Genomic DNA, 72,089 nt, shown 5'->3' with positions numbered 1-72,089 from the left:
CGAAAACACGATACATTCACTGAATTACTCTAGAGCAGCTGGCCCTGATGGCATTCCTTCCTGTGTCCTCAAATGAAATCCAGCAATGTGGGCTCAGATTCTTAAAAAACAATTTGACAACATCCTAAGGACTGCATTTATTCCATCTTCCTGGCTAGCTTCCATTATTGTCCCTATATACAAAAAGGGGTTAAGATGTGACCCTTCCAACTTCCGACCTATTGCCCTAATTTATACTGCCGCTAAAGTTTTTGCCATTCTATTGCTTAGCGAGCTACAAACTGGACAACTCAAGATCCTGTCCCGGTTTCAAATTGGGTTTAGGGCCAGGATGGGGACTGCACTTAATGTAACAATAATGGCCCATCTCCTAGCAAAAACTAAAGTGAGGAATGCTGGTCCCTTGTATATGGCATCGATAGATCTTACTTCTGCTTTTGACTGCGTCATACGATCTTTACTTTGGGAAAAAGTGGCTTTCGTGAACATATCTCTTTACATCATACAGTTAATTTCTAAACTTCACGCCAACGCCTCTTATCTTGTAAGAGTTAACAACGTGGGTGCAACCACCAATGCGATTACTATCGATATTGCTGTGAAGCAGGGATGTAACTTAGCAGCCACCCTCTTCAATCTATAGTTATGTGGTATAAACGGCATCTGGGGAAAGCAGATCTCTTATCAGGTGAGACTTGGTCATTTAAAAATCCATTAGCTAGCTTTCGCCGATGATATAGTGATCTTTGACCGCACCCCTAACGGTCTCCAAGCCAAACTATCACTATTCGCTTCCTACTGTAGCAATCACAATCTTCATTGCAATGTAGAAAAATCACACATTGTGGTATTCAGGAATCTCAAGAGAAAACACTTGCCTTATAAATGGACTATTGAAGATTTTCCAATTGCTATAGTTCCATCGATTCGTTATCTTGGCTATACAATATCAGACTCAAATTCTTTGGCAATGTGGAAAGAGACATTGAACAAGAAAGCGGCTCCCCTTGGAACCCAAATGCGAATGGTCTATGTAAAGTACTGCACATTTTCACTAATTCCATTAATTCAATTTTATATCCTTAAAGTTGAATCGGTACTTTTGTTTGCCCTCGACATGTGCCTTACAGATATTGACAGTTTCCTTGATCAGCTGCAAGGACGGTTATGGAAGCGGGCCTTGCGCTTAGCTAAGTCTATTCCCAACATAGTATTGAGGCAGGAATTGGGATTTACAGCGTTGTCTGCGCGTTACAAGTGGCGGCTACTGTCAAACTTAGCCAAAATGTTATATCTGCCGGCTAACTGCTTATATGAAGATCTGGGGCAGATGCTGATTGCTTCCTCCCCCCGTCTATGACAAAATATTATGATCACATGGTCTCTTTACTTGATGAAATCGCACTTAATCCATCGGACTTGGAATTCAGACTCATACATGTTAAACTTCGCTTATTTGATCATGATTGGTGTAAGACCCTAAATGGAATGTCTGAGTTTAACTTGTATAAAGAAGCAGCTAAATTTACTACCACAAGACTACTGAACAAACCCTACATAATACAATTTCCCTGTAACAAAGCTAGAGAAATGTATTTCCAGTTTAAATTAAATCAACTGTTGACCATTGAAAGAATTGGATGCTGGCATTCATTTCTGAAACATGCTAGCGAAGCGGGCTGTAGGTTTTCCAATAACGGAACGCACATTGAATCTACTAAACACCTAGTCATTTTCTGTCCTTATTTTGAGAAAACTCACCTACAAATATGTGATACAGAAGGTGTAAGCTTGGATTATCTCAAAAGAGAGTGGCTTTGGTTAGCTTGCATGTGGGGTAACAGTACAAGTCTTATCTTGTCCCTTTGTGGATTTTTAACAATCATTAATCAGAAACTTGAAATCATGTATCAAAGTTTTGAATCACTGAATCAATAATTCTGTGTTAATCTTTAGCACGTACGTTGTTTGTTTGCAACCAGCATCTTTAACACATATCACTACGTATAATTTCTCCCCTTGTTTCTGTACTCATAAGTTTCTTTTATTTTAATTTTTTTTTCTCATATTGAAATTGTATAATTAATGAGGTCCGTACAGTTGTGTTAGGTTGGAGAGACAATCTGCCAAATATGTTTTCCTCAATAGGGCTGAACCTGAATGGTCTATTCATTATGATAAATATTATTGTTTTTTAAAACAAAAAATTATTATATGCAGTAAGGAACCGCTGCTATGTTAATTTATCACTCTCAAGAGCTTTTTGTTAAAATGGTAACTAAATGATTCAAAAATGTGCATTCACTTGTAATGAAATGAAAAGAGAAGTATGAATCATATGTAAAATATAATTGCAAAGAATTATGAAATATATAAAAATGTTGTAAAGTTTTGTTGATCAAAATAATAAAACAACGGTTTGAAAGAAAAGATTGCTGCTTGAGCCACAGCTTTTGGTGCATGTATGTGTTGCTTGCTTTCATGTTCGAATGTCAGGGATGCATGCTGGTAGATGTGGTGGGTGGCAATGTGCCTATGGCACTATGTACGCATGTGGCCAGGTGCCCTTTTTATGGCCCTGCCTGAAGGATGCACTTACTTCATTGTGATTGTGATGTGAACAGAGTTTGTGGTCATGTGTATGCGTCCAGACATAAATGTGCTATGTTCACATGTGCATGTCTCATCATTGTCACTTGTCCTTTTGCCTTCAGTTGCACACTTGGAATCTTTCAGACTTCCATGCATGGGCCGGTGTGAGTGAGGCAGCTGCTTGTTTAATGATGCTGATAGCATGCTACTGATGCACTTGGCGAGGTTACACAAAGGGACCCCAAGGCATGGAAAACTCACTGGAGGTGTCTGGGTTGATGGAGGACAAGGAGGAGAAGGCCATTTTGGGCATGCCCATGGTGTCAGGTGGGGGCACCAAGGGGGCTGTGCAGCCGGCACACCTGCCTTGAGACAGGAGACTCTGCAGTCCACCCTGGAGGGGTTGGCACAACCTCCTGACCCAGGGACATCTGCTGCATCACTGCCCACCTTCACTGATGCCTCCACCCAGACAGAACCCGCACTTTCGAGCGATGTGGCCATCCGCCATGCATTACTGTCACTGCTGATGGGTGGCTTCAGGTGGCATGCATCTATGTGTGATGATCTGCAAGCAATTCATGAGCTTCCCAACTGGCGGCTCACTATTTTCCAGTGACCAATGTAGAAAGGCCACCGCTATGGCCCCTTCCTCCTCCTCATCTGTGCCAAAGTCAACCTCAGATGAGTCCTCTATACCAGCTACCAACATGGCCTCCTGTACCCCTGTCCCAACATTTGCCTGCATGGATGCGCATACATCCCTGGTGGAGGAGGAAGTTCATTGCTTGGCAATGAGGTGGTCACTGAGCCTTCCCATGAACCTACAGGGGAACAGGCTGTGCAGGAACAGCAGCAACTCAATGGCAGTGCAGGTGCTGTACTCCCCTGATGCAGACTGTCTTCCAGTCGGAGGGGGTAGCTGCACTGCAGACACAGTGCCAGGCAGCAGTAGATGTTGTCATTGAGGAGGCAAACGTTGAAGGGATTGCAAGTAGGAGGAGGCAAGAATGTGCGCACATGGTTTAAGTGAGGCAGGAGGCATGATAGTGCTTGCAGACACTGGTGTCATCACAGGTGGAATTCATGATGCAGCAGGACCAATAGAAGCAGCGGCACATTAGGTGGCATTTCCCTGGGCCAGGACTGAGGGTGGGGAGAGGCTAGCACAGATGCAGGCTGCCATCCTAGAGGATTCTTGCAAGGAAGCAGAGGAGATTGAGTCTCGGATGAAGAGGAGTTGAGGTAGGTTAGTGCGCCATAGTGAACTGGGCCATGGTTGCTCAGGATGCATAGCTGTTTAGTGTTGGTACTCGGATGAGGGTGGACTTGTGGGAGCTGCCTTAATATAAAGACACCTGGAGGTGTGACCAGAGCGCTAGTACACTAAAACCTCAAAGTTTGGACAAGAAAACTATTACATAAGCAATGTGAAGGTTCTTTGATACACAATTGAAATCAGAAAAGTCATCAATAAATTATAACAAATCATAACTGGTTAGTGCTAGTGTTCTTTTTAATAGGTAGCATGAGTAGCCAACACGCGTTTCAACATCTTGCGGGCAGGTCTTCCTCAGGCTTTTCTTGGTTCCACTTACATTAGCAAGCTCAAACCAGCCAAAAAGTATACAGTGGAAATGTAATTTCCCAAGATGCCCTATATAGAAGAGCCTAAAGGCTCACAGTGTTGGTGAGTGGCATGTAATATTGTTTCTCTTTGTATTAATGTGACCGCCCAGGTTCAGGATTGATCAAAAACATGCAGTAATCGAGTGTGCTGTTGCAAAGTAACTCAAATAATGTAACCGTTCTTAAATTATTTCAAAAGGATTTATTACATTCTTGTATTCTGCACTATCTGATAAAAACGCGGCGTGCCGCGTGTTAAAGGTGACATAATGGCTGGCAGGTGGCTGGGGTGCAGGTTAGTGGGGGTACTGAGATGAGGGCAGACTTATGGGTTCTGTCTTAATGCTGGAGGACGGGGTGCAGGTTAGTGGGGGTAGGAGGATCAGGGCGCACTTGTGGGCACTGTGTTAATGTAGATGGCTGGGTCACAGTCTAGTGGGGATACTGCAACGAGGACCTGTCATTCGCAGGAGAGGAGGGGAAGTAATGGTGATGGCAGGTGAGTAATCCTTGATTACTTTTTTTACCATGGGTCCCCTCAAAGGTTGTACGACAGCCAGCGTTATGTTCTGTTTGCCATGGGGGCGTTTTGTGGACGTTCCGGAAGATACTGGTTTTTACTTGCATTGAATGTTTCTGTGCGCATTTCGTTCCATCAATCAGCTCTCCGTGCTGTACATTTGGTCCGTGCAATGTTCTTGCTTGTGCTAAGTACTCTGTGCGGACTTAGCGCTTTTTTTGTAAATGAGGCTTTGTGAGTGGCAACTGTGTTGCTGGGTTACAGATGAAAATAACTCAGTGCCTATTATACAGCTGGGAACGTTTGGATCACACCTTGAACAGCTCTATGTCTCCAAGGCGCCATTCTCTGCAGCTTTTGGAGAACAAAACGTTTACAATATGTTTGGATTTTTGTTTTGGTTGTACCGTTGTCAAATCAAGGATAATTGCCAAATGACAGAAAATGCAATGTCTGAAAGTCGTTAGAAACAATTAATTCAGAGCAGAGTCCTGTTAGAGACTTTTTCACCTGAGCCCTGAGTCCATTGGCGGTTACCTCACTAGTAAACTGACAGATTACGATTCCAATCAATGAACACGCAAACGGAAAATTATAGCAGTTTTACATTTGGCAATAATTGTGTTCTTTTTTGACGTATTTTCTGCTTGAGGCCAAAAGAAAGCGTATTTATTTATGCATTTACGAGTTTAATTATTGATATAGTTAATACTGTTGATTGGAGGACACACTGAGCCTCATATTGAAGTATGCAGTAAATGATGTATCATTTCTATGGTGTGGTGGAAAAACGTTTTAAAACAGGCAAAGTCACTTGTGCATATTTTGCCACTGCGTTTTGCAAAAAGTTCAAATGCCTTCCACAATTTAGAATTATGGGAATAATTCACAGGGGATTGCTCATGAAATGTGGCTGCTCTTAGAAAAATGAAGTGGCCTATAGGAATGGAGTGGTTTAATGGGGTGCGTGCATGAAACCAAGCATTGATGTGGAGCAGGAATTCAAGGTGAACTTATATCCTTTTCAGTGCTATAACTCTGCATTCAAAAAACATTGACACTCCCTGGGAGCATTAAATAAAGGGTGTTGAGAGAGGTGCAGATGCATTTCCATCTCTCTTTCTCACCTGTCTTAATGTTCTGGGGACTCCGAAAGGGAGTCCCATTGGTGGGTGACCGCTTCTGCGTGCTGGCTCTGGATACATCTGGTTACAAATGAGTGATCCTGTAGCAAAGTGCTGTTCTCGGTCTCGTGTAATCACATAGTGCTTTCATGATGAACATCAATTGTGTTTTTTGGATAATTTGGTAATATTTATTTAGATGTCAGAAAAACTGAGTGTGGGGTGACCGATTATGGTGGCCCCAAGCAAGCAAATGGACCCCTGCCAGTGTGGGCGGTGGGTCGCATATGGTAGCAGCGCGTCAAGCTTTAAGACTAAAAGACCAGGATATGTTTTTACATCATTTCAGAAAAAAAAACGCACTAGAGCAAATGGAGGACTGCACACCTTGCTTACATCTTCAAGATGGAGCTGGACATTCCTCTGGCATCTATATAAGTTGGATTTGAACATAATGGTTTTTGGTGGCGGAGTAATGGGGCCCCAGCTAGTGGAAGGCAGGCTGAAAAGAGAATAGAGGAGCAGAGCAGTCCTGGGGCCTCATTACGACTTTGGAGGTAGCCATGGTGCTATTGGCGCCATGGCTGCCTCCGAAATCGGGACCGAGTTCCCTGAATGGGGAATTACCGGGCCATTCCGAGTTTGGAGGGCCCAGTAATTCCTCCTTCAGGGAACCCGGGCCTGGACCTTCCCTATTCCCATTGAGCCCCATAAGGGTCAATGGGAATGGGTGCGGGAGCTAACAACGGGCCAATTACGACCGGCCCGTTGTTAGCTCCCTAGTCCCCTCGCGGGACCCGCTCTGGACGTCTTGTAAAACCAGTCTGGTAAAACCAGACATCCAGAAAGGGTCCCTCAAGGGAACCTCGTAATAGTGCAGAGTGGGTTTAATGGCGTCAGCACCATTACCAGTGCCGTTAAACCCATTCCGCACATCTTGTAATGAGGCCCCTGGTGTTGAATTTTAAGCTCCAGTACTACGACTCTCACAAGTCCTCGTGTTATTCTGGCACATCTGCTATAACACAATTGTATGTCCACTCCCAATGCCTACAGCTCTATGGTAGAGCTGGTCTTTCCCATAGCTTCTTGGACAAGCTCAGTTGTTGGGTGCAAAGAGCATGATAGGGAGTGCCAGCCAGCTACAGTTTGGATGCAGACAGAAGCAGACAAGTCACATCTCAGAAGAATGAGAACCAGGAATGCAAGTACAACAATGTTTGTGTTTTATATCAGCACCCTAGCAGTACTCCATTTGTAGTCACGACCAACAAACTATAGCACCACACCCTTTGTCCGCGGGGAGCAATGTGAGGATGACCAGCTGGAAAAGGGACACTTATTGGTCTCATGAGTGAATGTCTATGTCAAGTACAATGTTAATACTGATGCAGGACATGAGGTGGTAAGTGGGATCAGAGGGGTCATTATTATAAAACCTAGAAATATGTGTATTAGTGTAACTGGAGGTCTGACCACTGGAATCAAAATTGTTATGCAATTATATTTTCTGATATTGTAAATAAGCTACCCTCAGGGAATTACTGTTTTTGCCCATTCACTGAGCCCTTGTCACCACTGCAAAGGTAGAGGAGTTGACGCTGGGTGCACCTCTGGTTAGTTGAGTCATTGTCGAATGCTGGATTGCTGTTAGAATAGGATGTTTCATTATTGTTTGAATCTATATCTAAACAAAATACAAATATAAAAGGAAGACAGTAGTGTGACCTCCATTTGCACTTGTAGGAAACATCTTTATTGAACAAGAAACTCAATGTAATGAATTATGACAGCAAGAACGGTCCTGTTGATGGATAAATCCAAGTTCACCAACGAAAGGACCACAGCAAAAAAAAAAAGAGCTTGACAAATGGCACAACTACACACAATTTAAATGCAAAAACTACCACAGATCTATAAATCAGTTGGCATTTGGCAGTTGGTGAGCAAGTGCAAGTGGATGGAGGTCACCTGGCCTAAGCCCCACCCACCTGTCAATCACTTTAAACTCTTGGCACCTTCCTGGTTTGCCACCCTTTTTCCTTACTTTAGCAGCCCTCCGGGATCTTTTCCTTTGCAGTTGGTGAGCAGGTACAAGTGGATCTAGGTCACCTGGCTTAAGCCCCAGCCATCTTTTTAGCCCTGGCTCTTCCTCTCTACTCTTCACTTTTAGATCAAGGCCATCAAAATGATGGGCAGATGAAGAACATGGCAATACCTGTTTGGACCTGTTTAGACCAGCAGGACCCTGAGCCCGAACCCAGGTAAGCATTCGCTGACATGTGTTTTCTTCCTCCGTCCCCACAGGCCATCCCCACCATCACCAGGCAATGCCAACGTCAACAACATTTCCCCTCCTATATGGCTCCCACATCAGCCTCAAGCCCATCAACACCCCCCCACCATCCACAACACGGAAGGTGATGCTCACCAACGTCTGCTCAGCTATTACCCATGCAGCAGTCATCGGCAACCTCATCACTACACATGACCTTGACGCCATCTTCATCACTGAGACCTGGCTGACACCAACCTCCACCCACATCTTAGATGTTCTTGTCCCTGACGGCTACAGCATCCAACACAGAGACTGGCTGAACAAGAAAGGTAGAGGCCTCACAGTCATACACAAGATCTTGTGGCCCTGCACAACACTTGAGGTTGACAACATTGACTCCTTCAAAGTCCCCTTGTGCCACTTCCCAGTCTGCCCAATGGACACAGTCACCTTCCATCTCACCTAAGGACCACCCAAACCCACCACCGCCATCTTCAGAGACCTCACTGACCTGGTCACCACCATATCTCTCAAGCACTCAAACAAAATCTTCCTAGGTGACTTCAACCTCCCAGGCAACAAGGCCATGAAACTGATGAAGGAAGCTCTCGACAGCCTCAACCTCACACTGCACATAAAAGACACAACACGAGAGACAGGTGACATCCTCAACCTAATCATCACCGCACTGTCTTCCCTCCACTACAGCCCTCCTCTCCCTCTTGACTGGTCTGACCACCTACCCGTGCTTTTCAACATCCTGCACACCACCCCAGTCAAGCACTCCCAGCCGAAACCCATCAGACAAACTTTCAGGTCCTTCCATGACTTCCCAGTGGAAACCCCCACAGAAGACCTTGCCAACCTACAATTTTCATGGAACGAAAACCCAAAACCAAACTGTGACTCTACTGGAAGCAATCAACGCCACCCTCTCAGCCTCCATCGACCGATGTGCGCCTCTGAATTAACGCACCCATAAACTACAACCGTCAGCACCCAGGTACATGCAAGAACTCAACCTCAGCAAAATAGACATCAGGAAACAAGAGAAAACCTGGTGCCACTCCAGGACCACATAAGACGTAGTGCTCCTCAAGGAACTCAAATCAACCCGACAACAACTAATCAACACAGCCAAGACATTCTACTGTGTCAGAGCACCATAGCAGAAGCCGACAACAAAAGCAGAGCCCTCTTCAAAGTGGTCAAACACTGCATTTGCCCACTAGCAACAATGCCATACCACACTCCATCGAATAATCCATCAACACCTTCATTGCGAAACAAAATCAGCAAGATTCTCAGCACATAGACACCAGCCATGCATCCAGAGACCCACCTCACGTCCCTCCTCACAAAATATCCACACCCTGGACAAAATTCAAGACACTTTCACACGAGGACCTGGTAGAAGCCCTGGCCGCCTTCAAAGGCACATCATATACAGACAACATCCTCCCAGCATCCATCCTCAAGACCCTCCTGTAAAGACTGGTAGGGGGTTTCTGTACTTCCGCTCTCTATATGGTAGAGGAGAGGCACAGAGGACCCCAGCCAAGATTCTCTATTATTGGTATGTGGTCGAGCAATCAAAACTAGCTTCTCAGGAGGTGATGCAGGCTGGTTCTTAAGTACAGTGTAGTCCCCGAACCCTCACAAAGGAATGTCCACACACTGGCCCTCATTATGACCCTGGCGTTGGACCATGGTGCTAATAACACCATGGTCCATGCCGGTAACTTACCGACTCCGCCATGGCGGAATGGGGAATTACCGCCCCATTCCGAGGTTGGCGGGGCGGTAATTCCCCATGCCGCCATGGCCCTTCCCCATTCCCATTTTTACCCCATAGGGCTCAATGGGAATGGGGAAGGCGCTAAGTACGGTGCCGCAAATTGCGGCACCGTACTTAGCACCAAGGTCCCTTTGCAGGTTGGTTTTTAACGCCTGCAAAAAGCAGGCGTTAAAATCTCCAATCCGCAAAGGGACCTCGTAATCAGGCGTTAAGGGGTTAACGGCGCCGCCACCTTTTACAGCGGCATTAACCCATTAACGCCAGGGTTGTAATGAGGGCCACTGTATTACTGAAAACACAGTCTTTATATAATTAATATTCAAGGGTATGTACACGATCACGATAACGCACTTTGTACTCGGAAGTCAATAATGATAAATATATACAATTCTAAAGTGGTACCACCAAGGTTATTGAATCTCATTACAGTGCATCAACTGAACGGTTAAAACGTCACACAGATCAATAACGAGTAAACCAGCAATAGAGATAGGAAGGAACGCAAGATGGTTGGAACAATAGGCAGAATGCTGACCCCTACCACGAGGCACAGTTCTGTGTGGAGTTCCCCCCACCTGAGCAACCTGTAAATAAAGATATATAGCACAAACCCAGTCCATATAATGTTCGATAGTCTTACTTCTTCCTATTATGGTTTTACCCCCCCCAATGTACATGGTGAAGTAGAGTTCTCCGACGCTGCGTCGACTGATCCTTCTTGAGTGCCTCCCTTTCAGGCGGGAGCCACGGATCGTCAAGAGGTGTCGGGGAACTTGGCGTTTGGTGTCGGGGAATAGACGGCCCTTCATGAGTGCCCTCCCTTTAAGGCGGGAGTCATGGGTTGTCGAACGTCCGACAGTGAGCAGGTTGAACTACGGCAGTGAAGTGGCAGCTTCGTTCCTAGCGGTGCTCGTCGACGACAGAGCGTTGGCGTCCTGCAAGGAAGAGGCGTGCGGGGCACCTCGGTGACGATAGTTCTGGACCGCAAAGAGATGATGAAGAACTGTGGCCCAGCAAGGGCGTCGAGTCGTCGGCGTCTATGTGGTCCTTAGGTGGTGGGAAACCCACCAGTGGATGCTCCTCGCCGCATCGACGGTCAGGACTTCTCCAGCGGGAGACAATCGGGTGACGATGCAGACGAGAGTGTCCGATGATCAATGGAAGTTCTTAGGCAAACGGGAGCACGGCGGCTCAGGTCGGCGACGGCGGTCGTCGACAGTGGCAGACAACAGTCCAGGTGCTTCTCTTTGAGATTCCGCAGCAGTCCCCGTCTTGGGTCGGCAGCCTGTCGAAGGTCTGTCTACCAGGGAGCATTGGCAAAGATCAGCTGTGCACGATGGTCCCTCGTAGCTCGAGAAGAGGGTGCCTTACCAGGTCCTCTCTGGGCCAGTCCTTGAAAACACAGCAGCTTTCAGATTGCGAGGGAGAGCAACAGCACTCCTTCTCGTCCAGCAGGGCTTCAAGGTCAAGAGTCATTTACTCCAGTTACTCGTCGTAGTGGACCTCAGCTTCTGAACATGATTCCTAGCAGTGAGAGGTCCCCAGATACACTGTTGATCTCCGATTCATTCCGCTAGGTCACACTCAAGCATCCAATCACAACTATGGGCATTCATGCAGGCAGGCAGCCAATCAGGCACACGAGGTATTCAGGCCATTCACTTCTCTCCAGACACTCACAACAAGTTATGTGTATTGGGACAAGTACCAAGCCATTCAACACTCCAAGCTGCATTCATACCGGTTTCGGGCAGGTTTGTCTCAGTCATTGTGTCAACCACCAGATACTAGACACCCACAACACAGAATGCATATTCGTCACACACTCTATTCACCCAGGTCCCACCCACAGGAGGTACCCACAACATACATCACAGGGAAGGCTCCAGCTAGTCTGGCCGGGCCTTCACAACAACACCATATATGTCATTTTCACCCAACAGCCAGTCAGGGGGAAGGGACAGAGTCAGGGCTTCCCAGGACTTTGGGAAAACAAGGTAATGGGTAATAGAAAGCAAGAGGCCACCGGGGCCATCTTGTTTTCCATCAGGAATCAACGGATCCCAATGGCAGGGCCGGGGTATCTCAAAATGGAGGATACACCAGCCCATACCCTGTTCTGTGGGTCACCCACAGGTGCCCAAACACATACACTAGGGGCACAGGGTTGTACCCCCACCCATGGGTGCCATAAGAGTATCCCACGGGTCCGTTCACCAAACCAAAAGAAAGAGAGCTGCACCGCCAGGAGTCCCACATGAACTCCTGCACAGAAAACACGACAGAACCCATGATAAAAAGCAGTAAAGGACAAGGATACGGAGGCCCTGTCCCTCTGATGCATTTACAGCATCACACCTCCCCACAGAAGCTCTCCTTCCCTACCTGGAGATCATCAACAGCTCCCTAACACAAGGCACTTTCCCATCAACCATAAAAACAGGACAAATCATCCCACTACTAAAGAAACCAACTCTGGATCCCGATAACTTAGGTAACTATCGCCCTATCACCTAACTTCCCATCCTAGGTAAGATAATCGAGAAACCAGTAGCTGCACAACTGCAGCAACACATCAACACCTACAAATCCGTGTTCAGACCCAGATGCAGCACTGATACAGCAACCACACAGGTGGTTGATGACGCCCTCAACCTCCTTGATGGTGGTCACCCCTGCCTCCTTGCTCTACTCGACCTCCTGGCCACTTTCAACACATTAGACCTCCAGGAGCTTACCAACACCCTACGTTGGTGCATGGAGATAAGCAATTGGTGCACGGAAATAAGCACCCTTGTCCTTTGCTGGTTCAAGTCCTACCTCACCAACCAACAGCAGTTTGTTCAGATGGAGTCCTCTAGATCGCCAATGATCCTGGTCAACTGTGGAGTCCCATAGGGTTCCATCCCCTCACCAGTGATCTTCAATCTATAGATGGAGCTACTGGGAGCCCTACTAGCCACACACAACATCCACATCCACCAATACACCAACCACACACATCTATACCTCAATATAGACTCCATCAAGGACATCCATAGGCTCAAAACCTGCCTGTCACTGATCCAGTCTTGGGTGTCCAGTGCATGCTTGACGCTCAATCCCTCCCAAGACCGAATTCCAACTCCTCACCTACAACGCTGAACATGCAGACTTACAGACCTGGCTATGCACCATGAATTCTGAGGGCTTCACACCTGAGTTCACCTCCTGCGCTACGTTCCTCGGGTTCCACATCGACAAACACTTCTGCTTCAAAACACACATAGCTAATAAAACTCTGACAGCTTGGTATCAGCTCTCCCTCCTACAGAAATTCACACCCTTCTACCCTCCAGACAGCTTTTGATCCACTGTTCAAGCATTTGTCCTATCCCACCTGGATGGGAGAATGTACTCCTCAAAGGCCTCCCATTGTCCTCTCTTGTGCTTCTAAGTGGTGTCCTACACACTGGCTGCACGCATCATCAAGGGTCTATGCAGATATGACCACATCACCCTGGCCCTCCTCGACTATCACTGGCTCCTCCTGCACGCACAAATCACCTTCATGTCTTGCTGCATTATCTGTGAGGCAGTCGTCCTCAAGTCACCCAGCTACCTTGCGGAGAAACTCAGCATCCCAGATGGACAGCACACCAGGAGAAGCTAGGATACGTGCAGACTTGAAATCCGCCGCTGCGAAAAGGAAGGGACCAGAAAACAAGCCTTCTCTGCCTACGCCCCAAGACTATGGAACCTCCTCCCTGTCGACATCATACTCACCCACACGCTCCTACAATTCAGTAAAGAACTCAAGACCCACTGCTTCAAGGAGTCTCTCCTCCGCAACACCTAGGCCATCACATTGCCCTTCGCACCACCTGACTCGCTAGATGCCACCCACCCCTCTCCTCCCCATCAACCGGTACATCTGTACCCCTCCTCTGTGCCTCTCTGTATCCTGCACCCACTGTATATCTGTTCTGTTGTTACCTCTGAAAAGCACTCCGTTATGAATCTGTAATGCTGTGCGCCTCTGTATAGCTCTCTGTTATGTATCTGTATTGCTGTATACCTCTGTTAAGTGCTCTGTTGCTTCTCAAAGCTAGGTCCACACTCACTAAATACAATAATAATAATAATAATAATAATAATAATAATAATAATAATAATAATAATAATAATAATAATAATAAAAGTCGGTCCATGTTAATTTTAGCTTCCACTGTAATCAATCCAACTTCCCCAAGAATACCATATAATATTTAGATGAAAACAAAAAAAAAATAAAGAATTACATTCTCATTATAATAAATATATACAACATAATAAAAAAAACATGACATCCTACTCACTTTCTCACAATAACACAGTCCAAAATATAAACAACAATAATTCCTACTTACACTCACATACACAACCAAAAATGCAATTAAGTCTGTAAAATTCAGACTTCTTGAACCCAAAAATGCAATTATTAAATCCATAAAAATCAGACTTCTTGACCTCAAGAAATCTGATATTTACGGACTTAATAATAGCATTTTGTATGTGAGTGTTTGTAGGATTTCGTGTTCTTTATATTTTGGATTGTGCTACTGTGAAAAAGTGAGTAGGGTTTCATGTTTTTTATTATGTAGGATATATTTATTATAATGATGATGCAATTGTTATGTGTTTGACATGTTTTTATTTAAATATTATATGATTTTCTTGCAGTAATAATACATTATTTTCTATAAACTATGTTTTTTTTTGTTTCCTTGTTAAATATAATTTGTTGTATTGAGAACTTGACCGTGGAAACTGAAAAAAGCACTGACTTTTAGATCTGTGGTTGTGTTGGTGTTTAATAAATGATGGGTAGTCAAAAGCATAGATCATGGGCAACTAAAAGATCAGAGTGCTGAAGGCATTAAACTGGTGTAACACTGGGAGGAGACAGAGTGGTCATATACTGTTAACAGTTCTAGAATATAAGTGAAGATTACTATAGCATGGGGTGTGCCAGAGGCCTTAGCTCAGGCAGGCATACTTCAAAAAATCTTCATCAGACATGGGGATCTGTGCACACAGCATGTTTATTTTCAGTCAGCTAGGAGCCATCAGCAGCCACAGTTGGTTAGTCAAATATGTTGGAACTACAGCTTGTTGCTTTTAAACACACATTTTATAGTAAATACAGGATTGCACAATCTTCATATCCAAATCTGGACCTTACTTTTAATACATTAGTCATTGGTCCTGCTTAGGATGACTTGCTATTTCCCAAATTAGAAAATGGCAGGGCAGCTTTAAACACATCAACAACCAGGAGGTGATGGCTGGAAGGCTTAGAATGAATCTTAACCTCTGGCAGTTCTCTGGGCAACCCTCCAGACCACCGTTCTTTGCCTGCCAAGCCATTACAGAAGGGGAAAGAACAAATGCAAATCAGGCTTGGTCCCACCCCAAAAGGTGCTGTCCAGCCCGAACTGCTAAGTCACATCCCATTTGCACAAGACCACAAGCATCCGCAAACATGTTTCGGCCTTGTTGGGCCTCATCAGCAAGCAGTAGCTTGGGTCTCATAGCACAGCAGGCACAGGACCCATGTCTGGGCATACCCATCCCACTCGGGATGACAAAACAAAAACAAAGAGGTGATGAATGGAGGGTTTAGAATGAATCTTAACCTCTGGCATTGCTCTGGGCAACCCTCCAGACCATTGTTCTTTGCCTGCGAAGGCATTACAGAAGGGGAAAGACCATATGCAAATCAGGCTTGGCCCCACCCCAAAAGGGGCAGTCCAACCCGAACTGCTGTCACATACCTTCTGCATGAGACCACAAGCATCCCCAAACATGTTTTGGCCTTGTTGGGCCTCATCAGTGAGTAGTAACTTGGGTCTCTAGGCCCAGCAGTTAGGAGTTAATCTTCTAGATGGTTGTGCTTACATCCCAGATGGGTGTGCAAGTTGCTTGCTCACTACCGGGATTTCAAGATGTGATTGTGTGGGTGGTCACTATTCCTCACCAGTAGCATTTGTTGTCCTTATTGTGGTCACAGTTTAGGTTTAATTGTGTTCTATCAAGTTCACATTTGGTCACATGAAGGGGGCGGGGTGTGTTGTATTTGTTCAGGATTACGTGTTCTAGCTAATGTGTTCCATGAGAAGGACATTTGGGAAAAATAATGCGTGATGTGAGACTATGGGGAGATGATTGGTTAGGTGAAGTTGAAGGGGTAGACTGGTGTAAGACTGTGGGACTGTTTCTTATACCCAACTAAGGTGAATAAACCGGATACAACACGTATCAGTCCATGGTGGTTCGTACACCAGGTTCCCCAGTCAAAATTCACGTGTTTCCCCCATGACCATCAAACGTATCTACTTTGAGTTCACCTTTTGTGAAAAACCCTCCAAGGATTTGTTACACCCTTTGCTAGTTTCCTCATGTACAGCGTTAAAATTCATTTGCAAATCATTTGTGCAGCTGCCACTGTTATCTCCTTTCATGTGACGTTCTTTGCAAGGTTTTAAAACAATGCTGACCTTAAGCATAACTGACACTCTAAAATACGTTTTACTAGACATATTTTTTCTGTGATTTCAAAGTTTCACCCCCGGGAATCTATAATGGTGTTTTGATTGTTGCTAATGGTTGCAAAATACTCAATTGGAAAAGACAACACACTACTGTATACCTACTTGGGACATTTTTAGTCACAACTAATAACCTAGTCCACATGAAAAAAAAAATAAAGGCAATCGAGATCACAAGTGTCACAGCTTTTGTATTAACAGTGTAAAGATTGTCAATACAGATTTCTTTCTCCCTGTTTTGAGTGCTTACCTTTTAACGGAAGGCTAGCAGATACTTATGGCACACTTCCTGGAATAAAACTATGGAAGCCGTCTATCAAGGGATGAAGTCTAAACAATTTCTGTATTGGTGCCTGTCTTGTCGATTAAGTGTGCGCGCCCTGAGGCCTATGGGCATGTGGCACGGTGTTACAAGAATTCTTAATAAATAAATAAATAAAATGTCAATGTCAAATGAGCATTCCTTCCTGGGCGGTAAAATTTGACAGCAAATTCACTGCTCATGTATTATTATTATTATTATTATTATTATTATTATTATTATTATTATTATTATTATTATTATTATTATTATTATTATTATTATATTGCTGCATCAGTGAACATTAAGTAGAACTATAATGTATTTGTCTGCAAATTATCTTGACCATGTAGCAGGCAGTGGCCACCTCCAGTAAGAGCCCTCTGGCTCATTCGGCTACGGAGAGCCAGAAGCAGGCCATTTAGCAATGAATCTCTCATGCATTATTTTTTTAAATTACAAAATCCCTGGCCTCTGGAGCACTGGACGTAGACACACGTGCTTCCTGTCGCAAATGTGCATTCAGGTTTCTTACTTAATAACAGGAGACTCCATCCCTGAGAGCACACCAGTGGTTGGAGTGTAAAAATAAAAGGAGTGGAACTATGTTCCTCTGACCCGCCCCTTCTACCTCCCCACCCCGTCCCGTGAGCTCTCCACTGACCCATACTCAACCCCCACAATTCAAACCCCATACCTTCCTTTTTTCCACTCCATCCCACACTGCTGTGTTTACAACAGTTCTATCAAGGCAGAGGAGATCACAATGAAAGAAAATGCATTTAAATAACCACCATTAGTTGGCCATTGCACCCCACAGCATGCAACTTTAACCAGCCTCCCCTTTCCAATCTCCTACCATTCCCACTGCATAAGGGACACGCCTCGGGCTACAGCCACAACGCCCATACCAGTTATCTGTACAGACCGTGTTTGCAGCAGTCCATGATTAATTGCAGAAGACACATATTCGTGCCTAGCTGAGCTATGTGACTGCTCGGCAATGGTCGTTATATCCCAGGCAGTCTATACAAAGGAAACAGAGTAACCCAGCACCTGCAAGACAGTACAGCGTGGTGTGGCACTGGAGTGTGAGAGCAGCTGAGCTTCACATCCCCAGTAAAGGAGAAGTCGCAAAATACATACATAAAGCTCTCCACCACTGCCGTCGTGCAACAGTGTTCTTTCTGGTTTTTCCCCAAAATGTAAGTGAACGTTGTACCCTTTGGTGCTCTACCAATTTGACCTCTGGAGCGCATCCATAACCTTGCTCGAAGTGTCCTTCGATTGTCTTCACAGATATTATGGGCCTAATTCACAGAAGGTTTTATAATGGCAAACCCCCATTTGAAAACGCTCTGTATATTAGGCCATATATCTCTCGATTGCTGCAGGAAAGGACAACTGCCAGGCAGCACTACATCATGCCTTAGATGTGCACGCGCGCAACTAATCCCTTTATTACTCGGAAATGTATGTCCTCAACCAACGAAAATGTTTCACGCGTGTTTCACGCGAAATTTCAGTTGTGACATGGAGGCCCCTACTATTCCCAGCTCTCTGGACCACAGATTTCAAGTAGGGTCACCGCAACCCTCGGGAACCTTGGTTAGTGTTTTGCGTTCCACTATAGGCCACAAGATGGCGGTGTCCACTGAAGCTAGCTCGCACCTCAGTTGAAGCAACAACCACAAAGTAACGCAAATGCGCCCTGGTGCCTGCAGGAACAGTCGCCTCCATAGTGTATACCATAATACTTTTCACACATCGATATCTTACTCTGAAATATACTGATATCTGAATAGGAATTCGGGGAACAGTTTTACAAGTGAAGATCAATGTGTGGCCAGTCAACAGACCTCATGCACAAAACGGGGAGCAAACACATCTTCACATCTTCACTAGAAGCAGTGAATCAAAGAATGCATTTTGAATCCCAAAACAAGTTGTAACAGGAGTACACTGTTGCCTACTGCAGACGTGTTGATTTATGCTTTATAATACTGGCTATGTTTCGCCGCGTGTTTATGCACTGTATATTTTCGGCGTGCCTATTCATTGTCTAGGGAAATGCATGGGTTGAATCAGGAATATTGACCAGGATAAGAACCCATAACATTTAACGTGGCGCAGAGAGCGTGTTTCACTTTAAATCCGTTCGTGAAGGGTCGGCATCCATCTTAATCCCTACGTCACAGCAGGCTTTTGGTTGCAGAAACTCCGAGTTTATGTCATGTCGCCAGACCCATGAGTCACGACCCGGTTGCTATGGATTTATTGCTTACAGTCTAAACTGGGAACGGGATCTGAGGCTATTTAGCCCTCGAATATGCACGAGCACACACTAGAGTCTCCTTTAGTAATCAGAGGAGGGAGTGTTTCAGTGGTCGAAGTGTAGGAAAAGAAGCAGTGCAACTATGTTCTCTGCTGGCCTGCACCCACTCCCCACAAGCCCCATTGCCATGACCCCTCCCACACACAATACACACCCCCCCCCCCCCCAAACACTTGCACCTGCTGTTTAAGGGAACGTTCAGTGCGGTGCACTGAAAGTGAAGGTTTCAACTTCTTCCTGCACTTTTATTTTAAAACCAAACAATTCCGGAACGGTTTCCTTTTAACATAAAAGTATAGGAGCTATAAAAGGTACTTTAAAAAAGTAGAGGAGCACCGCTCCGACCGCTCCCGCTCACTTCGACCACAGTGTTTATGGGACAATCCAAGGACGGAAAAACTAGCTAGCTGATTATACATAAGCTGGCATGCTGCTAATGCGCCCCTCCACAGTGACCAAGGACCACCACGCATTGCCATTGCAATTCCCACTTAAGGGACGCAAAGTGCCTACGCATTCTCATTCAATGCACGTTTATTATAATCACTTCTTCGTTATGCCACCCACTTAGTACATGACACACAATTACAGTGTGATTAGGTTTCATTATACAAATATTGCAACCAAAGGGCTGGTTTACATTAAAATCATTAAGAAATGCATTCAGAATAATTAATTGGTAATTCTTCGGCTTGAAACATTAACGCTCACACGTACAGGTCAGTATGTGTTTTAGAATGAGACTCTAATTAAATACGAATATGGTACACTTATAGTTACAAATATGTAATTCGTATTGACACCGGCATTCTTGTAAGGGCTCTTTGCATCTATTATTTGGTAATCTGAGATGCAAGCAGATGAACCTTACTTCTTCCCAATAAAGCAGGTCATCAGGTCAAAAAGGGATGTTGGTGCAAAATGCAAAGCGCAAAGTGGCCATCCACCTACACACAATTTCCCTGGTTTGCTTATGGTCTTTGCCTGTATAAGTAGCGCCGTAACCACTGACTCTGGGTTCAAGATACCCACAGTAAACACATCCATGCATCAGTGGTGGGAGGGGTGGTAGGGCAAAGTGCCGCTCAGAGGGGTGGCGCCGCAGTGCGCGGTGCAGTACGCCGTTCATTTCAGAGAAGGGTCGGGTTTGGCCTGTGGTCACTACCATTTCCTTCAGTTTGCGGGTATACCTAGAAACTGTTGAAGATTAATGTTCAAAGAAAAACTGGCAGGGTTTTTTATCCGATTATATTTCATTTATAAAACCGTACACTTCTAGAAACCACATCTATTATCAGTTACACACCACACTTTTGTCATGGAGGGAATGTCCAATTAAAATGTAATTTCAATTTGACAATGAAATCTAGAGATCTGAATCAGATCCATCCAGCAGCAAGGCAAACAAGAACAATTCAAATAACTTTTGCAAGCAAGCAATACGCCATACCATGCTGGTGATAACCAGGCCAACAATACAAAACCACAGACTACAATGAAAACATGTTTTTACACTTTTCCTAGATTCTCTGACACAAGGTTATCTGCCTGGTACAAACAAGCTGTCATTTGTCTAGACATTTGAGTTTAAAATAAAATACCCTGATAGTATAAATACCAATGTAATAGCAGATTGGGAGAGGAGATAACAAAACCTTTTCTCCTAGCAACAGACCTATGAATCCTTATGAAACAAAACTAACCATTAGCAACCAACTTAAGTACAATTGTATACATCTTTCAATATAAATGTCATTATTCCCTGAGTGCATCAGTGCAATATCTTTTGTAAACACTTCTTAGTACCATAAAGTCAACATGTGGCCAAACATTTGAGCTGAAAATAAATATCCCTGATATCAAATACTTGTTGCATAACAATGACTCAATAAACACACACAAACATATACATGTAATGAGGATGAAACTGTTCCTTCAAATGCAAGGTGAAAATGAAATTGTGCCCCATGTGGTGGTAGGCCATGGAAGACTAATGTGCTTGAAGATGTTTTGCTGTGACAGATTAGGACCAAGAAGTCCTCTGCTGCAGCAAAAAACCTATGGAGCATCTGTGCTACAAATCCTTCTGTGTGGTTTCATTGAAGCAAATGTCTGAATGACTTTATCAAAGTCCACAGAGCCAGTCAGGACTCTTTCAATACTTAGGAAGGCTATATTTGAAAGTCTCTCTTCATCCATTATTGACCGTAAGTAGCTTTTGATCAAATTCAGCCTGCTAACACTTTGTTCTGCGGTGGCACTACTTACAGGCAAAGTAAGAAATATTCTGTACAAATTAGAATGGTTTGGGTAAACACCAAGCATATCATTGGCTATCAAGAAAGGCAGCACATTGTTTATTAATAACTGCTTGTTGCCAGAGAATGTTTCCGAATACAGTGGACAAAATGAAGAATACTCATCCACAGTGTGGGCACAGTGACATCACCTGCTGTGGTGTAACACAAAATGTGTGGGCCCCCCTGCGAGCCATGCTGAGGGCAGCCCCAACCCCCAACTCGGCAACAAATCATGGGTCGCACCACACTCTGGGCCGGCCAAGATTATCATGTTTGTACAATATGCATGAGTATGCTGCTGCAGGGGTACGCTGCACACTGCACAAGCACACACCATTCACCATACACACACACACACACACACATGCACACCCAGCCACCCATACATTTGAGTATGTATCCTTTCACCACACAGGCACAGGTAGCCACCCATAAATTTAAGTGTGCACCCTTTCACCATATACTCACACAGGCAGCACATTTAAGTGTGCATCCTTTCACCGTACACTTGACATGCACACCCAGCCACCCATACATTTAATTGTGCACCCTTTTACCATACACTCACACAGGCAACACCTATCCATTTAAGTGTGCACCCTTTCACCATACACTTGCACATTTAAAAATAAACTATTTGTTTTTGAAGTCATAGATCTCTCCCACCCCATGACATGGAGGCCTTCAGCCTAGAGGCTTCCATGGCATGGGGTGGGGGCAGCCCCCAGAATTTTGTAGTCAGTCAACCGTCATAAAGAAATGCTTTCTGTTATGTTGTAACAGAAATAATTCCTTTATGAAGGCAGAGTGACAAAAAACATATATATTGTTTTAATGCAAGGCCCCCCCAGCACCCATGAATTTAGCACCCCTCACAACATTTGAAGGGTTAGCACCCAGTGAAATGTAGGTTTTGCTACACCCCTGAACACAAGCACACATACCATTCACTATACACACACATGCGCACCCAGCCTCCCATATATTTAAGTATGTACCCTTCCACCACAAAGGCACACACAGGCAGCCACCCATACATTTAAGTGTGCATCCTTTCACCATACACTTGCACAGGCAGCCACCCATACGATTAAAAGTGCACCCTTTCACCATACACTTGACATGCACAACCATTCACCCAAACATTTAATCGTGCACCCTTTCACCATACACTCAACACGCACACCCAGCCACCCATACATTTAATTGTGCACCCATTCACCATACACACGCATGCATTCATGTGTCATGGGGTTGAGGGGAGCTCTATTGCTTCAAAAGTAAATGGTTTCTTTTTGAAGTCACTCCAACTTCATGAAGAAATTATTTCTGTTAAGGAATGAACCATAATGGAAATAATTGCTTTATGAAGGCAGAGTGACTTCAAAAAGAAACTATATATTTTTGAAGTCATAGAGCTCCCCCATCCCATGACATGGAGGCCTTCAGCCTAGAGTCTTCCATGGCATGGGGTGGAGGCAGCCCCTGGAATTCTAAAAGAAATAGTTTCTTTTTGTAGTCACTCTGCCTTCATAAAGACATTCTTTCTGTTACACTGTAACACAAATAATTACTTAATGAAGTCAGAGTGACTAACAAAAATCCATTGTTTTAGTCCAAGGGCCCCCCCACCACCCTTGAAGTTAGCACCCCTCCCAACATTTGAAGGGTTAGCACCCCAGGAAATGTTGGTTTTGTTGCACTCCTGAACACAAAAACACAAATCATTCACCAATACACACACACACACATGCACACCCAGACACCCATACATTTAAGTATGTACCCTTTCACCATACACACACACCCAGGCTCCCACCCATACATTTAAGTGTGCACCCCTTCACCATACCAGCACACCCACCCAGGCAGCCACCCATACATTTAAGTGTGCACCCTTTCACCATACACTCACACAGGCAGTCACCTATACATACAAGTGTGCACCCTTTCACCATACACTAGAATGAACCATAATGGAAATAATTCCTTTATGAAGGCAGAGTGACAAAAAACAAAACAAAAAATAATTATTTTAGTCCAAGGGCCCCCCCACCACCTATGATAATATGAAAGGTTATTTATAACATGCTTAATACCAAGAAGTATCTAAGAGCAGACCCAGGGTTAGAACCTGTGATGCTCTGTGTCATCTTGCTTTCAAGGCAAGCACGTTGCCGCTGAGATATCCTCTCGAGACAAATGAAGACCTATGAAGTTACCACTTCCAACATTTGAAGAGTTAGCAACCCATGACATTTAGGTTTTGTTGTGACCCTGAACACAAGCACACACACCATTCACCATACACTCACACACATGCACACCCAGCCACCCATACATGTAAATCTGCACCCGTTCACCATACCAGCACACCCACCCAGGCAGCCACCCATTCATTTAATTGTGCATCCTTTCACCATACACTCGACACGCACACCCAGCCACCGATACATTTAATGGTGCACCCTTTTACCATACACTTGCACAGGCAGCCACCATTACATTTAAGTCTGCACCCTTTCACCATACACTCACATAGGCAGACACCCATACATTTAAAAGTGCACCCTTTCACCATACACTCAACACGCACACCCAACCACCCATACATTTAAGTGTGCACCATTTTACCATACACCCACATACATGCATGCATCATGGGGTTGAGGGGAGCCCTATTACTTCAAAAGGAATGGTCATTCCAACTTCATAAAGAAACTATTTCCGTTATGGAATGAACCATAATGGAAGTAATTTCTTTATGAAGGCAGAGTGACTTCAAAAAGAAACAATATCTTTTTGAAGTCTTGAAGTCATAGAGCTCCGCACCCCATGATTTGGAGCCCTGCAGCCTAGAGGCTTCCATGGCATTGGGTGGGGCCAGCCCCCGGAATTCCAAAAGAAATACTTTCTTTTTGTAGTCAGTCTGCCTTCATAAAGGAATTCTTTCTGTTATGCTGTAACATAAATAATTCCTTTATGAAGGCAGAGTAACTAAAAAAAAAAAAAATATATATATATATATATATATATATATATATATATATATATATATATATATATTTTAGTACAAGGGCACCCCCTCCTCCCAGGACATGTGGTGGCGGGGCCAGTGATCACCTGCATAAAATGTGCTAACTCTTTCAATGCACCGGAATAATTTGACATACTAAAATGTTTAGGGTCCACGCTGAGAATGTATGCAAAGTATTTATTAAGTCTTGAAACCTCACTGTCATCTTTGCAACAAGACTATCAACAAGAACAGGTTTCTACTTTGAATGACTGCCTCCCACTCTCTAAAGGATTATCATCAGCTGCTTCATCATGAAAGCTTTTCTTAGCCCTCTTCTTTTTTCCTTGAATGTGTGTTGATGTCTTTTCAGACATGTTTCTAGCATGTTTCAAATGATTAAATATATCTGACTGAAGCTTCTCTAGTTCCTTGCAGCATGTCACCAACATGCGTTCTGCAGGCAGTTGTGAGTCAATTGTACTATGTTGAGTGTATGAACAGTTTGCAGTACTCTAAGATTTCAATTGTGTTCCAGAACCCCTGTGCATCCAAAAGTGCTTTTCCATTTACATTTGGGATGCATCCAGTGGATATTCCACGCAATGAGGTGCTAATTGGGACAATGTTTTGTTTCACAGAATCTACTGCCCTTTTACGACTTAGCCATCTAGTATCAGATAGCTTTTTAATAGTCAGGGCTGTTTCCCGTAGGTCATGCTCCTGTTGCTCCTCCTGCAGAACTGTCAAGAGAGGCAAACTGTTTGTAAGAAAAGTGTAGAGTGCCACAAGTGTACCCAAAAATTACTTTCCTTGAATACATGAGTGTGCAGCATCAATCAGCACAAGGTTTAAATTGTGCACACAACAGTGAAGTCTATTGGCGAGACTTCTTTCACGAGTGCTTGCAATCTAGCAATACATCTGTACATAGTGCTTGCACCATCATACCCCAGCCCACAGATTAGGAAACATCAAGTAGCAGGGACTCTAAAGTTGATGCCAATAGTTTATAAATGGCTGCTGATCCTGCTCCAGGGAGTTCAGCAAATGTTACAAAATATTCTGCACCATGACCAGATGATGTCACATATCTAAGAGATAAAGAAAATTGATCAACTCTGCTCACATCTATTGTAGAGTCATCAAAGACACTGTAGAATTTGGCCATATTAACGTCTTCAAGGATAACACACATTGGGCCTCATTACGAGGCTTGCGCTCCCGTAATGAAGGGTGCCGCTACGGGACCGGTACCGTTCATTACGGGATGCGCAATTACGAGGTTCACTTGCGGGACCCGGAACAAATGTCTGGTAAAACCAGACGTCCTTTCCGGGTCCCGCGAGGGGACCAAGGAGCTAATAACAAGCCTGTTATTAACGGGCCCATTATGAGCTCCATCCCCATTGAGCCCTATGGGGGTTCAAATGGGAATGGGGATCGGTTCCTTCAAGGAGGAATTATCAGGTTCTCCATTGTTGGAATGTCCCGGTTATTCCTCATTGAAGGAACACGGAGCTGGAACACAATATGGAGGCAGCCATGCCCTTAATAAGGGCATGGCTGCCTCCATACTCGTAATGAGGCCCATTGTCTCTTTCACTAGTGCACTACTGAAATCATTCTGAATGTCATGGCTCAAATAGGTTTAATTCAGGTTACCATGGGCAATATGCTGTGCTTAAACATTGTCATACTTGGACATTATCTCGAGTTACTCCCCAAAAAAATGTCCTTCATTGGACGTACGTCCCAATCCTGCATGTTCTCTGTGTCCAAAGAGAGGCATCACTTGCTTGGCGAGATATAATGTAGCCTCAAGTAGTCGCCTTAGAATACCATGTTTTTTCTCTATGTGTTCCCTTTAAGCTTTTATTAGCTCAGAAACAATAGTTCTATCTTGGCTAATTCTAAATTTGTCTTATTCTAGATGTTTTTCAGCTTCACAGTGTATCGTGGAATGTTCATTACAATGTCTTCTGTTACTTTTTTTTTAAATTGGAAAGACCACAGATAGGATCAAACGTTTTAAAAGCGCTCATTTTATTTTTTATCTGCTAATTTCCAACATGCAAAGCAAAAAAGACAGTTACATCTAGGAGAATACACCAACCAATTGCAAACTTTTATTACACCAATCTGGGCTAAATCTTCAAACATTGGAGTCGAATGGACATTTTTTATAGCTATCATTTAATCCATGACATGGACCGGCTGCAATAAGTTCTCGAACTAAAGGTGTAGACATTGCCCTGCTCTGAAAGAGGTATGGATCTGTTGGGTAATCTTGCTGCATGTCAAGTGTGACCTGTATTTGTACATTCCCACTGCATTCCCCAATTTCCTCAGTATCCGTGTCTTGTGCTACTTGTGTGCCAACATTGGAATCTTCAACAGTTTCAGTGCAATCAGCAATTGTATGACCAAATGTAACTTCAGACTGGGACTGGGTAACAGTGTGTGTTGAACGATCAGGACCCTCTGTAGATGCAGTAGAGCATTGTGGATGCTCGAGAATGTAAGTGTATGATGGGTGATCTGTGGAATATATTGTGATAGGAGGAGAAGCCGTAGACAGATGTTCATCAGCAGAAGCATGAGGGACAGAATGAAAGAGGCTTTCCTGCTGAGTTCTTAAAGGAAGGATTGAAAGAATGTTGTAACTACAATAACATAATCATTGGTTAAAACCGTTGGCATTATTTGAATCATCAATAGCATACCTTTGCTCCTGCTTGTCATTGGAACTTTTGGGCTGGATCTTGAAAGCTGACATAATGGGCCTCATTACGAGGTGGGCGGTAAGGGTTAACGGGCACCGGTAAGGAGACTGGTGCCGGAAAACCCTTACTGCACTATTCCGAGGTCCCTTAGTGGATCCCAGCAGGAACGGCTGGTCTGACCAGGCGTTCTTTACAGGACCCTTTAAGGGACCTTGGAGCTTATAACGGTACCGCAATTTGCGGTACCGTTATTGGCGCCTTCCCTTTGAGCCCTATGGGGGCTCAAATGGGAATGGGGAATGGCTTTTCAAATGGGGATTTACCAGTCCCGCAAAGGTCGGAATAGACCGGTAGGTCCCCATACAACCAAGTCGGTGGCGGTACCGGTATTGGTGCTAGTCATGGTGCTAATAGCGCCATGACTAGCACCAACCTCGGAATGAGGGCCCATATTTGCCTCATTACTGGAAAGTGAGATTCGGCATTGCCCATCCATGATATCGAGGATCGAATGTTTAGACAGTTGTGCTCAAGAAAACTCATGTAACATTCCATTAGATATTAGCAGCTCCAAGTCAGTGCCATCCTTAGCTCACCCAACACTGCACCCTTCGTCGTCAACTCTTTTAATGCAAATCATTGGTGAGTTAGCCAAAATCAAAGCCTCAACCGTTGTTTCATGTGATGTCTAAAGTTATGATGCTGGTGGTCCTAATGTAAGGTACAGTTACTTCAATGCCAGCCTTAACCTAAAAGGGTCTGACATTGGTGGCTCTGACATAAACACTTTGTTAGTAATGCTACCACCAGCAGTTAAAGGTACGTTCCCATAAAGGCCCTTGACATCCATGCTATATTGTACACCACGATGCATTAAGCTACAGGATTGCACAAAATACACAATCAGGACAATGATACAAACACTGTCATATACTGCACTACATGTCTACCCATACCCCACAGACAATGCCCTGACAGCATCATACACTATGACATGAGAACATGGTCACACACATTGGCAGCAGACACTGACTGAGCAGTGAGCACAGCAAGGTAGAAATACTTGATTTGTTTTTGCCAGTGTTGGTTCTTGGAACTTCACAGTGACACTTGACTCTCGAGTTCGACTCTGAGCCTGGGACGACAGACTGAGTGGCGTTGCAAGTGAGTCCTACTGCTGCTGCAGTGCTACCTGCCTTTCTCTCTGCCTGAATCCGACCATCGGCGATCAGCAGCTGATGATGGGCCTGGCTGCCTTTAGTCGGCTGGCTGGCCTGGCTGGAACTGGCAGCAGGCTGGCCGGGTCACAGATGGTGGTCTGTGGTGGCCAGGCAGATGGGCTTCACTGGGAGCAGCCGCCTGGGAATCGTGATGAGTGAGACAGTAGTAGGAAGGCAGTGAACTGTGGCAGTGGCAGCGTTGGCCAGGCAGCAGCATGGCAGCACAAGGGCGGACTGGCTCTGGCTGACCTTGCGTGGTGAGTTGACACTGTGCAGCACAGCCTCCTCTAACTGCTACAGCCTTTAGCGTGTCTGACTCTGGTCTGGCCCTGCCCTCTCTGTCCAAAGCAAAGGCACGCAGCAATGACAGGCACAGGCATTTATTTGTGAATGAACCTGTATTTTCTAGATTCATAGCAAATGTGCCTGGAACGGTTGGCTGGTGGCTCCAGATAGTCTCGAGGCTCTCTAGCCTGCAGGCAGACCTGGGTGGAAATGAATTTGGGAAACTTGCAGTGAAGTGTGTGAGATTGAGTGTCATATCAAACCATAGTGTGTTTTTTTATTCAGGTGCATGAACATCAGGCTGGTTTGGCCTGGGTGTCTGCAGGCAATGGCCTGGGTGGCTGCAGGCAATGACAGCATGCACACACCTGCACCTGCCAGCCCAGGCCAGGCCGCCAGCGGCAGCCTCCTATCCTCCTCTAGCCCGAGGCCTGTGCCTCTCATGTGTGCATGAAAGAAATCCATTTGCATTGCGTTTTGCTGATACTAATGAAGGGCAGCACAGTAGCCCTGGCCGCCTGAAGCCAAGGAAGTGCAAAATGTACAGTGACTTACTAATGGACTGGACAGACACTCACTAAAGGAACCTGAAGTTGAAACAACTCGGCCATGGCAGTTACCCAACTTGCATCAATTAGCAGACCTGGCGCAGCCAGTGCTGCTTTTCAGAAGCTACCTGGGTGTGTCAGAAATTTTTTCTCAAACTGAACACTTACTACTGCTTAAATAAAATACAGCCCGACGCATACATTGATGATGAAAGAAGAAGCACCGCACTACCCACATGTGATATGACATGATATGATTCTGTGCGGCGTGAAAGGGGCACATTGGAAAAAAATACATTCAAATGTACCTACTTATTTATAAAAACCACGAAATAATAGCAGACAGAGACAAACAACTCAGTTCGTGGTGGCAAGGAATCATGAGCCCACTGCTGTTCAATAGTTCTGGGTGTTGGTGGCACATACACAGTTTTCTATTTTCATTTTCTCTTGTCTCTATGAACCCACCTCTACCCCTTTTCCCCACAACTCACCTTAATCTTGCAAATTCATATGGTAACTTAATCATCAATGCATCTATTATATGCTTTTGTACTATGTGTCTATTTTGATGTTGGATTTATTTTAATTATTGTTAAACAATTGTATATGTGAAAAAGGAAAGAAGTTCAACAGGACAAATGAACATACCTTGATGTGAAAAAGGCCTATGGCCGAAACACGTGTCGTCTTAAGTGCACCGCTCTATGGAGAATAAATTGTGATGATGATCAAGAACTTGGCACTTATCTTCAATGGAGTATTGTGAAAGTTACTAGAATAAGCAGCCTTTGGCTTTTTTACTGTCATACTCATATGAGGCGCGACAACCAGATTACTCGAGGCACTGTGATTGGAGGGTCGCCGAGCCAAAACAGTAGAACTAAAAAGCATTATCTTGTTTCTATGCATTAATGTATAAATAATGTTAGCAAGTTCATCTGGGCCCCCCGCTCCTGAGGTCCCAAACGTTGGGACCCACTTGGATGACCACTCACATTGTTATTGTGGGCACCTACACTACTTGTGTAATAGACTTTCTGGAAATGGGGTACCCAAATGTTTTCAGAGATGGAATCCACCTGCAATAAGTGTGAGTCGTATAACCACCATTAGGTATGGACCATATGACTTTTGGTGTCTTTACTATCAATGAGTTGTATTATGTTTTGGCTATCCTGTATCTTTCTAGTTAACTTATAGGTTTTGAGCTTGTTTTTATAGCCCTTGTCGAATGGTGTGTTGTTTTGAGTTGGCGTCTTGACGTGAAGTCAGAGCAGAGTGGGCTAAGACCCAGCAGCGGCCTTCCCTACATTGAAGTAGCTACTGCTCAAGCCCCCAGCGAGGTCCGTGTTGAAGGGCATGTTGTTTTGAGTTGGCCTCTTAGCATGGAGTCAGAGCAGAGTGGGCTAGGACCCAGCAGCAGCCCTTCCTGCATTGTAGTAGCCCCCTGCTCAAGCCTGAGACATAGCCTGTGTCGAAGGGCTTGTTTTATGGTGTTTGGAGGTTGTTGGAGTCATTGCGCACAAGCGACACAGCCGATTACGATCACAACTCCCCCTGCTAATGCCTACCTGGGGTCTGATTGACCATCCGATTGCCAACCATTGATGTGTGTTTCCCGCATGTGGATTCATGCATTGGCAAAAACGCTGTAAACTGTGGGGTGATGCGAAAGACGCAGTGTTGCATTTGCACCTTAAACATCCAATTTTATTATTACCATTTTGACAGGTATTTTGACATTTCTTGGAGCGTTTTAGTGACATATTACCACATATTATCACTCAGTCTGTGTATCAGTGTCTTGTGGCTACCTAAAGCGGGCAGGGGCTGAAGAGTCAGACTAAGGCAGCTCACTGAGCTGTTGGATGTGCCCTGCCCGCTCTCTACAATCGATTTTAACTCAGATTTAAACCGCCAGCCTGACAACACTGCAACATTGCCTTTTATCGCTGCTATTAATGTAACTACATGTTTTGGTATTTGGACATCTTGACAAGCTTATCCTTCCTCAGGGGATGGAAAAACTGCTCTCTTGGACCAGTAGCTTTTAGGGAGCGGCCTGTGCAGGTGTGTGTACTCGTGTCTCCTGTCCTGTCTTGACAACCCTCATTATTCCCTGAGATTAAAACTTTAGGCTGCTCAGGTCAGCAGGGGGAGAAAGACAAGTAGAGAGACAAGTAGGGTCCAAATTGCCCTTTGCTTTGTACTTTCCCCAAAAGACTTCACATGAGTCTTTTACCAACCTCTAATAAGTGACCTGAACTTATATTCAATTAATTGATCTGGGTGCCACAATTTAATTTAACAGTTGATGTGCCTGAGCCGACGCATTGTGCCATTTTGCTGTTCTTAAAGTTTCCTATTTTTTTATGTAAACTACTCACTTTAATTAAAAAAAGACTACAAGAGCCAACATTTTAAATTTCGAGTGCAATTGTATTTTATTTGTTTTATATTTGTTTTATATGACTGATATGATTGCATAGTCTTGTTTTGTACTGTTAGTGCCCTAGAGCTGAACCGAGACACATGAGGATATTTCCAGACAGTTTTCTCGACCCAAGTACTGAGTTAAAGAGCCTGGGCTTGGTTATTGGTGGCACTTGCTAATAGTTGAGCCTGCGGGTTGTAATGCTTATATCGCTGCTGTGACCTAATCGTTTACCAAAAATTAATAACTGTGATTCTCAGCTTTATCCAGGACTTTTCTAACAATTTTAGTGTTTGCACTTGCACTTTAGAGTTTTATGCCATTTTGCAGCCAGAGAAGGTTGTATTGTTGGCATAGTTAGTATTGTCGTGTTTGTACTGCACTGCCTGAGTGGTGAAAAGATCTCTGCCCTTTGGGGGTTAGATCATTTCTAAACGCAAGGCAATTTATTCTCCTCCTAACTTGTAGACTGGGAAGAGGTCTATTGTCTCGGCCTCGCACATTGAGGAGGCTAATGCTATGATCACCGAAATAGCCTTCTTATTGTACGACATTGAGCCTGCACTTCCTTGTCAAGCGAGATTGTCATCTAGTGGAAAGATCGCTTTGGGTAGGAAGAAAATTGGAAGGGTGGGTGTTCTCAAGCCACTGTGCCATCATAGATGATGCTGAAATCATACAAATGGGCATGTGCTTGGACACACACACTTGGTAGGAGACTCTAAGATTCACCCGAGCTATGAAGTCCCTAACCCCCCAGTGCAGAAAGAAGTGAAAAGGTACAATATACCGGTAGAGTTAAATACCACTGTGCATGGTGGTCAGGTTAAGACCAATAGTAGGACCACCAAAATTGATGATATTGATGAATGCCTTAACTTGAAATTCAGACAGTCACAAGGGGGAGGCGGGGGGTGCACGTGACAAAGGATAGTGAAGGTACTAGGGTCCCTTCCCCTGGGAGCAGAATTTTATTGACTGTGGGTGGCCCCATGTTCCCGAGTGTTTGAGTTGCACCAGCTTTGGGATTATATGAAAGGAACTTCAAGCTGATCATAGGGTTCTGTTCCATGAACTCCAGAGCCTTAAGGGTGTTGTGAAAGCTATGGGGCAGGAACAGAGAGACACACACATGATTAGGTTGATCACATAGCATGTAGACCTGACTGAAGCCAAAATGCCTCCTCTACTGACCACAATGCCACCAGGGGATAGTGTGACCAACATCATGCAGGAAATTAAAGAAAATGAGTCTAGACACCCACTAATGAGATCCCTTAAATCATCAACTACTGTTGTCATATCCTCTGGGCCCCCACGTGCAAAGATGTGAGCAAATTAATACTGCTTTTACTTGCTTAATCTACCAAAGGCGGTGAATAGATATAGCAAATCGAGGGATAGCTTAAGTAACAAGGCCACCCATTGGCTTAGAACAATGAGGAGATATTACTCCATTATCAGAGAGGATTTTCTTGCCTGCCGGCATGTGAAAGGTGCTTATGAAAGAGATCTTATCGAAGTTCGAATGACCTCAGGCATCCTATGGGAGGGCCTTTGGGAATGGAGCAGAGAACCCTCACTCCATCAATGTTGGATGTGACAATCTCTTTGGTCTGTCCACCAAGTGATTTGCTCATGCCTCCATGGTGAGTTGGTTCCCCCACAGTTGATGGGCAACTAAAGGTTTCATCCATTTAACTGTACCAGGTAGGGGGACTCAGGGAGCACACTTCTATGCTCTGGGGACAATTAACATTGACTCCCAACCCCTTTCTGGCCCCAGCCTGCCCTGATAAATCTACAGAGACATGCCTGCGCGCCAACTGTAATGGAGGAAACCTAGGCCCTGATGAATGGTACCCCCATAGATATGGATAATTCTATCATGGGTGCAAGCGATTGATTGGACTTGCACCCCATCTCGGCTCTAGCACCCCCACCAGCCAAGGGAAAGTGCACGTTCATGCTGGATGACTTGGGTGCACATGAGGAGGTGATGACATCGAGAATGGAGGTCCAATTATTATCTTGGAATGAAACATGTCTCAACCATCACCGAGAAGACGAGGCATGGGTCATTCTTGTCCGGAAACATGATACAATCGGATTTCAGGAAATATGAGCACTGGTGCCTCATACTGTTCAGGGTTAAACGTCCTTTTTGATTCCCTCAATTCTGGGCAGGGGCGGTAGGCCTAGTGGGGGATTTTTATTTTTAGATTGGCACATCCATTTATAGGGATATGCAGGTTATTATAACCGGTCGGTGGAACCTTTTGGAACTGCATATGAGACACCTCGACAGAACACATATTTTAGTAATTCATCTCTATAACTGTGTGGCAGAATCGGGAGGGCAAATTTGCACAGACAAGTGGAGGTCTAAATTTGGTGAACTATCAAAGATTTTAGTCATGGGGGACTTTAATTTACAATTTGAGCTGATGGAGATCATGGCTGGCATGCTGGATGACGAAGATAGAGTGTGGTGGGGAATAGACATGTTGGTGGTACCGGGAACAAGGAGAAAATACAAGAACTCTGAAAAAGTGGCAAGTTTAGTGATGTCCAGTAGTCTAAGGACCTGTAATGGCAGGTTCCCAGAGTAGTCCCCAGCTAGCAAGACCTTTCACTGTGTAAATGGTTTATAGTCAAAGGTTTGAATACAAAAGGATCGAATGCAATACTTTCGAACCAAAAGGATTTTAAAAAAAATTGGAATGCATGTTTATTTTTTTTTGGGGGGTCCCCCCAAACCACTGTTTTTTGGGGAAATACCACTATTTTTTCCTATACGAAACCAAAAAAAAAAAAATACATTCAAAAAAGCCATTCGAACATTTTTTTTTAGATCCTTTTGTTTCGAAAATATTGCATTTCGAAACTATGTATTCGTAACTTTGACTGGGCACCGTGTAAATCATTCTAGTTTAATAGACCATGTTTCGCTGAATTTGGAGGTATGTTGTCTAAATTGTCAATCAGCCATGAGAGCGAACACTATCCACTAACCCTAATAGTGGCAGCAACACTAGTGGGGGTTCTAGCGGAGCGGGCCGTGAACCCACAGTTGGTCTATCTATAAGTGGGCATGCAAGATGTGCAATAAAGTGGGTCAAAATCAACATGCTGTCATATTGCCAGAGATATATATATATATATATATTCTCCCTACTCTTACTAATTTGTTAACTACCCAGGAAGGAAGGATGGATCTCATAATTAAAGCCCACAATGACCTGATGAGCAAATTGAGATTTTTTTTTCTAAACCATCAAAGACCCTTGCAACCCAATTGCTTCATAGAATCCTTTGGTACGATGCTGATTGTCGCAGGGCAAAGGGAATGCTGATAAGGCAGACCAGATTGTGACTATCGAGGGGGTAGCATCATAACTATTTGCAAGGAAGAATTGTGAAAGTATCACCAAAGCAAAAAAGTAGATTACCAGGAGGAGTTGTGGGACTCACTGTTTGAGGCAATTAAAAATGGGAACATGAAGGTGTTCTGGGAGATAATAAGCAAGTGACAGTCAATGTACTCTTGTTCAGAGAGGAATTGCCATAGCATTTCGGTGCCGGACTGCCCATGCGGGCGGGACAAAGACTGATATGCAAATGGTTATTTCCCATCTGTGAAAGGTACAGTGAGCAAAAAGCGTGTGCTGCAAACTCTCATCTCAGAACAGGTTATCATGCCATGTTCTTTTTGGATAGGAGTGCCTGCTACCTTTTTGAAATATTTGCAAGGAACTTGGGGTTGGTCACCCTGAGTTACCTGGGGGCAACCAGATGTGGACTCCCTGCTCACTGTGCTCAGAGAGGTAAAGCTTCACCTCACTGATGAGTCCCAACAAGGCTGAAACACGTTTATGCGGTTGCTTTTGGTACTCTTGTTCAGAGAGGAATTGCATTAACATTTTGGTGCTGGACTGCCCATGTGGGTGGGACAAAGACTGATATGCAAATGTTTATTTCCCATCTGTGAAAGGTACAGTGAGCAAAAAGTGGGTGCTGCAAACTCTCATCTCAGAACAGGTTATCATGCCGTGTTCTTTTTGGAGAGGAGCGCCTGCTACCTTTTTGAAATATTTGCAAGGAACTTGGGATTGGTCACCCTAAGTTACATGGGGGCAACCAGGCGTGGACTCTGTGCTCACGGTGCTCAGACAGGCAAAGCTTCACCTCACTGATGAGGCCCAACAAGGCTGAAACATGTGTATAGGGTTGCTTTTGGTAGTCTTGTTCAGAGAGGAATTGCGATAGCATTTCGGTGCTGGACTGCTGATGTGGGCGGGACAAAGACTGATATGCAAATGGATATTTCCCATCTGTGAAAGGTACAGTGAGCAAAAAGCGTGTGCTGCAAACTCTCAGCTCAGAACAGGTTATCATGCCACGTTCTTTTTGGAGAGGAGCGCCTGCTACCTTTTTGAAATATTTGCAAGGAACTTGGGGTTGGTCACCCTGAGTTACCTGGGGGCAACCAGACGTGGACTCCCTGCTCAGTGTGCTCAGAGAGGCAAAGCTTCACCTCCCTGATGAGGCCCAACAATGCTCAAACACGTGTATGGGGTTGCTTTTGGTACTCTTGTTCAGAGAGGAATTGTCATAGCATTTGGGTGCTGGACTGCCCACGTGGGCGGGATAAAGACTGATATGCAAATAGATATTTCCCATCTGTGAAAGGTACAGTGAGCAAAAAGCGTGTGCTGCAAACTCTCATCTCAGAACAGGTTATCATGCCGTGTTCATTTTGGAGAGGAGCGCCTGCTACCTTTTTGAAATGTTTTGCCAATGAAGCATTGATTCGGGTGCCATATTTAACTAGACTGTTTAATGCAGTTTTATCATTGACCGGGGCTCCTGTGTCCTTGACCCAAGCGGCCATAGTCCTCCAATTTAAGAATGGAGATAGAATCCACCTGGCCAACTACAGGCTGATCTCCCTTCTCAATGCAGAGCATAACACTTTTGCTAAAACTATTCTGAGACATCTTGAGGCCTGGGTGGAGCATACAGGAGCCCTGAACCACCCACAGCCAAGATTCTAAAAGAGCATTATAATGGTGGATCAGTGCAGGAGAATACACCTGATCTGCAACAAATATGCCATCCTGAGAAAAATGCCTGTCTGTGCTGTCTTCATAGACTTGAAGATGGCATTTGATACTGTCCGATGAGGGCGGATATGGCCTACCATGATGGAATTAGGCATCCTGAAAGAGTTATTGAACACAATTGGGTCCCTGCATGTGGGTAATGGTTCTAGGATATGCTGGTGCATTGATGTGGCAATGTCGAAAATAGTGGGAATAGACATGGGCACGCTCCATGGTTGCACCCTGACCCCCCTACTCTTTTATCTGTTCACAATTGGAGTAATCACTCATCTCCTGAAAGCCTCTATGTATGCTCCAGCATTGGCAACCAACAGAATCCCAATTTTGATGTTAGCTGACAACGCAGTCCTACTGTTATTGACTTTGGTAGGAGTGTGCCGCCAGCTGGACATCTTTGCACATTTTTGCAGAGAAAATGGTCTGACAATTAACATTCACAAAACCAAGACAATGATCCTCACGGGCAACAGGGCAAAAAAACAGCTTTGAATTAGTCTGGCCCTGGGAGATGCACTGATTGAACAGGTTCACACATATGATTACCTGGGCTTTGGAATAAAACTGGATTGCACCTTGAGGGAACAGGTGGAGAAAGCTGGACTGACCCTAGCCAAGTATAGTGCTGCCATAGATACATTTGTCAGAGAACATGGTTCAGGGCTGTGGGCGTGCCCCTAGCGGCATATAAGGTACAGACATGATAGGCAGCATTTTATGGTGCCGAGCTGTGGGGTTGGACTAAGTGCTCCCACCTGCTAGTCACAGAAAATTACTTTTTAAAAGGATTTTTTGGCTTTACCTACCTCAGCGCCGAACTTCATATTGGCCTTGAATTAGATCTAGTCCTCATTGAAAAAGTGTGTAGGGCAAAACCTGTCTACTACTGGATAGGTTTGTGGACTAATGGGAATCTGCTTAATTATTGAGGGGCAGTTGGGGACCTTTTGTCCCAGGGTGGAGCCATGGGTGTCCGGACATTTGGTCGACTGAAAACTGGTCGAATGACATTTGGTCGACGCACTTTGGTCAAAAACCAAATGGTCGTTTTTTTTTTTAATTATATATTTATTTTTCGGGTTTCCGTTTTTAAAAAAAAGGGGTTTTTAGAAAAAAAGGAGTTTGGGGGGGACCCCCCCAAAAAAAGGGGGGTTTTTGACCAAGTTGGTTCGACCATTTGTCTGGTCGACCAATTTTTTTCGACTAAATGTCTGGTAACCGAGCCATAGACTTGCCATGGCTCTCATTTTTAAAGAATTAATTCCAAGCACTTGGGCTCATTGGCTGCTGGCCAGACCAGCATAATATCGGAGGGGGGCAGGGGGGTTGCAAGTCTAACATTTGGTGTGCCCTTTTGGCAACAAGGGAAACTGAAATTGGAAGGAAATTGTCGATTTTGACTCAGTTCCATAAGTACTGGTCCCTGAAGCAGAATGAGGATATGAAATCTACTTGGACCAATTGTTCCCAAAGCAGATGAGATCTCTCTTCATTAAAGTTCGATTGGGTATACTCCTCGTTGCTGCCTTAAGTTCAAGTTGCAAACCTAATGTTAGCACGACCTGTCCTTTTGTCCGGATACTGTTGAACACAAGCTCCATTTTCTATTGCTTTACCCTAAATATGGTGAATTGACAAAAGGATCCCTTAAACCTGTTTTTATTGCATGCTCAGTTGATACCACCATAGAGGCCATACAAGTGTGCCTGGCAGCTAAGGATCGACTTGCAACTTTTGCCACATGATGCCATTTACTTCGAGCATGGCGAAGAAGATCCAAATATGTGAAATAGCTCCCATGCACTAGGGCGCGTCATAGGAATACTATTGAGTAGATATGAATAACTCTTACACCCCAAGGTGAAGTGGAGGGGGGCTTTAAATTTAACTAAGGTTCAACTCTTTTCCAGTATGAATTTGCTTGCTTAATAGACTTTGTTCTAGGTCTTGTAATGCAGACAACACTTCTAAGCGCACTAGCACTTTTTGTACATTTCATTGATGACTGTTGGCCGTTATAACCGGATTGATTTAACTAACTGGGCGATCCTCATTTGAAGTTTCTCCAAGCATTGTTGTACATTTTTCTGATTTTTGATTTCATGATTTTAATGCTGTGCCCTTGATGTATTTTCTGTATGTCGTTTATGGTAGAATTTCCAAAATAAAGCATGAATGAAATTAAATATGTATTTGTAACCTTTTTTGTTAAATTTACCTAGACTATCTTGTTGTGGACCTTTGCAGTTCTTTTGAAGAGTGCTGATTTCACGTCTCAGCTCCAACTTTTTATTTTATTTTTGACATTTATATCAATACTTATTAATTACTAAAAACCCTCTGTCATTGGTGGGCAGAATTATAAAGATTTGTTCCCTTATTGTATGGTTAAAGCTAGAAAGAGATTTTTTGTGGAATTTCTGAAGGTTCCATTGGGTACATAAGTTCAAACTCAAACGTCTGGTTAATGTGGCCGTAGGACATGGGGAGATAGGGGGGGGACAAATCCCTCCCATCATTTTAAGTGGGTGGTATATAATGGCATTTATCCTCCCCAGAATATGTAAGTGTTGTTGTGTATCATGCAGCATGTAAAAATATGTCTGCAGGCTGCAGCAGCCGTCAGCGCGCAAAAGTACAAGCTCTGCAGAATGTCTGCAGAATAAAAGTATTTCTGCTCGCACAACACATATTTCCCAGAATGGCCACTGGACATCCTGTCCATGGATGAAAACAAAAGTTTTCACCCAACCCTCTTCGTTCCGCTGCTGATCCCTCACCTGTGTGTACAGTGCATGCATACTCAAAGTCCTTTGAAGAAGCAATTGCTACTGCGGCCTGAAGGTAAGTACAAAGGAAAATGTGTGTGTGCCTGTCTCTGTGAGAGAGAAAGCGATACTCATCATGTGCAAGTGCTATAATGGTGTATGAATGTGCAATGTGAGCAGGGTCCAACTGGACCATAACATTTTCTAGGGCACCAATGAAAAAGGGGCCCACAGTTGCAAATGGCAATTCATTCCTATTGTGACACGTTTTGGTTATTAACAAAGGAGGTGTTTTTTTATGACGTGTGATGCAAATTGTGCATTTTACTGAATATTTATTCAGCAACAGTGATCAAAACTACTAGCTGCAGAGTGAATAAACTCATCTACTGGCCCACATTGGCAAAAAAAAGTGGCCCATTTTGACCAACAACTGGCCCACACCAGCATTCTGTATTTTTAGTTCAGACATGGGCCTATTGCCCTACAGGCCAGTCTGGGCCTGGATGTGAGCATATGTGTATGTTCAAGTGTGAGCTTGTGTTAGAGTATTTGTGTGTGATCTTGTGTAGTTATGAATTTTCGAGTGAGTGAGATTTAGTCTGCGTGGGGATGTTGTGTTTGTGTTTGAGATGTGATGAAAAAAGATAGGGTGTTGTGGGCTATGATGGAAGGAGCTGGATAATGGCCAATTTGCGAGAGGATTGTGATTGGTAAACGTGGACAAGCATTGTTCTTTTTTTATGTGACATGGCAATATTATTGGCATTACGGGAAATGGCAGCATGGCCGTTCTTAAGGGTGGTATCGCCTATGTTGGCATAGCTTGCATGAACATATGCATGAACATATTTTCATACAATAGTCTGACAATGTGGCTGGCATTATGGGCCAAGCCAACATGAGTTGGCTTACATGTAGGTACTTATGGGTGTTGGCACAGCCTGCATGGGCATGTTTTTATGCTCTGTCATTGCAATGTTACTGGCATTATGGGCAAAGCCAAAATGAGTGTTCTTATATAGGTAAATGTTACACAACCTGCATGTACATGTTAACAGTGGCAGCATGGGCATACTTTCTTCAAGTGTCATGACAATAATAATGGCATTTTCAATGTGAGTGTTCTTAGGAGGGACAATGGCCTATAGTGGCATAACCTATATTGACATGTTTATAGTGGCATGGTAATATTACTGGCATTATTGGCAAAAGCATCATGAGGGTTCTTCCATGGAGATACTGGCCACTATTGCCAGAGCCAAGATTGACACTTTTTTTTCTAGTTACATGGCAGTATAGAGGTATTATGTGAAAAGGCAATTTGAGTTTTATTATATAAAGATATTGCCCTTACTTAGCACAACTAAAATGTGGCAACAACATTTTTGGCCAATCCATCATAAGTATTATTATATAGGAGTACTAACATGTGTGGGAATACTGCCATATATGAGTCCGTCCAGTATGAACGTTTCTTCTTACATTGTCATTACTGGCATTATGGGCAATACCAACATGAGTGTGTTCTTAATTTTTTGAATTCTGGCATATATTGAAACATGGAGATTGAAAATGTCTTTTGACACTAGCAGGATAGTGGGATATATTGTGTGCAGAAGGATCCAGAAATGCACTGAAAAATACTTGTGTGTACTGTTGGTAACCTAGCATCCAATTTTTGTATTGTATTCATGTGATACCCCACACAAACAATTGAATGTTTTGTAGGCATTTAGCCATTGCTTCAAAAGTGCTCTGCCATAAAATGCACAATTGTAATCTTTTAAAAACATTAAATATAAGTGTGGTGGGGTTATCTGTCGGATCTCCCATTGCGTTGTTTTGGAAGCCCTCCAAATGGTTGGTTGCTCACACACATCCATGAGAAATCTGTATTCCCATCCAATGAATACATTCATTCCCCTGCAGACTCATGTGTTATCATTCATTAGCACTATCAATAGATGCTATAGCCAACGAGTGTGATTGGACATGGGTTTATCCATTTTAACAAGCCAACTTTCTTAGTTGGCTAACCGCATTTGCTCACTATCCATCTCCCCTGCTTTCCCCTGTTTTTCCATTTCCTTTTAGATCTGGAATTAATGGAACTAAATGAATCAAAATGCATATGTCTGCTTGCTTACTTCACCCTTGCTCCCGACCCACATTAACTTAAGCACTGTGACTTCCATTGAAACGGAAAGGGGGATATTTATAAAGCTTCCATTGGATTCTCCAAGACAGCCACCTTTTTGTAGTTGTATTTGTTTTTGAAAGACTAGTTTGCACTTCCAGCTTGCATCTGTTTGCCACAAACAAATTGGGTAATAGTGGTGATAAAGCATGCTTTGAAAGGCCATACTGGCAATAAGGAGCTCTGTGCAGCACCTGCTAAAAGCCCTCAATGCATTTGCGCCTTAATTCAGGTGGTGGGCCATTACTGGTTGGGACACACTGGCTAGTCATGTTTTATTATGCCACCTCAGTTGAAAAACACAAACGGACATATGAGCTAGAACATAGAGTTGAATCAGCATAGGTACAAATATATTTTAGGACCCTTTCCAGAATGTTTATGGTGGCCCACCCAATCAGGACTGTGGAATCCTGGGCATTATTAGCTGATTGTTGCCCAGAATTATCCTCTCATGGACGGCTTTCTCCAATGTTAGTTCCATTCCCTCTGTGACTGGTTATTCTGTTTGTACTCTCCAATGACATAATCCTAGCTCCCAACTCCTCTTCAATCCTTGCATACAGCTCTCATTCCCTCCCCTGCCCCCTTCCTTCACACTCTGCCTGAACTGTTCTCTTTCCCATCACCAAGCTCTTGGGCTATATGATCTCTGCGCTGTTACTGGCACCATTCCCCCTCAAGCCATTTCACACTGCCTGTGTTTAACCCAAATCACTCTAGTCTTCTTCCTTGACCCACTGCCACTGCCACTGCCTCTCACTTTACATGCACCATTTAAAGGTTGTGGGCAGCTCAACCTACTCTTTACTGTGCCATGCGCACTGCTGTAATGCTATTGGATTGCCCCGGTCATGCTGTCATACGCGGGCTCCTTTTGTTGCAGAATCCCAGCGCTCCCAGTTGCCATGGCAACACTGCACTGGTGGAACATACGAGCTAATCAGAACCACTTGTGTTTCATTCTGGGCCAACACAACCACTTGGACAGTACTTTGACACCCTTGGGAAGAAGCAATGGCAACCATTATAAGGCATTAGTTCCCGGCCCATTTACACGCATGCAACACACATTTTTTACCTGCTCCATCTGCCATCAGGGAGCAGGCACCATCCGCAAAATCTTTCCCTAGGGAATTGCGTCTTCTACAGGCAGGGGGAGACCCGAGAAAACTTTCTGAACCCGGTTGCTGTGTAATGGGATGGAGACGCACGTAACAACCCTTATAGCAGTAGGACAGCACACAGCAGGGCACACAACATGGACTGTCTTGCTGCTGGCCTGGCCTGATGGATCATGTCATTTTACCATGCAAAGTCCCGAAGTTGTCCCCTGTGCCCCCAGATTTTATATGTCTCCTACGCCCCTGCTGGTAACCACAGCAGAAACCCTTAATCTATTTCTGTCATTATTTACAGTCAAGTTACTAGTGTTGGAAACCTGAGTCCTAGCATTAGGCAGGGTTATTTCAAGTACCAAATTCAAATTGGGCGTGATCACTCTTTGATGAAGCTATGAGCTGTAAAGAGACGGATTTAAACACAAAGGATCAGAAACAAAGATACAATCTATGTTACAATGTGAGGGACCTCGGGTCCAGTTCTGCTGACAGGGACAATTCCTTGATTCATTCCCATTACATCTCTGCAACCCCCAATTGAGCAAGCATGTTCTTAAAGCATATACCCTTTGATTTGAGCTTACTTAAAGCTCTGACCTGAGTACAGGGGGAACAAGCATACCCCACTGTACGCTGGCCGTCGTTACTTATAGGCTCTGGACAGTAACAACACAAGTCGCCAGCACAAAAATGCCCGGCTCAGGCTCAACACAAACCCATTAAACTAAAATTGAGTCCATTTCTGCTTGCATGGTCTCCTCACATACAGACCAATCACACTCACTATCATTCTTACATGCCCAGCATCAGGTTGGGGAATGTAAACAAAACAAAATGCCATTATTGTCCCTCTATTACACGAACGTTTCTCTTAGGGTCTGGCAAAACCTTTATCATTCATTGGAATTTCCTCAAATCCGGAAGAGCTGCAGGGAATGGCACATTACAGAGTGCATTCCATTGTGAATGCAGGATACTGTTTCAGATGCAGCAGACACCCTTGAACCTCCATGCCCCTTGACCTCAAATTCTGCAGTTGCATTTGTGACGGAAGCTTCAACCTTAAAAATGAAGTCACCGGCAGAAGGCAATGTTTTTCTCCAGTTGCATGGCAATGGAATTATAAAGCAAAGTGCATCTCCTGGATTCAATCCCAGGGGTTTCCCCTTTAGACTTCATTGGTATTATACACATCATCTTCAACCCCATAGGGCACAACATGCAATATCCTATGGGGTGAGCCTAACGATAGAGGGAGAAGTACCATGGTTACAGGGGCAATATAAAAGATTAAAATTACATCATATAGAATTTCCCAATTTGACAATGATCGATTGTGTTATTATCAAGGCATTGCTTGGCTACTAACCAATCATACTGGAAGGCTAATGGGGGAGGAAAGTTCTCAGGTCAGGGCCGCAATACTATACTTTGGGGGGTCCTCTCTATGATGGTGTTGCATGTCACTGAAAAGGATATTAAGAAGTGCCTAATGACCCTCATCATTGCAGTGCTCACTGCCGAGCCATACATGTTATCGAGATATGTCCTGCATCCAGATATTTGCAGAAGTAGACTCTCCCTATTCTAGCCTATCCACCACAGTATTTCCTTTTGTGAGCATTGTAAATATATGGCCTGAACATCTTCTACACATATTTTTGACCTACCAACCAGTGAACAGCTTAACGTATTGATAACCACAGTCTCATATTGCTAATACTCTACCCCGGTCCTGTGCACTTCAGAAATCTTGGTTGCAACCAGCTATCAAAAAGGAAAACAAGAGCTTTCAGTTGCTCTTAAATCGAATCCTTCATCCTGCGCCCTTATTGTGGGGAAATGGAGGCACTATAAAAACATCTAAAAAAATAGAACAGTGACTCTTTTAGGTAAGGAGCAAGGAGATCTTGAACAGGCTGCCAGACAATTCAATCTCTGCAATAATGATTAAAACCAGGATGAAGGATTGGCTTCCCTTATATTTTTACCAACGCAAGCTTCAAACTTTGCCCCCACCATTAGTAAGAGCTTCTCCACACACATTGCTCATATGAATCAAAATGTAGGCACATTGGCATAAAATGCTTTGCGCCTGATTTACAAAGCATTTTCAATGGGATTTTCCTGTTTCAAAAAAAACTTCGCAAATCGGGCCCTTTGTGTTTAAGACTGACTGGATGACAACAGTCAATAGAATCTTTGTTTTTCAGCAGCAATGCGAAAGCAGTTGTGCTCCATAACCAAGTGAGCTGGACAACTAAATATATGGTTTTCAGCTGGCAGAGAGCCGCACAATTCAGTATAAAATGCCAACCAATATAGAACTCATGTTTCTGTAATATTTCCCAGCCAGCCTCGGTGAAATGACATGAAAGCGAGAATAAGGTAAGTCCTCTGTTTTGATAAAACAGGTAGTCTCCTTTCTCTTTCATCCCCCAGTAACTGATCTGAAAAACAATGGAAGGAGAAAGACAATTCATCACATGCCACCCAGGTGTGCTAGATAGTACAAGACAAAGTGATTGTGAAGAACAGTAGGAGAAGGCAGACATTATGAGAAACAAAACCGGACACATCTTCTATCCGTAAACCTAGAACTAAAACCAGAGTAAAAGAAGAGGACAGACAGACACACACCACTGTCGCAATTATGGACTTGGCATGCATACTAACGAAAAGGAACTATTGCAATGGCGTGGAAGCAGACAAGAGGCCCACAATACGTAACATGACACAAGGAGCTGAGGGCTGGACAGAAGCTGGACAGAAGCGGAGACCAGGGCTTGGGAGAAGGGTGTCTCTAGATCCACAGGCAGGCCAGTGTGTTGCTCGATGCATGGAAAGCCCTGACATGGAGTGCGTTCCATCCCTCAGATGATAAACCTCCTTGAATGGACAACTCACGCTGGCAACTGTGAGCTTCACATTATAAGAATGCCCTGTAACACAACAAATTTCCATCTCACCTGGAACCTATGTTTCCCCACTCTCCCTCCCCCGCTCCCACCCCATTTTCTCACACAACAGGAACCGGAACTGCACACAGAGAATGGAGACACTTACTGTTTGTTGGTTAAGTTATTGGTAAATGTTGTTACTACTACTCGAATGATATGCTTGTAATGTGATGACAAGAAATGCCAATAAAAAACGTTTAAAATAAAAATAAAAAACCTCTGGGCCTAAATGCTTCTATCTTATTGTCTTTGTCCCTTAACGTGATGGAATCCTTTCGGGAATGTAGATTAGGACTGTTCCACTGAACATCTTTCTCCATGTTCTAAGCAGACTCTGCCACCCTAAATGCAAACAGCCGACAAGAGAATGTGGACAATCCTTAAGGGAACTCTGTATTACGACTCCCTCTTGGTATCACAATCAAGTAATTTCACTTTCACAACATCACCTATCTGGAAGACTTGATCCAAGAAACCAGTTTTGGTATTATACCATTATTTTCCTTTCTTGTACACCTCTTCAGGGTATTCACAGACAACCAGTGGATTAATGAGAACAATGTTTACCAACTACAGTTTTCCTGTGAGCCACAGCAGAGTAACCCTTGCTCCACGTCACTTCCTCTCCCTCATGTGATAAAAGGGTGGCATTTTTGCCATGGAATGTGGAACGCAGTGATACATGGAGAATATATTCTCGAGAGGACACTCTTGACTAGAATTCCCCAACATGCAATTGAAACGTTCCAAAAGTCCAATGCCCCGAGGATGGTAAAGGGCCACCACCTGATGTGCAATTTCTCATTAGTTAAAAATGTTTCATGTTCACCAATGTCAGTTGTACCCCATTGTCCATAATCAATGCTTCTGGTGGGCCCTCACATTCAAAATCCTCATAAAGGAATACAACAACTGTATATGTGTCAGTCCCCTCCACTAACTTGAAGTCCAGCCACTAGGAAAAGTAATCAATGACCAAGAGAACAAAATGGGACTTGCATGGTAGGTCATCAAAGGGACCCACAATGTCAAGTGCTATCCTGACTCATGAGCTCTTAGGAACTACAAGGGGATTAATTGAAGCAGTGACGGGTTTGAGAATTTTATCACAGTTTGCACAATTAGGACACTCCCCAATTCTAGTGATCTACAAAGCATTCAACACCCAGCCATCAAATGTTTTACTTCAGTAACCCCCTGGTAATCCCAAATCCCATGTGGCCTGGATCAGCCTATCAAATTATAAGATCTTTTGTGCCTTCAAGGATATCAAGGCATCCCATTTGAGAAGATGGTGGCCTACCACAGAGTTGTCCTGAACTAACCACTTGTGTTGAAGTTCTTCTGGAATAAGGCAGTGTAGGGGCCATGCATTCCAGGCTTGTTCCTTGGCCTGTTGACTTTTTATGTCCAAACACTCATAATGAATAAACACTTCTTCTGAGAATGTCTAACCCTCTTCACAAACTTGCACCAGAGAAGCTACAATGTCCTCTTCCTTTATCTGATTCAGAGGCATCCTATGGAGGGACGTGGGAATAGCAATTGCCAATGACGTTGAGATTTCTGGGATGGTATGCCAACTCATAGTGACTCTATTGATTCCTTCCACGATCAGAATCTGTACCTTTGGGTAATGTTCTGTTCTTTGAGGGATAAGGCCCCCAGATGGATGGCCTGAAATGTTTGACCAGAGACATAGGACAGAGTTTCACTTTCAATGACTGAGTAGTTTGCCTCAGATGAGTCAAGGACCCTAAAGGGATAGGCGACTATGCTCTCCCTATGTCCTTCCATCTGCAGCAATACTACTCCAAGGCCTTTGCTGCTGCAGTCTACTGAGATAAAGGAGGACTACCCATTGAGAAGTGTTAAAGGTGGGGAACATCTGCTATGTTTTGCCTGGATGCCTCAAAAGTGGCTTGATGTTCCTATTACCAGACCTACTGTGTACCCTTCTTCAATAGATATCACAATGTTTCAACTAGGCTTGTAAGTCCCTTCACAACTCTAGCATTGAATTCACATAGCTCTAGAAAGGATAACAGCTCACTTTGTTAGTGGGTAGGGGGGCGCAAAGGATGACCAGGGTGAGATTAGCCATCAGTTGGAGCACTTCCACTGAGTGGCCGATATACTATACTTCTTCACAGAGAAATACACACCTGTTCTGTTTCAAGTTGAGGCCCTTCTCCCAAAGGAAAAAGGGAACATGTGTCACCATAGTGTGATGCTGTTGCATGTTTGGAGAAAATACCGGGAGGTCCTCATGAAAGTATATCACATGATGAAGGTGAAAGAACAGAAGATCTATTGTGATTTGAAATCTTGACAGTGACGACTCAAGAACACACATCATTGTGGTGTTCTGGAATGCCCGAAATGGGGTAGTGAAAGTTGTAATAGCTTTGGATTCTGGTGCCAGATCAATATGTTGATATGCTGAAACTATATCTAATGTGTAGAATATATTGGCTCCAAGGACTCTGCTGAAGAATTCTACAATGTTCAGAAGTGGGTTGCAGTCCACTGAGATGTTCTTGTTTATGCAAGGAGCTCAATACATAGCTGCAGGTTGTTGTCTGCTTTATGAGCTGGCATGCTGGGGGATAACCATTCTGAGGATTCAATATCTTCAATGACTCATTGTGGCTTCATTTGAGTTAGGTGTTTTCTTGGATGATCTCCAAGGTGTAATAGTATTTTTCTCACAGAATGCTTCGATGGAGTGGCCTCTGGTATTAGGCTGAAGCAATGGTGACATCTGGATAGTTTTCGAATGCTGTCAGGGACGATTTGCATGCTGGTATTATGTTTTTGCATATCTTGTTTCTATATTGATTCTCTGGATATTGGTCTTGTAGTCGAATATGTTCCCTGGTGCCTGGATGCAGCTCAATGTTGATTTTGGCTGGTGACTCCATGAGATAATGGATACCCCCTTTTTCACTGCCTGAACTTTCCTTGTTTTTTTCCCTATCTTTGAAAGTGAGTTCTGCTTTGAACTTTCCAATGATATGAAGGATGTGGACTGAGTATGTGTGTGAGCTGAAATTGAGGACTTGCATCTGCATAATCATTTTATGCATGTTATCCTCTTACACCTTATGACATACAACAGTATGTAGCAAGCCAGAGCCCTCCATATGGGACTTTTTTAAACCAGCACAGACACAACACACATGATGCGGGAAGGGCCTGATTTGTCGTCTGAGAGATTGCCCAAAAATGTCAGCATCTTATTTTTCATGGGATCCTCAAGTTCTGGGAGACCTTATTATTCCTCCAATTCACTGCTTGTCTCTACCATGGCTACATGGTCTGGCAGTTTTTCAAAAGAGTGTCAACATATTCTGGTTTTGATTTAACAGAGATGCTCTTGGGGTATTTTACAAGCCCCAGAGACACAGGACTACCTGGTGTGATTCTTATATTGGGGTCATGAGCAGCAAGTCAAAACTGCACCTGGTGTGCACTAGGTCACCATTTCTCCACCTTAGTGGCATTGCATTGGCAGTATTTTATTGCTGTTATTTCATTGGTGGTAGTGGCTCAGAATAGACTTACCAGGTTACCTGGAAACTGTAATATGGGGAATCAGCTCTTTTGGATTTGACCCAGTTCACAGTGTTTCGGTGTACCTTGCTTTTTACCATTGTCTGTAGTAAAAAGACATCCTTAGCTTTGTACCTGTCTAGATGACATCATGAGCAACTAGAAGACACAATAAAGAGACCAAAGCTGATCTTATTCTTTTCAGGTACTTTATAAGCGATTAGGGTTTATGAGTAATAGAAAACGGCATGTGCAATGTAATGAGTTCATTATGACATTGTTTGCAATGCAGACATGAAATGGCCATTGCTATTTCATATTTTCCTTTTTTCAGTGATAGACTCCACCCTTCAGGCCAAAACAGTGCTGTGGGCACACTTCACGGTAACTGCCTCCCCTGCGGAAAGCCCTTTCTCCCACCATAGACTCCACTTACACTTCTTGAGTTGCAGTTCAAAACACTGTGATCTAAGGGCCTTGAAATGTGTCATTCACTTTAGCAGAGCCTTGAGCTTTCAGTTTATATATGTGAAATTTGATTTTTCAACAGATCAGAAAACACATGAAAATAGCAAGCTACATGTGTAATTGTAAAATGTTACATACACCTCACTTGTACCTCATCCTCACCTAAAGAATGCTTGGAATATCCACACCAGCAAGGGATAGAGGTCCAATGTGCCCACGGTCACAGCACGGCTGGCTCCCCCTCAGCACACCCTCCTTCCTCTGCAGCAGGACAAACCCAGCAAAACACTTGCCAGATCCTCATTCACCAAATGCAGCAGGTCCTCTGAGAGACATCCTTCTAACTCCCTCTGAACTTACCTTTTTTAAGTCCTCTCTCTGTGATATGTCCCTTGATGTATGTTTCCCTACAGAAAGTGTAAGAATTGCCTGACCACTGACTGTGATGTCACATGCCAATCAGACACCACCTACTCCGACCAAACCTCTAGAATCTTACAGAGAACACATGTTTTGCCTGTCACCTTTCCACAAAGATTCAAAGCAACGGATGTCAAAAAGTTACATCTCTATGCTAGCTTCCTGCAGCAGAACATGAACAATGAAGCTACTTTGGGCAACATGGCTTTTCACGTTCCACATCTTCATTGCAGAAGCAGCTTTAATTCTTGCATTTTTCAAGCAACGCTGAACCGCCTGTGTTTGTGAACTCATGAATTGGGTCAATTTCTCCCAATGAGTTGCACCAATGTTTTAGCAAGGGAGTAGAGGTCAGTAGGTTAGAGGTTAGGGGTTATTCATTTTTAGTCTAATGCTTTATTGCAACTCAGTCCTTGCTATACCATGGTGTGGTGCATTATGCTACGGTATGGCTACCTTGCAAAGCTAGGTTCAATTATATATGTGTACTTTGTAAACCAAGCTGACTCGCACCGGATTCAATTAAACCAAAGCGAAAAAGGGCTGCTGCCACTCGATATCTGACTGGTTAATGATTCAAAACCTTTGTGTATCAACATTTGAGTAGAACAATGATTGAATCAGAAAAGAGAAATGTAATGCCATAGAAAAACAAACACAGACCGCTCTAATGTTTTCATTAAACATAAGATTTGTTTTACTAGTATTTCAACAAGGAGTAAAAACACATTTCATTACGCTTTTGTGTACATAAACCAAAATCAGAAATCCAATACAGTATGTGTACTTTATATAGTAAGTATATGACTGTAGTGTAAAGGTGCACTACCATCATGAACAAAGGCAAAGTGAAATATTGCAGAGTTGTAGTTAGTGAGAAAGACCCAGTGCTGAAAAGGTGTGCAAGACCAAGACTGGTCAGCAAGAGTGTGAGGAGTACAAAAGACAGATAAGAATATACACAAGGAAGTCCATTTGTTACTAGAAACTTCAAACTTGATTACAAAACACAGAATTGAAATGTGTGTTGTCTTCCTCTAACAGTACCACCACTTAGGGAGGCAGTATCCTTATATCCTGCCTTTAGGAACCGTAGTTTTATCTAATTTTGCAAAACAAATCAATGGGTACTGTACAAAGAGGGGCAGAACAACCCACAATTACAATGATTCATCATAGCTTCTGCAGAGTCAATGATCAATCAAATTGAAACATGTATCATTCTTTATTCTTCAAAAACAGTCTAAAGACCTGCTGATAAGTGTACACATAACACTTCCTTCTTCTGCTGTGGTTCAGAGTTGTTTCATCAGCCTTAGAAGTGTGCACCAATAGGGTATGCCAATGTTTTTTGATGAAATACTGTCCTGGCTGAAATACGGAGCCTCTTTCTCCCCACAATGTCCTGTCTGTATACTGAAGCAACATGATTGGGTTTCCCACACTGCCATTATGTTTGCATTGTGCACAGTAACAACAGGAACTGCTGAATGGATGGGGTTGTCTCTGGTGTCATTGATGGCCTTCAGATCAGTGGACTACAGTTTTGACATTATTGCTTTCTTTTCCTGAGCTATGATGTTGGACAATGCCATAGAGTATTGAACACTTTGCATAACAGGCTTAATCCCGGGTAGGGTCTGAGACTGACCACAGACTATACCACACCTGGTTCATTCATATAAGCAGTATTCTTTAATCCTGAATCCTGGTTATCTGACCTCTAAACTTTCTGCCATTTTATTAACCAACGTGGTGCACTAGCAATGACAGGTGCCAGTGAAAAAGCATTACCAACAATGGGATGCCAGATAAAAGACATGTTAATATAATTTAATCCGCATAAGTAACTTTGTTGTTCCTAGTGTAAAGTCGTTTGCACTAATCATATCCATGTTGCAAAACATGCAATCCATGGCACCTGATATCTTTGCTTTGAAAAACATTTTCAGCTTGAAATGCCCTAAAACCATGAGTGCATACAGCATTACCTACATGAAAAAAAATGCGTTTTCTTCAGACTCAAGCTGCATCATTTGGGGCACCTGTTTTATGTTCAAATGAGACATTTTATCAAAATCTAAAAAAAGCGTTATTTAAATAGAATAAAACAATTATTCTAAGGAATGCTTAAACGCAATGCTGGCATTGGCCACTAACCACACTCTTTTTGCAGTGGCTACAATCAGCCCTATCTATTTGAAAACAGGCCTGTGTGTTCTCGTTTCAGTTTTTGATGACTACATTGATTTAAGGATCTGTTGTGAAATTACTCCGTTAGACACACCACCGGAGGGCACTAGCAATTTAATCAATTAGCATGATATGATTGGTTATTTAAAACGCGCGGACCCGGGGATCGAACCTGTGTTGCTCTGTATCGCTTTGCTTGCAAGGCTAGCACTTTGTCCCTGAGGAATCATGCCGAATTTATGCATACGTTTATGTATGAAGCATGTATGCTTCATCTTAAAATACTTCCATGCCGCCTGACCCAGGCTGGTACAGTTCTCTGGAGGATGCTTTCCCACGCAGAGACCCAAATTACACAACCCTACCCACCGCTATTAGAGAATTATGAACAATATCGTAAAATAATTGGGATATTGTGACAAATGTCATCTGTGAAACTATAATCCCCCGAGTGTTTTCTCTGAAGGAAAATCTGTTCTACTGATCGAACACATTTTCTACCCATGTGTTGTGGTTAAAAAGCAGTGACAGTGGTTACACTTGAGCTGAATAGCTCAACACGTGTGCATAATAATCACTGTCACCCTTACAGGGAAACTATGTATACCTCAGCTGTTCACAGTCCATATATGTTACAGCACCTTAAAGGTGAAACGACCGCATTTTATATACAAAAGTTAAATGCATTTTTAAATGTGTGCATACCTGTCGTTGTACCTGTGTGTCATATTCACACCTTTCACAAAAACATGAACCCTATGAATACAGACTAATCTCACATAGATGTCTACTGACAGTTCTGACCCTCGGGCTAACAAAAAATAGGGTCCAGTGAAAGTATGGCATGAATCTGCAAAGCTCTAATTTTGCCTGGCAGCAATAAGATTTTATTTTAATTCATACATTCCTATGTTAAATCTTATTGGTGTCTCCTATGTTCTCTCATGTCTGTTGGCAGTGTCGTAGTGGCTTGGAAATCAGATGCGTGCAAATCTAAATACAAATCAGTATTCTGCCAAAGGGAAATATTGTGGTGTAGACAGACATTGTTCTCCAGACAATTTGGTTTTCACTAATGTACTAAACGTGGTTCACTCGTTTTAGTTCTATGGTTGAGAACTGAGTCCGTGGGGAATGCTATCCCTTTCTGAACTGATAGGGCGTGGCTTCAGTCCTACCTAGGAAACATGTTTGAGTCCTTCACACTTCACCCATATGTGTAACAATGCTTTATAAAGTTTGGGCTGACCTCTTTTAGCACTCTTGAGTCTATCTGACAGAGGGTGATTAGTCAACGAAAAGAAGGAAGAGCAAGGGTTTTCCACAAGTCTAGCTCTATGGCAGAATAGGAGCTCTCAACAAGAGAAGACACGTTTGGCCATTTTGAAAACTCCCTGTATGCTATCCCCTGCAATAAACCCACTTGGGGCTGAAGAGTCTGCAAATTGATGAAGAAGAATAGTGGAAACCTCTCTAGGGAGACCCCCATTGGAATCCAGTTTAAAGCTTAAAAAACACCAATCCCTTGTTAGAATTCCATATAAATAATATAGGAACCCCTCTATGTGTTGGTAACAACTTCAATATGATGACAGTGAATTTAAACTTCCCTTCCATAGTTCTAACGATCTCTGATTCAAGAAGGGATACATCTCTTTCTCTTAATGTCAATGAAGAACAGAAAAGACAGTGCTAGAAGAATCGTGGGATATTCCTGCACAGTGGGATCTTTCACCAGCACATTCAGGTACCCAACATGGTAGTAGTGTACGTATTGATTACTCAGCAAACCTCACTTTTAAGGAAGTGAAAAAGAGAGTCCCACTTCAGATGGGTTATTTTTTGCAAACCCCAAGAACACTTTCAAATCCTTTGGCCTGACTGGTACTAGTGTTGCTGAGAAGAATTAACAAATAATGAAACCCTCTTTTGAGGCATTGAGCCATCTCTGACACCCTAATGTAGCCACCATACAGTTCATGCGCCTAACCTCTGTTTTCACCCCAAGCCTCACTGTGGTTAGTGAGCCAGCCTGGAAAGCCACTGGCGATATGCTAACCAAAGGCATCATCTTCATTAGTGCAGCGTGATTGGGTGAATTTGGGGGGGTGAGGTGCAACACATTTGGATGACATTTTGAGAGGGGAGGAGATATGAAAGACAATGGGATTGATTGCCAGGTGTGGGGAGTGATCAACCAGGGAGAACTCCTGGGGGTGGGGGCATCAGGATGGATGCCTAGGGTGGGAGATGTGGAGAACTCAGGTAGATTTAAGGGTTGGGAGTTATGGATCACTTGAATCGGTTTCAAGGACCTCCATCAACAATCATTACTAACAAATTCACTCCTCTGAATACACCTCGCAAACTCTGAACTTGACACTACCAGACCTGTCCTACACGCAACCCGCACCTACTTCACAAAACCACAACAACAAAACAAACCACATCTAACCCCACACAAAAGCAGATGATGGCCAACTTCTGAATGATTGCACCTATGCTCAGTGAACGTTGTCTGCGAACTGAAGCTGCCAGCAGCACATCACAGCCCTCTTGCTCTTTTTCCACTCAATCCTACTAACCACCCACCCCCATTCCTTGGTATTTATTACATGCAAACAAAGGGGGTGGCCATGGGGGCCAAATTTGCACCTAACTTTGGCCAACCTCTTCATGGCTCACAATTGGGAGACACATGTGCTTAACAATGTAACCTATACTAGTAGCTTAATTAATTGGAAACGTTATGCCGATGACGTTCTGGTAATTTGGCAAGGCTCACAAGTCTCTTTTGATAATTTTGTTACATATATCAATGACAATGATTTTGGCATTACTTTATCTGGCCATGCGAGTAGGTCACCTATAACCTTTCTGGACCGTGATATTTACATTGACAAAAGGAATTTGGAAACCAAAACGTACAGGAAACCCACGGAGGTTAACTCTATTCTGCATGCAAAAAGTTGGCGCAAGCAAGCCACAATTAATAACATACCAGGAAGAGAGTTTTATAGAGCTAGACGGAACTGTAGCAAAGGTACTCATTTTGCAGATGAATGCGTGGTACTTACACAACGTTTCTCAGAAAGAGGGTATAAACACAGCACAATCAGAAAAGCCTATGATAAATACCAGCTGGTTCAGCTATTAGACTTGCTTTTACATAGGGAAGAGCAACCCAATGAGGTGAGAAATCTGACCATCATCACTCAGTTCTCGTACGACTCTCCCATTCTGTACAAGCTAGTCTCTAAACATTGGCATCTCCTTCACCTGGATACTGACCTTCTGCCTTACCTTTCTGACAAAACCAAATGTATTTACCAGAGCTAACCCTCTGAAGAACAAATTGAGTCCCACTTTTCTTAACCAAAGCATAATTAATAAATCAAATAAGACTAATTGGCTCCAACTGCCATTGGGTTTCCATAAGTGTGGTAATTGTAACACTTGTAAATATGCTCATAAGGACTGTAAGCAATTCAATGATGGTATGGGAATATATATAAAAATCAGAGATTTTGTTAATTGCAAAACATAGTATGTTGTGTATGCCCTTATTTGTGTGTGTGGAAGACTGTATTTAGGCAGCACGATCAGACCGCTACGGGTAGGAATAAAGGAACATTTGACTAGTCTCAACAAAAATGATCCACGTTTGCCTCTTGCTCTGCATTGGCAAATGGAGCATCAAATGGCTGACAAAAAATACTTGAGATTTACAGGTCTAATGAAAGCCAAAAAGGCCAAGCAGGGCGGTAACTTAATGCTCAAACTTAGAGAAGTGGAATGTAAACGTATCTGCTTCTTATGATGTACTGTTAATGGCTTAAATACAGATCATGAAATTCATCTTTATTTGTGACACTATGCCATTCATGTTTTACCTCACAGGGCATGAGATGAACTATGCCCACCTAATATGCTTAATGTCAATATAAACATGGTTTATATGTGCAACTGGGACCTTAAATTGTAACACCTGTGTTGTTTTACATTTCTCTGTGTTGTGATATAACTCATGGTATGTCTCAAATATACAAGATGATCTATCATCTAATGAGCATAATAAATAATAATAATTGTATGTATCAATTACCTCGGATTACACAACACAAACATCTCCTACATGGCGATGGGTCCAAACTCATGGTGTGTTTCAAGGATTTGATAAGGACTAGCCTTTAACAAGTATATCTTGAAAAACCCTTTGTATCCATTACTTTCGATCATGCATGCACATGTCTGTGTACCTGTATCTCATTTGCCTCGGCTCATCTTTCTCTGTTAGATCCGTACTAGTGCTTTAGACCTTTTCACACATCCTTTGCTTCAGGTTGTTTTCCCTATTTGCACTATCCCTATCTGGGGGATGACATTAAAACAATCCTTTGGTTCATTTGCCCAATTCTCCTCGGATTGCCTTATTGTAAAACAATTTACCCAGGCTTTCTCTGTAACTATACATCATATACCTTACCCCTTTTGTGTCCACCCACTGGGTAACAGCCTATGATATGTATCTGCAAGCAATTAACTTCTCAGGCCGCTGCCCAGTTGTCCCAGTTGTCCTTTGTTTCACATCCCCCACCTTGCACCCAACACCCTTCATTGGGTTTCTGTATTACCCAGGTCCTATTTTGAGAAATTTCAATTATATCCTTTACTTTCCCTTGGCTGTGCCAACTCACGCAGAGTCACAGCCTTTTCATCACTTTGGCCAGGAAGCAGCTGCAATATACCCATTCTTTACCTGGGCTTTGCATTTCTTTTATTTTGTAACTTGGTCTAGTGACGTGTCTTTTGCTTGTTAGATTCCTGATCTTTTTTTAACTTCCTGACCATGCAAGTCTGGTACAGTTTTTTCTAACCATTTCCTGCCATTGTAGGGGGACTGGCTATTTTACACCGCTTGTCCTTGGCCTTTCATGACGACATCTGTTATTGTTTACTGATGACGTCACACGCACAGTTGCATGTGACGTCATCATGGCTACATGCCGCGTGTCATGATAAGATCCTTGCTATCTGAGTTTCTGCGACACATACTTTAGCTGTGCTCCTCGTGGTGACAGAGACTCTTCAGTGGGATTTATCCCCTTCATTCCATTCACAAGAGTAACGCACTAGAGATCAGTTGTTTCCCCTTCTTTCACTACCTGTACTGCTCGTAATTTGGGGAGTCCTTTTCTTTGCACATTTCTTACCCTATGTGGGTCTGCCACGGCTGCTGGCCTCACTGACACTCACTTTTTCCTTTATTTGCCTATTTTCTCTTTACCGGAACTAGGCACGGATCCCATATCCATTGTTTCCATGAGAAGACTTCATTACGTTATTGCGTGCATCTTCAAAGCAACACTCTTTTGTGTCTACATGAGTTTTTGAGTGATGTTGTTTATACTCAATCCAGGTATTTTTGGTTCAGTGGTGTCCCTCATTTTGCACCTACGATGACCACCAAGAGGTTTTATGATGCTTTTTATCTTTGTTTTCCTGACTTATGCAGATTGGTTCTCGTATCTTATGACTTGCACACAAGGACACTTTCTTGTCAATAAGACTACGCGCTACTTTTTATGACACCATATGTCATTCATGAGAAGGCCCAACTAAATGGTACGGACTTTGTTTTATTCTCCCTTTCTATCTTGGCACTTCTGTTTGGATTGAGTGATAGACTCCTCCAAGGCGGGATTTTGATTTACTATTACATTTTCTTTGCTTTCTGACTCACAGAGTACCAGACTTACCATTCAAGATATCAGGGTAAGCTTGCATTTGAACCATCGGATATGGATACACAATGCATGATCCCATAGTGCTATCTGTTACCACTCACAAAGGACATTTGTGGTCCCCCCACCTTGGGTCCATTCTACTTCGTAGTTTCTCACTTTCTTTTCTTAGCACTAGGGTTTCATAGAGTTTCCCCTTGTCTCATGCCATCGGGTTGGTAATTAACCTTATAGTTTGGTGACACTGAGGCAAATGATGTGTTGTCACATCTATCAGAATGTTTAAGCAACAAAATTCTTCAATTACCATATCCTTCAGTCTTTTATATCACTGTTTTGTCTCTTCATGGCCTTTCCGCTCGAACCTGCTTTTTATCAACTTGCTCTTTGGTATGTTACCTTCTCTTTATTTTTCTATTTTGACATTGAAACCACTGTGATGATGATGATTTGCAATTGTTCATTTTCACCATAATTTTATTACTTACTTGTAACGTGCAACTGTTTGCTTTGTGATTTTTTTGGTATGTCACTTTCTCATTATTTTGTATTTTAACACTGCAATCGCTGCCATTATGATGATTTTAAATTGGTCACATGTACCATAATTGTATTGTATTGCTAATTTCATGTTTAATTTGTAATACTTTCTTACTTTTTTTATATATATTTTCTATATATCTTTTTTTGGTTGATACTGGTTTTGGATTTCTTTTCTATTGTAATGACGGTCACTTTCTTTTGTATCATATTTACATGAGACAGCCTTGAAAACGACCTGTTAGTTCGAAACACGTGTCGGCTGTTCACAATCTGATTAAATATCTCTTTAGAATTAATAGCAGTGTATTTGCGACTATAACAATACCTCAAAAAAACTCATAATTTTCTTTTTTGTTGGCAGTGCGCGAGTTACCTCACTTCCAAACCTCATTGAATTAGTATTACCAGTTTTGAGCCTTGTTTAGGGGGCTCTGTGGAAGTGCATTCGCAGCAGGCCTTTCTCCTAGTTATCTCATAGGTGAAATTAGTGCACAGGTAGCGTTGTCGAACCATTTACCCCTGATCATCTCTACTATTAAACCAGACCTTCTTATTTATTCAATATGCATAATTCCGACGATGGAAAGTGATGGTACAGGATCTTCACTGCATGATATCTCCCAGTGCAGACATTATTATTTCAGGAGAAAATGCAAAATCTAGTTTGAGTTCAATATCTCTCAGCGAATGGGCAATGATATGGGATGACTTTAAATCATGATCAGCTAATTCCCACTTCAATGCCTTAAAAATGGTCATGTGTTGGTTTATAGATTTGGATGCACCACTTCCCCGCTTATTGCCTCCATCAACCAAAGTTAAAACCAATGGGTCAAAATCGCTCTCTGTTCTGGACTTTATTTCAAAGTCTTTCATCTGCGACCAACTTCTCACGTCTTCCAATAAATAATAATTCAATGCAAATTAGGTAAATAATTCATAGTAGATCTTGATTTCATATTACAAAAGGTACATCTCCCAAGTATATATGAGGGAAATCTGCCATTTACTAAATGAAGACTAATTTCCGCCAAGCTAGAACAAAAGGTTCTGCCCATAGGGTTTGATTGCTCACATAACATGAATGAAAGTGGATTAACAAAAGCCAAGTTTTCATTTGTAGTCACCTGTTGTTCCATTGAGCAGAACCCTTGTTTTATGTTAACTACCCCACCACAGGGTATACACATTTGTCAATACTGATTTTAATATTTCTACTATATCTCAAGGCATTATAGGGACATCTAATTCATAAGAAAAGATGCGGAGCAAGGTACCATGTTCAAAAGCAACATGTAAGCTGCAGCCTGTGCATAACATGGAAAAACACAAGTGCAATATTTTCCAGTCACTCTATAAAATTATTTGACAAAGTTTAGATAAAGATGTCCAAGTACCTGAATGTATTCTGAAACTGTTTATTAAAGTGGATAAACTGCATTCATGGAAAATGGTACATAGAAAATGTAACATCTAAGGGCACAGACATATGTACTTTAAAATAGTCAAGTGGGAGAAAGCAACCTGAATCAAGCATTAGCCAGAATTGAACTCTTGACATCTGTATTCCTCTCATGACACCTCTCCCAAAATGAGATATGTAAAAAATCCCAATGCTTTCTCATGGAGATGAACTGGTCGGGATAGAGCCATAAAGATAACAACTGCCCTGCAATTTTGTCACAGGACAGCTGAACATGCCTGAAAATCCTATGCCAGCATGTATGTGTTTCATCTGTGTACAGTGGCCTTCAGATAAGGAACAAGTAGGTGGGATTCAGCATGACCAGATGATCTATTTTGCCTTATGTGATTACCCCCGGCCCTCATGAAGGCAGAAAGAGAAAACACCTGGAAAAACAAAGTTTATCTGAAAATCTAAATAACCGAAGAATTTAAAACTTCACAACCGTATCACTGCCAGGCATCTGGGTTGTAAATATTAATCCTGAACCAACAGCTAAAGAATTGAAGACTCCAGATGCTCTATTGGTGACACGCCCAGCTGCAAATACTGTTTAACATTATGGATTGGAAACAAGCATTTTTTTACAATGGGCTCACTAGTTTGCCCATAATTCTTTTACAATGTTCACCTTGAACTGATCTATTATGTAGTAGAAAAATTAAATGTGTGTGAGGTTATTTTCTGTATACAAATTAGGCAAATTTGCATTTTGTCACCACAAAATGTTGCACTCTACTTTGTCATATGTTATAGCTTTCGCAGGGCTGAACCTGGCACTTTGAGATGGAAAAATAATACAGAAAAGTATCAATAAGCTATGAGTCAAAATCTGAAAGAAATGGACCATTGGTCCTATAATGATAAATATCACATAATGTGAATTGTGCCAGAGAGAGAAATCTTGTGAGTAAATTAGTGAAGTTGTAATATGTGTGGACTATATTACCTGGAAATGTTACACAATTTAATTCAATAAATCCCTAAAATGACATCACATTAAATGGGAGGGAAACTGGTTTTTGGACGTTATTCTCTTCAGACTGTCTCCTTCATTAATATGCCCAAGGATTGCAGAGGGGTATGTCTACTGTGAAGTCACTTTTGGAACACTGTCCCATCACATACATTGACCAATTAGATTGGGGAATGTATACACACCTCCTCAAAAAGGTAGGATTACTGTTCTATGTAGGATTCAACACACAGTCACTAAGGGAAAGACACTGACAGACTCAATCGCTCACTGAATGACTGAAGGAGATAATGAAGAATTGATAACAACAGGAAGAGAATGAATAGATTGGTCTCCTTTTTGACCATTGATGGATTATTATCAGAGACTGTAATGGAGATGTAGGAGGAGTTAAAACCAATGTCCTCATTCAATGGAAGAGACAGCAGACAGGCGATGGAGGAACACTGATCCCATCTTGCTAACTGATGAATACCTGTTCCTAGAGACAGAGAATTGAACCAGCCGTTAAGAGGGTGTCCACCTGTCTGTGATAAATCCAAAAGAACTTCAGATCTGAGTATGGTCTAAGGGGAAGTATATGCTTTTGGAATGATAGATCAATTAAATAGTACCTATGGTCTCATTATGGGGAGATCCTTTGACTCCTTTTCTGTGCAATGTACAAGCACAGAATAGCACTGGACATCTCACTGTGTGCATACCTAGACAACTTTAGTAATTAAAGTCATATCCTGGATACATCATTGAGTAGCATACTGTTTTTTTTAGATAAATTGTTCCAGACAAAAGGAGGAGTGTGATTATTCCCTACCCATTCTCTTTTTGTTATGTAAGTAAATCCAAACATCATAGAAGGGAAACTTGCCTACATACATGTTGAACATAATTTCTTTTCTACAAGGAACCAACATACAGGAAGGTCTAGTAGTGTGTTGCTATTGAGTCTAGAAATGCTGTTGACATGTTGACATGTATATTGAGTAAGGGGGTGGTATTTTGTAAAAAGGCGAAATAGAGAGAAGTGGATAGGCTGGGATATTTTAAATTAATTTGCTGATTTTCACAAATGAAAGATTTCTCCTGGACTCTCAAGCATCCAATCCATGGTGCCTGCATGCTCAGAATTAATTAAATGCATAGATACCTATGATGATGGGTGTGTTACAAAGGTCTCTATCTCGGTAACGGTAGAATTGGAAACTGAAGTGACTAGTGTGTTGATTAGTTGTTATCAGTCACCTTTTATGGAGAAACAATTGGTTTATCTTTATTTTCATTCAATTATTTCAATTTCTTTAACAAATAGACCTTTGTGCAACCCAGTGTGTTTCTTGTTCCAAAAGGGCGGGGAAGCTGTAAGGAATCAATATTATTAAATTCAGGTCCCAGATTCATACATGAACTTAATTAAATAAAGGAAAAGTGTGAACGCTTGGTTTTGGGTTAGTGGAAAGTTCACCTGAATTGGTGTTGACCAAATAAAACATCCTGCAGCATAAACAAGGCCAATTACAGTGATCCGTCAGGCTTGGACCATGATAACTATTATAAAAGTTCATTATCTGCCAGCATTCCCCACTCTTTATAATTATGTCAAACGACAGAAGAGTCGAAGCAGTAATAGAGGTACCCACAACTTCACACTTCATATTTCACTGTATATATGTTGCTAAGATGCCACTATTCGTACCCCTCTTGTTTATTACTGTTTGAGAGTAAAACACTTTGAAATTTGATAATGAAATTGGTGCAACCTGCCACGATTCTTGCAAAATGAACACATCATACTGGAAACTTAAATTCACAAAATCCTGCTCCTCGAATCTCAGGCTGGAACATTCCACAACAACAGTCTCAGGATGCTGTTAGGAATGACTTCTGATGCTAGACCTACACAAGTGGTGTTTGGTATATGTAACCATACACCCTTTCCTTGCCTCCCTTTGTAGTTCTGAATTCAATGGTATTTTTTAAAAACTGCCTTTAGCCAAAGCTTAGTTTAAAGTCAATAGTTGGTCATGTGCATGCACAACCCTACCAACTCTAGAAACAAACTCAAGTATGCCTATGGGCAAACAAAGATATTTTTTACACGTGTATCTTTTAATGGGTGTACCAGTCAACATGCAGATGGCAGAACATAACAGGCATATCTAAATACATTTCGACACCAGCTTCTGCCATGATGTTTTGTTTACACCAGACAAGGGCACATATATAGGGCTGGCAAAGGAAACTCTCACTCTGCACCATACAGCCTGATAACATTCATAAAATCCCCAGTGCTCTGTTATAGATCCCTCAGAACCCCAAATGATCTGATAACACATGTGTAGGGGTGTATCTATAGATGTTCTTGTTGCTCTGAAAGCACCCCATACATGTGCAGGTGATTAGCCTATTCCAGCTATCTAGCAGATAATGTGCATCCACACCCACATGCCCATTAAGAGCTATTGCATCATTTCAAGGTTGGTCAGTGCCCTGTGGGATATACCTGTATTAGCCCAGGTGGTCTGTTATCATTCTCAATATCGTTAGTACCACATGTGTTCCATAGACTGCCTCCATCGCCAATAATGATGATTGTTCCAGTAATGTGCAATCCTTAATTCTGTATTGATCTTTTACACAGAGATCAACTAGCAATATAGCACCCTTTTCTTCCCAGGTTGGCACCTGAGGTATGACTCTATGTTTCCAACAGTTTTGTGGCATTTTCAGTCATGACCTTGTCCCTTTATTGCTGGGTTCCACACAAGGTCTCCTCTTCTTGTTTCAAATGGCACTATATTTCTGTTCATCCTTCTAAGAAGTATTTGTTCTTTTTTTAATTAAGAAAGCATATTCTTAATGAGATCCAATATCTTCTCCAGTAGAATCAGGTCTTAAAGAATCTCTTCTCTTAGATATGAAACTATTCTATTGTATTCCTTAATCTGGACCTCAAGTTCTAAGAGTGGCTGGGAAGGATTTCTTTGCATGGTATTTTCTTTGCTTTGTGAAGTGATATTACTTTCCTGCGCCTCTGTAAAGGGACTGCTTGTCCCTTGCTTTTAAAGATGGCAACCATATATAAGGCCAGCCCTGGATTTTTTGTTTCACTGATATATGATATATATTTTTTCACTGATATATCTGGACCATTTAGACTTGCTGGCCCTTCCCTTAATAGGAAATCTAATTCAAAGAAAAGATGCAGAGCAGGTTGCCATGTTCAAAACCAAAATGCAAACTGTGGCCTGCAGACATAATTTGGAAAACATACATGCAAGCAAAATGTGCAAGGTGTTGCATCCCCTGAAAACTATAATATAGTAACAAGGCATGAGATAAAAGATTTCCATAAAATATTTCCAAGTACAAGAATATATCCTGCAACTCTTTTTTTAAGATGGAGATCTGAAGAATTTTAAAGTGACACAGAAAAACACATTTGCATTTTCTTCTGCTGTTTCTGTTTACTTTCCTTTACAGAAATTAAAGGTCATGGTTTGGAGTTTGATAAGCCATTGCAGCAGATAAACTGCCATATCTGGTGAAAAGGGAAAATCAAGACAAAGGAGAATGTATATTTAAAAGCTGAAATTGTGAATTAGACGAAATTAAAATCAAGCCAGGACTGAACTTTGACATCTGGTATTCTATTCAAGTCACCAGCCCTAGAAAATAACAGAACTGATATGCCTTCCCAACTCAAGGAGTTGGAATTTGTTTCAAATTTGTTTGGAATGTTTTTGAACTCAACAGTAAATATAATGGGCCTAGTACCGGCGGCCTACTGGCAACCTCACCTTACTGTTTCTGCCACCTGACATCCCGGTGCTACTGGGATATCACAGGCGGTGGATGAACAGTACGTTCTCATTTCAGTAGAGTCCCATAGGACTCTATGGGAATGGAAACCCTGGAACACTGGCACCGTTAGTAACAATGCCTGTTTTACAGTGAAAAACCTGCTGGTATGGGCATGAACTATCGGAAAGTTTGGCCTGCCGTTAGTTCACAGCCCCTACTAGCAGTCTCAAAGTGAGCCATGCCAGAAACGGTGCCAATAACGTTGTTACTGGTACCTTTATTTCTAGACCGGCTCACTTGTAATGAGGCAATGACGGTCTCTGGGACTAGATCACAGGAAGGACGAATTTGCAAATCATTTTAAGGGGGCTTCTTTATAGCATGGATCAGTTTTGACCAATCTGCTATTTCGAAATAGCAGGCTTCCACTGAAAGATGGAAAACAAACCCGGAAAAACAAAAGTGTTTACTTAAAAATCCACCAGAACTGAGAAAAGATCTGAGAGGGGCATGAATTAGAAACATAAACACACAAGACATTCAAACTACAAAAGACCTTATTACTGCTAGTCTGAAGTCATAAATACCTTCCACCCTGAACTAACAGCTAAAGAACTGAAGACACAATAGACTGTGTTTTTGACTGTAATATGTTGAATTAGAAAAAGTTTACTTTGGGATACACTATTTAGCTCATAATTCTTACACAGAATGCCATAGAAAGGTATGTTTTCTTATGAAATGTTCAGCCCCACATGCTCTGTTTATTGGTATATAAAGGACATTTTGAGTGAGGTTATTTGTATTATGCAAATTAGATACATTTTTATGTTGTTGTATTGAAACAACACATGCCAGTGATATATGTCCTAGCATCTGCAGTGATTAACCGGTTGATTTGAGTTGGAAAAGTAATTTGTTTAGAAAAGTATAAATAAGTTATAAGACAAAATATGTATCATTAACCATTTGTGCTATCATGATGTGTTGTTTGATTCATACCACCGACAGAAACCTGGTGAGCCAATTAGTAAAGTGGTCATATGTGTGAAATTTACTTTTTCAGAATTTGAACACTTTTAATGCAAGAAATCTGTGAGATGGCATCACATCAAATGGGAGGGAAACTGAGTGTAGATGTTAGTCCCATCAGAGTGCCCTTCATTAATATGCCCAATTATCGCAGGGGGGTATGTCTACTGTGATGTCCCTTTAGGAACACTGTCCAATCACATACATTGACCAATTAGTTTGGCAAAGCAATACACATCTAAAAAATGTGAGGTGTTTGGTGTATAAAGGATTAAAAACACACTCACTGGGCGAGACTCACTCATTCACTCACTGATTGATGGAGAGGAGGAATCCCTGTTATTTGTCAATACTGAGGGGTGGAAATATAGAAAAAGATTGTGCATCCAGAGAAGTTAGGGAACATTTCACAAGTCTATGTGCTTCTGGAAAAATATATATTTGATAGACTATGTCCGTGATGTGTACACAGTGAGTTCCTCTGACTTTTTCTCTGTGTAATGATGTCGAGCACGGAATAATATTTAGGGGAATTAAATGGACTTCTCACTCTGCGAATACTTAGAAAAATAATGTAATGTAAGTAATTCCTGTGTATACCATCAAGCAGAATATTGTTATTAATGCTAAGTTGTTTCAGACAAAAGGGAATGGGTGATTCCTCGCTACCCATTTTCCCATTTTTAAGTTGCTCATCGAAAGTGAGAAAGGTACGCTTTTACAAAGTAATTAAATAGAAACATCACTGAAGGCAATCTAGCCTATATACTTGTTGAACATACATTTTCCATTCTACAAGCAATTTACATATATGAAGGTCCAGTAGTTTGTTGCAATTGAGTTTTCCACAGACATGTCTATTGATTGAGCTGTATGTTGCATTCAATTTTATAGTATTGTTACTGCAGCATCATAGGGAAATAGGACGGTTTGCACAGAAACAGAGATTGTTACAGAAAACATTATTAGGGTTGGGATTTGGAGTTGTAAGTAACTGTGACAGTGGTAAAGTAGGAGTAAGAAATGTTTGCATTTCTATTCAGTGAACATTGTTGGAGGTAGGTTGTTACATTTTAAACAGAGCAATGTGTGACATACCAGTACCTGTGGCAAAGGCCCATGTTCTTTCAAAGTTATATTTGAAAGTCGATTGGAGAGCCATACATATTGATCCTCATTACAAGTTTGGTTGTCTGGAAATAAAGGTGCCGGTAACAAGTCTGCCGGTAGGGTCACAGAACTTCTGGCAGGCCTGACCTGCTTGAAATTCAGTCACCTACCGGCAGGCATCAGGTTTTCATTCCCATGGAGTCCTCTAGGACTCCATGGGAATGGGAAATAACCATACTGCCACCTCCTGTGATATCCCGGTAGCACCGGGATGTCAGGCAGTGATAACGGTGTTACACGGTTGCCGGTAACTGCGCTGCCTAACAACCGGTTTTATGGGCAACCTTGTAATGAGGCCCAATTCAACTTTGGAAGACAGAGATGCTAGACAGAATAGCCTCCGTGGGCACAGATATTTGAGATGAGTGTGGCCCACTAAGTCAATCACTACAGAGGTTATACATTACTTCAACTGTCAAAGAAGAGAAGGTTAAATTGATATGATTCCCCGCTGAGCTATACTTTCACCCCAGTTGGTGCTACAGGCTTGTTGTGCTTGCGAGTGCCTTTCATTCCGCCAGGCCTGGTGGAATGGAAGGCACCCGCGAGCACAACTCAGAGTTTGTCGGTTTGGTAACAACGGTACCAGCAAGCTTACTGGTACCGTTGTATCCGGACCGGCAACTTTGTAATGAAACATTGAAAGTCAAAGGCCTCATTTCACCCTCCTAAAACTTCCTATAGGTAGTCTGAGAGCAGGCCCAAAGGGGTCTAACATCCCCTCTCCCAAACATTTCTGATCAAGAAGGAGAGTATTCCTTATCTGACATAGATGACTTCTTGCCTTTACCAGCAAGAAAGGGTGAGGCTGCCCCATTCAGCATATCAGGAGGGGACAGGAGTGGCAAAGAAGATACATCTGGGCCTGAGGCAATTCATAAAGAAGTATTGGGAGATCTGGAACTGCAAAAAGGGATCCTGCAGCAAAATCATCTAGCTCTCTTGGCTGAGATTGAAAGACAAATCTTTCAGCCCAGAAAGGGCTTCTTAAAAGATTATTCCCATCAGGGAGTATAACTTTGAGAATATTTCTAGGCCACACCTTAGAAGAGACTTTTTATTTTTATTTTCAGCCCTCAGAGGAAGAACCCCAATATGATCCCACCACTAAAAAGCAATCCTCAGTATGTAACCCAGAGAAGTCCCAGAGAAAATAACAAAGGAAGGAACATGTGTCGCATGCATCTAGAGGGCATTCCTTAGATAAGAACAGTAGGGAGGCCCCGGATGACAATAGGGAATGGGGTCCAGCAGTAGCTTCGACTCTGAGAGAGAGTGGACTCAGATTCAGATGCACAAGAAGGGCAGATTCCAAAAGAATTTCATCAAAGGCCCTATTAACCAAATCAAAGCCATCAAAGGTTTTATGAACACTTATAAAAATTTCAAATAATCTGTGTGGGAACATCTGGAATTATATGAGCTAATGACGTCCTCATTTAGAATAAGGCATGATTTTAATAATATGGAGTATGCCAAATGGGAATTCTCCCCTGAGTTTTCCAGCTACTTTGCAAGCCTGGAGGACCAATATCAACATAAATTGTGTACTTACAAGGCAAGCATTTTAAAAAAAATCTCTACACACTGAAACCCACAAGAGGCCCACAAGGGGGAGTGTCATAACATTCCTTTCAAACCTTTTGTAAGAGAACTCCAACATTTTAACTGAAAGGATGTTTCTGTCAATGGGATTGTGCATCTGGCAATCGAAATTGGGTGACACTGCCTGATACATCTGTTCATTGTCATGGCTCTAGACGGCATTCCTTGTTTACTGAGGAATGCTTTGTTGGGAGGCTTTCCCCTCTGATTGATTGCATCAACCAGGTTCTCTGAACCTAAACAATCCATCCCATCAAGCTGAAGAGAAGTACAAATTATGTCAGCCTGAATGGTACTAGTGATTTGATTGAACAACACGCCAATCAAATTGAGACCCATTTTCAAAATAATCACGATTAAGAGATCAACATCATCTCAATAGAAGAACAGAGCAGTGAAGGGACCTCATCCCAATGCCTAAAACTGTATCTCCATCCTAACAACAAATGGTTTTCCACATTGAAAGGAGAAACTTTGAAATGCTATGTTTGGGACAATCTCAAATGAAATCTAAAGTGTTCATGAAAAGAATTCCAAAAAGCATATTCATAATTTAACCAACATCTGGAAAAAAGGCGAACTCACATTCTTCCTCAAAAAGCGATCAGGATGCCCATCTGCAAGGGGCGCCCAGACCTCTTTTTGTATGTAAAAGGAACTTGGGGTTGCTCACCCTAAGTTACCTAGGGTTATCCAGACGTGGACCCCGTGCTTGCTGTGCTCAGAGAGACACAGCTCCACCTCACTTATGAGGCCCGCCTAGGCCGAAACACGTGTCTGAGGTTGCTGTTGGTACTCTTGTTCAAAGGAGGATTGCCATAGAATTCTGGTGCTGGACTGCTCAAGTGAGCAGGACAAAGACTGATATTCAAATGGATATTCCTCCTTTTTGAAAGGTACAGTGAGCTAAAACATGTGGCTGCAGACTCTGAGTGGATACATTCACACAGAACAGGTCATCATGCCATGTTCTTTCTTGCAGCGGGCGCCCTGACCTCTTTTTGTATGTAAAAGAAACTTGGGGTTGGTCACCTTAAGTTACCTAGTGTTATCCAGACGTGGACCCCTTGCTCACTGTGCTCAGAGAGCCACAGCTCAACCTCAGTGATGAGGACCGACTAGGCCTAAGCACATGTCTGGGGTTGCTGTTGCTACTCTTGTCCAAAGGAGGATTGCCATAGCATTTCGGTGCTGGACTGCTCAAGTGGGCGGGACGAAGATTGATGTTCAAATGGATATTCCTCCTTTGTGAAAGGTACAGTGAGCTAAAACATGTGGCTACGGACTCTGAGTGGATACATTCCCACGGAACAGGTTATCATGCCATGTTCATTCATGCAGAGGGATGCCCTGACCTCTTTTTGCACATTGTTCCTCATTCACATACATGGAGGGAAAGATTCTGTGGTCGCTAGAGTCTACATTAACAATGGAAAAAGCTTCATACCTGAAGCACTATTTCAGTGACTTAAAAAAGATCAGACCATTCCCCTTTTCAATTTGACAAATAAATTGGAAGTTGGCCTGCAAACCTTAAATTCAAAACATGCACTACCTAGCAGGTGAATGTTAAACACGTTGATAGGCGATAAAACTGTTGACCATGATTGTTGGATCACAGAGATGTCAGTTCTGAATTGTATCTGGGTAGTGATATTCTCCATCGATTTGCAATTAAATTAGATTTCACTACTAGCAAAGGTTGCTCAAGACTGAGGAGTAACCCAATCTGGTTTGACAATGTTGAGAAAGCATTTTGGTCACTTCAACTGTTGGCTTATGCTTTAGAAGTCCAAGCACAAGAAGATGTTACTATCCTTGGACTAGAGCGACAATTTACAGTAACAATCAAAATAAAAAGAGGTAAACCCCAGAAAAATCAGAAAGCATTCATAAATTCAAACTAACCCTCCAAACACAAGGATTGTCAGTACATCCAACACCACTTGTTGATCTAAACAAGCACAACAGTCAAATATTGGTGGATAGCAGCAATCCTCAAAGTGATACTTTGAGCGAAGACACCTCTATTCGAATGGCCGTCAATTACCAATACTATTCAATTGATTTAGAAAATGAAATCGTATGCCCAATTCCTGAAGATTGCTACAAAAAGACAAAGAGTATAGAGAGTATCACACCAGAAAAGATCAACACCTGACGGGGGACATTCCTTGGTGAATTCTTCATGCCCTTATCTAGTACAAGTTATTACCTGTGACATCTTGGGCGATGAGGTAGTGTTTTGAGTTCATAATAACTGTATTGAATCCATGGGAACCCATTTACAGGCAAACACCATTGAAAGAGATCAATTCACCCAACTGGAGGATACTTCTGAAATATCAAACCAAAGGCATTCCAGGATTTAGTTAGATGGCTGAAGAATAGATCAATCTAGCTGTTAGGTACTATTACCCTTACTGCTATTATACCTCTATATGTGTAGACACCCTAAACTGTTTCCTTTTGTTTCAGCTTCCTGTCCTGACATTTGCCAGAGGAGCAGAGCATTCTGATGCACTCCACTGGGCTTTTGCTCATCATTCTGGGGAAACCGACGTGTCCTTCACACAGTCAGTACTGGGAAACTTTGTTTCCCTTAGTCTTATGACTTTGCTGCCACTTTTGGCAACTGTATTTCAGTGCGCAAAGTACATTGGTGTACCGGGCACTGGGGTCCTTACGTTTTCAGGCACTAGTCATCCACTAATGATTGTTTGGTAACTGGACAATGTGACTAGGAGTAGACTAGTGGCAGCAGAATCTTTTTAATTTATTTGTACGACCCTTTACTGAGCCATAATGCTCTTACCGCGTTTGGCTCATGACTGTGGCTAAGGACTGTCATGGCCCTGTCACAAGGTCTTTTGTCTTCTGCTTCGGCCATATTATCCATTGGCCTTCCTCCTTATCTTTGTGATCCACTGAGTCCTTATTTGGGCATGCATTCATGCGCAAATGTCAGCCCTTTTCATGGGCTATTGCATGTCACATGTGTAGGTCCCCAGGAATTGGGCTGGGACTGTCTGGTCCCAATCCACACTACTGGTGACAGGATGTCTGGTGTGCACGAGAGCATGAGAGATGCAGTGGTCCCTGATTGGACCACTGCCGGCATGCATGATTGGGGCAGATCTCCTCATTGGCCATCTGTGTACAAGCATGAACTGGACTTTAAGACATGAGGAGGGGTCCTGAGTGCAGACCCACATGTACAGGAGGAGCCAAGTACCCCCACCTCAACCGTTCCACCCCTTTTACCTG

The sequence above is a fragment of the Ambystoma mexicanum genome, chromosome 5q (genome assembly GCF_040938575.1).
Source record: "Ambystoma mexicanum isolate Mex_15411 chromosome 5q, UKY_AmexF1_1, whole genome shotgun sequence".
In the NCBI taxonomy this organism is placed as follows: Eukaryota; Metazoa; Chordata; class Amphibia; order Caudata; family Ambystomatidae; genus Ambystoma; species Ambystoma mexicanum.
The sequence above is the reverse complement of the archived record's forward strand: the minus strand, read 5'-3'. Positions refer to the sequence as shown.